Source organism: Eurytemora carolleeae, unplaced genomic scaffold (genome assembly GCF_000591075.1).
Source record: "Eurytemora carolleeae unplaced genomic scaffold, Eaff_2.0 scaffold390, whole genome shotgun sequence".
In the NCBI taxonomy this organism is placed as follows: domain Eukaryota; kingdom Metazoa; phylum Arthropoda; class Copepoda; order Calanoida; family Temoridae; genus Eurytemora; species Eurytemora carolleeae.
The window spans coordinates 221,766-272,395 of NW_019396376.1; the positions used below are offsets into that span (position 1 = coordinate 221,766).

At 31.3% G+C, this 50,630-nt stretch overlaps 4 protein-coding genes and 2 long non-coding RNA genes across 6 annotated transcripts in view; all 6 read right to left on the minus strand.

Moving 5' to 3' along the window:
* The window catches only part of LOC111702011 (dynein heavy chain 3, axonemal), a 127,605-nt gene extending 125,840 nt beyond the window's left edge, over positions 1-1,765 (minus strand). The window contains exon 1 of the mRNA XM_023473529.1: positions 1,727-1,765. The gene's annotated coding sequence lies outside the window, so the exon portion shown is untranslated. The remainder of the gene's footprint in view (positions 1-1,726) is intronic.
* A 2,081-nt stretch (positions 1,766-3,846) lies between these two features.
* LOC111702012 (dynein heavy chain 3, axonemal) lies at positions 3,847-15,909 on the minus strand. Its single transcript, XM_023473530.1, has 10 exons — positions 15,872-15,909; positions 13,793-13,850; positions 11,693-11,787; positions 9,589-9,645; positions 9,153-9,268; positions 7,361-7,487; positions 6,431-6,512; positions 5,935-6,035; positions 4,491-4,588; positions 3,847-3,946 (listed from the first exon to the last, which is right to left on the minus strand). The coding sequence occupies exons 4-10, from the start codon at positions 9,637-9,639 to the stop codon at positions 3,847-3,849; spliced, it is 675 nt and encodes a 224-aa protein (XP_023329298.1). The 5' UTR covers positions 9,640-9,645; positions 11,693-11,787; positions 13,793-13,850; positions 15,872-15,909.
* An 800-nt stretch (positions 15,910-16,709) lies between these two features.
* On the minus strand, positions 16,710-19,283 carry LOC111702008 (uncharacterized). The gene is made up of 3 exons (XR_002765327.1): positions 19,227-19,283; positions 17,151-17,225; positions 16,710-16,798 (listed from the first exon to the last, which is right to left on the minus strand). It is a non-coding gene; the product is annotated as an uncharacterized LOC111702008 (long non-coding RNA).
* Positions 19,284-20,187: 904 nt separating this feature from the next.
* On the minus strand, positions 20,188-41,510 carry LOC111702014 (dynein heavy chain 3, axonemal). Its single transcript, XM_023473532.1, has 22 exons — positions 41,445-41,510; positions 40,096-40,185; positions 38,536-38,622; positions 38,250-38,294; positions 37,297-37,351; positions 36,172-36,243; positions 35,779-35,831; positions 34,516-34,572; positions 33,903-33,930; positions 33,517-33,570; positions 33,340-33,442; positions 32,417-32,454; positions 31,556-31,627; positions 30,645-30,736; positions 29,738-29,897; positions 28,956-29,024; positions 26,939-27,030; positions 23,140-23,208; positions 22,376-22,420; positions 22,239-22,304; positions 21,244-21,326; positions 20,188-20,351 (listed from the first exon to the last, which is right to left on the minus strand). Exons 10-22 carry the CDS (start codon positions 33,523-33,525, stop codon positions 20,188-20,190), a joined length of 1,062 nt encoding a protein of 353 aa, XP_023329300.1. The 5' UTR covers positions 33,526-33,570; positions 33,903-33,930; positions 34,516-34,572; positions 35,779-35,831; positions 36,172-36,243; positions 37,297-37,351; positions 38,250-38,294; positions 38,536-38,622; positions 40,096-40,185; positions 41,445-41,510.
* A 294-nt stretch (positions 41,511-41,804) lies between these two features.
* Positions 41,805-43,000, minus strand: LOC111702009 (uncharacterized). The gene is made up of 3 exons (XR_002765328.1): positions 42,952-43,000; positions 42,679-42,735; positions 41,805-41,863 (listed from the first exon to the last, which is right to left on the minus strand). It is a non-coding gene; the product is annotated as an uncharacterized LOC111702009 (long non-coding RNA).
* A 4,311-nt stretch (positions 43,001-47,311) lies between these two features.
* Positions 47,312-47,800, minus strand: LOC111702015 (major royal jelly protein 5-like). The gene is made up of 2 exons (XM_023473533.1): positions 47,513-47,800; positions 47,312-47,446 (listed from the first exon to the last, which is right to left on the minus strand). The coding sequence occupies exons 1-2, from the start codon at positions 47,798-47,800 to the stop codon at positions 47,312-47,314; spliced, it is 423 nt and encodes a 140-aa protein (XP_023329301.1).
* Between the last annotated feature and the right edge of the window lie 2,830 nt (positions 47,801-50,630).

Here is a 50,630-nt window from a genome sequence, read left to right on the forward strand (position 1 = left end):
TTTTTTAAAACAAAAATAAACCTTTTTATCAGATATTTCCTTTTATAGTTTATTTCTGTTGTTCTCTTTTTTTTTCTTCATCTTTTATCTCTATTTATCTATCCATGTTTTTATTAGTCTATCCATCTATCTAATTTATCAATCATTTTACAATTTTAAGGCAAAAAATCAAAGACGACTTTTAAAGGGGTCGAGAAAATATCAATGCTCACTAAATTTAATTTTTTGCTGTCAGTTAGGAAGGCCAGCAGTCATCAAATCATAGTCAGAGCAGCTTAGATTGGATTCATAAAACAAATTGCTTGTACTTTGACTAGATCTGAAATCATACTAAATCCAACCTCAAAATGTTGACTTATGAATGAGCTTTGACTATGATCTGAAATCTAACCTTGTAGCTATGATCTCAAATCATAGTCAGAGTCAAAGCAAGTTACAGCTCGACAAACAAATCGGGCTATTGTGTGCAGGTCCTGACATCTATAAAAAGGTTAACTCACGGCGAAATTATGTGAGTAAACATGACGTGAGTAAGTCTGTCTGTCCGAAGATAACTAACGGGAGACATCTAGCGGAAAACGCTATAGAGTACGGAGACGTATTTAGGACGTCTTGAATAATACCGTAAATTTGAAAAAATTCCGGCTCGGATAAATTCTACTATTCTACCGTCTTTGGTTTTGAGGGTTCAGGTTTTTTATATAATTGGAGCAAAAATATTTTTTTTAACTGAATAGGTACTGAAAATCAGCAAGATTTTTAGATTATTTTTGTCTTAAAATCATTCTTAATAAAAAAGGTAGAATTATCAAAGTAAAATTATGTATTTTGCTTTCCTTCCCCGGTTTTAAATTTTCTCTATTTAAAGTTTGAAATTGTAAATTGTACAAGGATCTCTCCTCCACAGCATATTATGGTGCAGTTATTCCTAGAACAGGTTTCAAGTCCACTGGGAAATAAGGGCGACATTATTTATATGAAAACTTGTTGGTTAAGTTGTGAAACAAGATGAAAATCTGGTCCCCAGCTCCCAGTTCTCTCATACATTGTATAGAACATAGAAATTGTTGGAAAATTAAGCAAAACCAGGAAATTTCAGGAGGGGAAGGGTTCAAGAAGGAGGAGATGAGAAACTTCAGGGGAGAAAGGGTTCAAGAAGGAGGAGTTGGAAAACTCCAGGGGAGGAAGGGTTCAAGAAGGAGGAGTTGGAAAACTCCAGGGGAGGAAGGGTTCATGAAGGAGGAGTTGGAAAACTCCAGGGGAGGAAGGGTTCATGAAGGAGGAGTTGGAAAACTCCAGGGGAGGAAGGGTTCAAGAAGGAGTAGTTGGAAAACTCCAGGGGAGGAAGGGTTCAAGAAGGAGGAGATGAGAAACTTCAGGGGAGAAAGGGTTCAAGAAGGAGGAGTTGGAAAAATCCAGGGGAGGAAGGGTTCATGAAGGAGGAGTTGGAAAACTTCAGGGGAGGAAGGGTTCAAGAAGGAGGAGTTGGAAAACTCCAGGGGAGGAAGGATGTATACGCCCTTGTCACAAACTCAGATTTGTTAAACCCAAAATCTCTGCAACTGGATAGTGTAAAACTTTGATATTTCAAACTCAAATTATTTGATCTACCAGAATTCATAGTTTGAAATATCCAAGGTCTACGACATTGGGTTGCAAAGTTATAACGATAGGAAAATTTTAGTTTGTGGCAAAGACTCAATTCCTTTACTAGAACAAATGTTACCTAGCAGGTCCGCTATACCATTTATCATAGTTTTCATGGAAATCTGAATCATTCATTCATAAACTTGAGAATAAACTTCTTAGTTTCAGCAACTTCCCTCGAAAGGTATTTTATCACATTTCCTTTACAGCACCTATCGTCGAGGTAAAGGAAGTTATGTGCCCATGACGTGAGAATTACAAGACAGAGATAAGAGACCCTGCTCTAGCCGCGGCGCTCGGCCACCTAGCCCTGTTCGAGCCGCAGCACTTGGCCCGGAAAGTGTCTTAACCTAACCTAACCCTAAAATATATACTAATCTCTCTCTTCTTGAAATAAACCGCGGCAAATGCATGTAACTTCCTTGGGTAATTGGAGTAAAGTTTATTTTCAAAATATATATTTGGAGTAAACTGTAAAGCTTATTTGGGAAATAAGCAATTGAAGTAAAGTTCATTTGGGAAATAAGCAATTGGGGCAAAGTTTATTTGAACAATAAGTAATTGAAGTAAAGTTTGTTTGAACAATAGGTAATTGGTGTAAAATTTATTGGAAAATAGGGCTGGGCAAAACGGAGGTTTTCGAAAATTAACATAAGATTCTGTTAACGAACGGGAAAAAGCGTTCCTTTTTAAATGGTTAACGAAATGGAAATGAAAAAAAAAATTAACCGTTGTACACGAAAAACAAACAATTTTTTTTATAAAGGGTGAATTTCGTTGTTTTCTGCTTAAAATTGCATGTTTTGAAATTTTTTAAATGTTGTCTTCTGTGTTCGGAACAGTTTTTTTTCGGTACTTCGCACAGTTAATGCCGATAATTGTGTAAAAACGGTACCGTTAACGGCTGGAACCGTTATTGGGTGTTGAAATTCTTAACCCTGTTAATAAAATGGAGAACATTAACTAACCGTAAATTAAAAAAGCGAAAAATACTGTTATCGAAACGATCAATTTTGTTCTTATCCTCTAAAACTAACGTTGGAACTAACCGTTAACATAATGGCTTGAAAAAGTTGAAACGTGCACAGCCCTATTGGAAAATTAGTTATTTTATTAATAAAGTTCAGGTTTGTTTGAAAGAATAGTTTAATTAAAACTACTTAATTAAATCTGGTAATCATATAAATTTCTAATATTTGAATGAATGTCCCTAGTGCTGTATGCCACAATGTAGAATACATATCTATATTAGAGCGCATTGAACCTAGTATTGAGTAGGTAGATGGATCCCAATCTAACAAAACAAATTGTGAAAAAATCCTCAAAATAACGCTGAAATTCTAGCTTTTGGAAGGAATTATATTAGAAAGAAATTAGCTTTAAAACTGTATTCAACATATCAATAAAATCAATCCTATCTCAGCATGTTTTAGGAAAATATTATTCTTTCTGTTCAAATCTTATAATTTCTTTTCCAAATTCCATTAAATAAATTGCTCTTACTGGGTGTTCACTGTTGTGGTCTTTACAAAAAGAAAATACAAGTTATTCTAAACATTACACTGTAGTGGTTGCCTGGTTTAACATTAAACTTAATATTTATTTGGGATTTGGAATTCTGCCGGGGTTAATTAGTTCAATATTTTAGTTCTGATAATCTGTAAAAAACTTAGTCCAAAAAAAGCAAGTTTTAAGTTGTAGCTTTATTAAGTTATAGCTTTATTATGAGATGGGCTTGTTCGGCTTTTCTTCCTTTTGTTCGTTCATCGTTTGTGAACGACCAATTTCGTTCGTATTTTTCAATCGTTAAAAAAACAATAAAACTGTTTGTTCAGTAAAAAAAAAGATCGTTGATAAAAACAATTTCGAAAAAAATCGGTGTTTAAGGAAAAAACAAACGTTTTTTGGAAAATGAATTTGATCAGTAAAAAAAAATAAAATCGGGTTTATTTTAACGTTTGTTTTAAAAACGCTTGTTTTTTCATTTCTCTGAACCAAGTCGGTTTAATTTAAGTCAGAGCGACATTTAAGAAGAATCATAGCATTTAAGCAGTTACTTTTATTTTTTTAACTTTTGGACTCAGTTTACTTAATCTTGCGTACATGGTTTACATCCTTTATACAACTAGTTTAATAGAGCAAGGATGTTATAGAAATCTGAAATACTCATGCAATAACCGGTATGGAAGCAATTCCTAATTAAAAATATAAATCAATAATATTCACAATTCCTAAATAATTTTCTTCTTTGTTGATTTCTGCCAATTGGTCCACAGCACTAGAAACCAGCTTGTCCAGCCTAGTAAATACAGAGGTACAGAGGTACAGATGTAAGGTGCAATGGTATAGAGGTACAAATGTACAGAGGAACAGGGGTACAAAGTAAAAGAGGTACGGGGGTACACAGGTACACAGGTACACAGGTACACAGGTACACAGGTACAAAGGTACAAAGGTACAAAGGTATATGGGTACAGACTACAGAGGTACAGAGTTTCAAAGGTACAGATGTGCAGAGGTACAGATGTGCAGAGGTACAGAGGTACAGAGGTACAGATGTAAGGTGCAATGGTATAGAGGTACAAATGTATAGAGGAACAGAGGTACAAACGAAAAGAGGTACGGAGGTACAGAGGTACACAGGTACACAGGTACACAGGTACACAGGTACAAAGGTACAGAGGTACATAGGTACAGAGGTACAGAGTTTCAAAGGTACAGATGTGCAGAGGTACAGAGGTACAGGGTTATAGAGGTGTAGATGTACAGAGATATAGAGGTGTACAGGTACAGAGGTATCCTTTCTTGAACCAAGTGAAAATATAATTCAACCTGTAGTTTACCTATCTATGGTTCCAGAACTATTTCTCATCTCATCTGTAGTTAGAACTGGGGGATCCTTTCTCATAAACAGTTCCAGGTCCTTACTGGCCTTGTTCACCTGTAATACAGGTTCAAGGTTCAACGTTCAAACTTCAAGGTTCAAGGTTCAACGTTCAAGGTTCATGATTTTAGTTTCACGTTTCGAGGTTACGGTTCAAAATTCAAGGTTCAAAGTTTAAAGTTCATGGTTCAATTTTTTAATGTTTAAGGTTCAGATTTCAGGGTTCGAACTGTAAGCTTCAAGTTTAAAGGTTCAAGATTCAAGGTTCAAGGTTCTAGGTTCAAGGTTCAATTGGTTCAAGGTTCAAAGATCAAGGTTCCAGGGTTGGTTAAAGGTTCTTGATTCAGCGTTTAAGGTTCCGGGTTTTAAGGTTCAAGGTTCAAGGTTTAAGGTTCAGGATTTAAGGTTCATGGTTCGAGGTTCCAGGTTCCAGGTTCAAGGTTCAAGGTTCAATTGGTTCAAAGTTCAAGGTTCAAGGTTCAAGGTTCCAGGTTCAAGGTTCAAGGCTCAAGGTTCAAGGTTCAAGGTTCAAGGCTCAAGGTTCAAGGTTCAAGGAAGTTCAAGATGGAAGAAGAATTGTAAAGGGGTTGTGTTTATATATATATATATGTATATAAATATATATATAATATTATGGTTTATAAACTGAGACATGTCTGATATTTATTATGATACACTTTTAGTGTGAGGGATAAAATATAGCTGTCCAGTGTATAGTTACAAATACAGTCTTTAGCAGATTACAGCTCATAGAGCCAGGGAATTTAATAGAAAAGGGGCAATAGGGGCTGTAATAATCAGGACAAGGCGGTTGGATAATTTCAATTGACCAATATCAATTGACCAATATCAATTGATCAATATCAATTGACAAATACCAATTGATCAATATCAATTAATCAATGGAGCAAGGATTGAGAAAATGATAAAAGAAAATGATTGAGCAAGAGATTGAGTTTACCGGAAAAAATGTTTCTTGTTTGCCTCGAATCAAACAAGAAACTTATTCCTAGGTAAATATGCTGAATGTAGAATCTCATGGAACCTGATTGTTGAGTTATAATGGTTGGCATTTATATCAATACAATAGAGATGAATTTAAGTTTTGTTTACTAATAAGATTTTTTTAAATTTTAATCAAAATTTTACAAGTGTACAAAGATAAGCTTTTCATTGACAGCTTCTCTTTGTTTCCATGTTTATTTGTATCCATGTTGTTTGAAAGCTATAGTAGAAACAACAAATTAAAATCAAAATTCTTCATCGTTGTATTGAAATATACGACGACAATTGTTTTATTTTCATAGAGAATTCATTGAAAAAACTCACTAAGAAGCCAAGATTGAAAATAATCAATTTTAAAGCAGATAACCATTGATAACATTTTCCCATTTCATAATTACCATTGTTTCAAACTTGTCTATGCGTTCTCTTAATGCATCTTCAACTTGGTCTCTCTTATTTCCTATCCTAGTCTTGGACAGATCAAACACTGCAGCCATATCTAAACAATTTGTATAGTTATCTAGCAAAGACTGCTATTTTTGGCTAAAAAGTGTTTTTTGTTGTCGTTAAAACAGTAAAACTTGTTCAATAAAATCTATGAAAGATTATTTACCTTTAGTCCAATAGAATTTAAATAGTATTGTCTAACTTTTGTCGAATGAAATCTACATAAAGATTATCTACCTTTAGTGCAATGACTACACTTGTAGCCTTGTAGGCTAATAAAAACTGTATTATATTGTCTGCATTTGGTTCAAAGAAATCTACTAACGGTTATCTACCTTAACCATCCAATGAAAACTACGTAAGATTTTCTACATGCGGTCCAATGAAATCTACATAAAGGTTACCTACCTACTTCTAGTCCAATGAACTCTACAAAAATGTGTCTACCTTTAGGCCAATGAAAAACTCTTGTGTTTAGTTGAATATCTTCCTTAGGAAGTATAGTCGAGTCTAGAAGGAAGAGTACTCTCTGTATAGAACACCAATTAAACTTTAATGATTCAGAACGTATAAAATCACAGGAATAAATTCAGAAAATGTTCCAAATTACAATATTTCCAATTAAACTATTTCAAACTGATCTTTTATCTAGAAAATAGAATGATTCATTAGTAAGTTATCTGTTTGAACAAAAATACAGTTCCAAATAATTTGTCAATGTAAATAGTAGCCGTAGCCGCAGTAACAAGCAGTTTGTGCTAACAACTAGTAGCCACAGTAACAAACAGTTTGTGCTAACAACCAGTAGCTTTAGTAACAAACATTTCGTTCAAACAACCAGTAGCTTAAGTAACAAGTTTGTGCTAACAACTAGTAGCCACAGTAACAAACAGTTTGTTTAAACAACCAATAAATTTAGTAACACGTTTGTGCTAACAACTAGTTGCTTTAGTAACAAACAGTTTGTCCAAACAACCAGTAGCTTTAGTAAAAAACTACTGGATATATTGTATTGTATATCTAGGAATGAATCTACTAGATATATTGTATTGTATATCTAGGAATGAAACTACTAGATATATTGTATTGTATATCTAGGAATGAAACTACTGGATATATTGTATTGTACATCTAGGAATGAAACTACTGGATATATTGTATTGTATCTAGGAATGAATTTACTAGATATATTGTATTATATATCTAGAAATGAAACTATAACTGAAAATTTTGGTTAAATACTGTGAAAAAAATGTGGTAATGTTGTATTTCGCAATTTTTCGCATTTCTTTCGCTAGCAAAAAATTCGAAAATGTTCGCTTTTTTGCAAATTTTTCATCAAACATGTATTAAAGTAAAGGATAGTTTATAGGATACCTTTGTATGATCTGGTATTTCTCCTAGTTTCCCCGCCATCTCATCAAACTTCTTACAGATATCCCTGTTCCAGTTCCTGTTCAACTCCTCCTGGTACTTAATCAAACTCAACCTTAGACCAGCAGTTCTAAACACAAATACTGTCATGAGTTTGCGCGGATGAATAATAAAAGATATCATCTGAACTTTGAATAGCCACATTTTGATTAAACCAATTGATTACAACAGAAACAACTAGAGATTGGAGCATTCGCGTTTGTTTCGTTTATAAACAGACCTTTAGGGTTTTTGTTTAAAATTGTTCAAAAAATAATTGATTTCGTTCGTTCTCAAAATTATCGTTCATTTTCCATCTATTTCGTTTGTTTTCTCAATGAACGCTCGTTCAGTAAAATCGTTTGTTCAGAAAAATATTTATTTGAAGAAAATCATTCGTTCAAAAATAAACGATTGTTATAATAGTAAAAAAAACTCTATTCTTTAAATTTTCTTCGATAAAATCGTTTTTTCAGTAAAAAAACGATCGTTTTATCGAAGTTTCACAGAAAATTTGTTCGTGTTCATTAGCCCGAAGAAATTTTGATATTTCAAAGAAATATGACATTCGAATTACATTTTTCATTGGTATAAATAATTCAGTTAATCTTGGTTGAAATAAGATTGTAAGTTTGTATCAGTTAATTTTCCTTTATCATATGTTTCAGAAAAAGATGGGATAACAATGAAATGGAGAAAGAAATCTTAATTTATTACATATTTAGTACATTTTTACACAATACGATAAATCGTTGGTTTCTTATTATATCTGTATTTTCTAAATTTACCGAGGGGGGGGGGACTAAGTGATAATGAGGATGATGTACCACGATTTTGATTGTTTGACAACCATGAAAGTTATTCCTCAAAATAGGCTATGGATTTTCCTCACCAAGTCGATTATGCTTTCGTGTATCCCTAGACATATAAATTCTAAAGCTAGCTTAAGCTAAAACCGAGTATTTACCAAAATATTTTTAGCTTTTTTGCTTGAGAGCACATTTTGGTTCGCAGTTATAACGTCTGGCTGAATTGTGTGCTATAGTGCATCCTGTAGTTTTCTTTATAAAGTATATAAAGTATAAAATGTATGAAAGTATAAAAGGTATATAAAATATATGAAAGCATAAAATGTATAAAAGTATAAAATGTGTAAAGTATAAAATGTAAAGAAATATTAAAATGTATGAAAACATAAATTGTAAAAAAGTATAAAATGTATGAAAGTATAAAATGTATATAAAATGTATGAAAGCATAAAATGTATAAATGTATAAAATGTGTAAAGTATAAAATGTAAAAAAGTATTAAATGAATATAAAATGTATGAAAGCGTAAAATGTATAAAAGTATAAAATTGTATAAAAGTATAAAATGTGCATAAAAGTAAAAAAAAATTAAAAACAGGGTAGAGGTACAGGGTGATGTCTTAGTTTCCGATAGTTGACAGATGAAAAAGAATATATTTCGAAGTAAAAGTTTTCCGACGTACGTCTTTTGAGCTTTACAAAATGTGGTCTGCCTTCTGTTACCGGAGATGTTTAACATTTAAACGGTTTTGTTGTTATTTAATGAATTTGAATCTGGAAATATATTTTAATAATTCCGTCAATTTTGAAGAATTGTAAAACACATTTTTGAATTCCCTAGACTAGTATTTTTAATTATTAATTGTTTTAACTGAGATACTACAAATATTGCATTCACGTAACAGTTTCACGCAAAATTCCCATGTTTATTGGGTCACCCTGTATACCTGCTGAACATCTCAGTGTTTAGATCAGTGCAAACCAAACCAAACATGTTGAGAAGAACATAGTTTCTAATTCCACTAACTTCCTTGCCAAGCATAGAATATTCAACCATTTTTTCCTAATTCAAATAATAAAAAAATAAGTAATATTAGTTTTCAAATCCTGTTATCTGACGTAGTGGTAGACTTTTCATATTTAAAATATGAATTCTGCAAGATGAATAAACAGGGTTACCAACAAAGGATGAGACTGAAAGACGACCTGAAACCCTTAAAATATTTTGAACAGATAGAAAGAAGTTTCAGGGAATCATGAATTCCCTACAATAGCCTCTGAAGTCTCATCCTTTGTGAGTAATCCAGTATTTAAAGTTTAAATAATCTAAAGCTTATAGTCTGCAAAGATTTTTCAAATGTGTTTAATAATTAATTAAATCACCTGGAATTCATCAAGACCAGATCCCTTTCTCAGAAATTCATCTCTTTCCATCTCAGACTGAAACAAGAACTTTTTAGTTAAATATATTGTTTATCATTCTACGAAAAAAGAATAGAACTTAATATTTTTTTATATTGCCATTTTGAAAATAAAAAAATCTTTTAGGAATATTTATTAAAAACCTCTATAAAAATGTTGTTTTAAATATTATTTTTCAGAACATAAACAACCCTATTTTTATTTTTTTATATTTCACAAACGAATTATGATTATTGATGTGAAACTTATCTCGATATTATCTCGTTATTATCTCGATATTATCTCGATTTATATATCAAATATTTTAAACTCAAATAAGCGCTCATATCTTCATATTCAGAAAAAAGCTGGAAAAAGTTGTCATTTATTAAACTTTTAATCATACTGTAAACCCACCAAGGATGTATAACTGTATCCTAGTTCATTCAACCCAAGCCAAGTTTTATCATGAGTTGAGGACTGGACAAACAAATAATAATGATTTAACCCGTTACTTTGCATCTGTTACCAACGGGGGACAGAATTTTCCACGGAGCCGAGATTCGAACCCTCGTGACCCTTAGCTGGAGAGAGCATGGATAACGGTGCTTTCGTCGGCAGAGAAAGCAAACTGAAGGTCCGTTTTGTGCCCCGGAAGAGGGTCAGTCTTGATGAAGTATCAGAGGAGAGCAGTCGATAACATCTTCAGTAGCTCCAGGAGGAGAATTATCTCCATCTATGATTCCAGGATTAACTTCAGTTGATCCTCAATTTGTATTTTAATAATAATGTAAAATAAATGTCCGTGCAAAGTTAGTGCTTTAATCGATTCAATCTGGCTTGTTATATTGAGTTTCTCTTTGTAAAGTTTCCTTTATTGAGTTCTCATTTGTCTGATATCTAAATATATAAAATTGTAATCTCTGTTTGTCTGTCTCTTTGTTTGATTGTCCGATCATAACTCAGGAACCCCTGGACCGATTTGCCTCAAATTTTGATTGGGGAACTCGAGAAACCCACGGGAATGTTCCTAGCTTGGTATTAGTTGTTAAGTTGAGTTGGTTGACTTTAATAGCAAAAATTTAGTTTCCCGGTAAAAATCGTTTCAGTGTGAGTAAATGGCGGGAGTAACTTTTAGTGACCTGGGCAGCGCTGGGTTCCCAAGCTATAGTCTTTATACATCCTTAGCTTGTCTGTCTGTTTGTTTTATTTATATCCAATAAAAATAAGTTTATATCCAATAAAAATAAGTTTATATCCAATAAAAATAAGTTTATATCCAATAAAAATAAGTTGATATCCAATAAAAATAAGTTTATATCCAATAAAAATAAGGTAGGCTGAACCTATCAGACTAAACAAATTGTGGCAACGAACATGACCCCATGGGGAAGGTTTATGGATGGTGAAATTTTGTCCGGAAAATTTCGAATTTTTTAATTTTGTAAATCCATCAAATTCGACAGAAAAAAATCAGCGATTTTTCAATGTTCATCGCAGAGTACGATGAAAAATGGCGACTATCAGTCCGCAGAGTAACTGTCAAACGCGAAAATTGATAATAGGCAAGGGAGAGCGAAGCGCCCTAAAAATGTAGTATCAGACTGCACATTTTATTTGGAATGAAAATATAGTAACCTAACTAGTTAGAAACATACAGGAATATTGTATAACTGTAGTTTCTATACAGGGCGTGAGCTATCAACGCCACTTCCACTTGGCGCAGTCTGGAGCTATCAGTACCTTAACTAGGAAACGATCCCGCAACTATCAATGTCTCAACCAGGACACGATCCTCAACGATTACTCTCTCCCAGAAAACCGTATGGAGTTACTATATCAACTAAGCTTCTTCAGTTTAGATTAGAATTGTAGAGACATTGATAGTCAATCGAATCTGAGTTACACCTGGATAGATACGTTCCCAGAAACTGTTATGGAGTAGGCATTAACTATATGTATATATAATAAATAGTTTATATTTGTATACATTTATATATTTATGAATGAGTGAGGAGCTGTAATATATAGATTTACAAATTCCATGTCGACGTTTCTGAAAATACGATTTGTAGTTTTTATTTACCTGTGTAGAGAGAATGTGTTTGTAAGTGTTGTAAGTGCTAATATAGTTTACTGGACCCACCAGGTTACAGTCAAATATAGACAAGGCTTCAGCCACTAAAAGAAAAAGTGAAATCATACAAAACAAGAGAAATAATGATTATAAGAAAATGTAAATCAACGTGTTTATATAATTTTTGAATCAAATGCAACAATCACTGCATGGTTATCATTTATCTTTAAGCTATTCAATGTTTATTTATGAATAATAATTTCGTCCAAAATGTGAATGTTTTTGAATATACACGTCCTTTAATATTGTGATATTTAAAGGGACTGTGAGCTTAATTTCAAGTGACCCTCCATGCAAAGAATTGGCAATGCCCGATTCACAACAGTGTACACTTCAAACATTCGACGGATTACTGTTGTCGAACTTATTCTCGTAAATCTACAAAATAGCTTTTAATTGTTAATTTAATTGTTAATTTAATTGTTAATTTAATTTAATTATTGAACTTCTATTAATTTTCAATTTCTAGAATTGGCAAAAATCTATTCTCTTTCGAATTTTTGGAAATCGAATTTTAAAGGTATTCTAGTGGGTTTTAAGAGAAGTAAACAAATCGATGAACAGTCAAAAAACAGGGTTTCAAAGGATGAGACTTCAGAGATTATTCAGAATTTGTTCCGTCCATTTCCTTGCATGCAGGGTTCCTTGTAGACCAAAACTGGCTTATTTTTCTACTTTATCATTTAGTAAGCCCTAAAAATACTCAATTGAGTGCAGAAACATCAAAGCAAGCTTCAAATCGTCATATTTGTATAGTTTTGGGTCTTCTGTACAATCTCATCCTTTCTGGGTAACCCTGTATGTATATACAATGTACATATATCGAGTGCTGAAGTAATTTACTTTTACAGGATGGTTACAAATAACTGCAAATTTTGTAGCGGGGTAAATTTGCATAATTTGATATGATACTGTAGCCTTGTACAAAGAACTTTATTTATCAGATACATCAACATAATTGTAAACAGAGTATATTTACATATACGAAGATATTTTATAATTCATCTTTCTTTGCAAGGTAACCCATGCCGAGGACCTGACATATTTCAAACTGTGATTAATGTTAGATCAATAATTTAAGTTTGAAATATCAAAGTTTTACACCATCAGGATGCAAAGATATAGCGGTTAGAAAATCTGAGTTTGTGGCAAATGCTCAATTTTTTCATAATAAATCTTATAAAATACAAATATGTATCTATTTAATTTAAAGAAATTTCAAAAACACAAGTTCTGAGTCCGAATTTAATGAATTTGATCGGCGTCTCAAATCCGCTAAAACCCGGTTTCAATTGAGCGCCGGCTTAAATTTTGAAAAATTGAATACGATTTTATGAGGAACAAGCCATATTTGATCCGCGTCTCAAATGTAAGCCGCGGCTTAAATTCTTCAAATTCGGCCGCTGGAAAACATTGGGGAAGGTAATACTTTGAATAGTTTTTGATATTCCAAAAGTTCAGAATTATTTAAATATGATTTCAAAACTTACAAATTCCAATTTCTTACAGTTAATTTTTAAAGAAACATTAAAAAAGAGTTAGAATTAAAAGATTTTGTAATATCAACTGTTACTTCACAAAAAATTTTAATCAAACAATTTACTTCTTTCTTTCCCGTAATTTTTACACAGAACTACAACTAAACATATCCAATTTAAGAGCGAAAAATAGGAATTTAAATCCAGAATTTTTGCTAAGGCAATAACTTGTACAGTCTCTTTAAAATTGTTTGATTTGTAGATTTGTAGATTTGTAGATTTGTAGATTTGTAGATTTGTAGATTTGTAGATTTGTAGATTTGTAAATTTGTAAATTTGTAGATTTGTAGATTCGTAAATTTGTAAATTTGTAGATTTGTAGATTTGTAGATTTGTAGGTTTGTAGATTTGTAGATTTTTAGATTTGTAGATTTGTAGATTTGTAAATTTGTAGATTTGTAGATGATTTGTAGATTTGTAAATTTGTAGATTTGTAGATTTGTAGATTTGTAGATTTGTAGATTTGTAGATTTGTAAATTTGTAGATTTGTAGATTTGTAAACATAATTACCTAATGTTTGAACATAGTCTTCGTTCCAGTCTACTTTTAGTAAATACAACTCTTCCTCCTGAAAAATATATTTATATAAAAATAAGGATTTTTTTAAAATAATTTATTCTACGATCTTCGTTTAAAACGACTTTAAATTTTGAGAAATGAGCAAAAATGTCATTTTTGACCCACACAATCTTTTCGACCCTTTCTTTGATATTTAAAATTATGAATTCTGTTAGATTAAAAAAAAATACTTTGAAATATCAAAGGTTTACACCATCTGGTTGCAAAGATAAAGAGATTAGAAAATTTGGGGTTCGTGGCAAAGACTCAAGTCCTTTATGAATTTTTCTGGTTTCTCTCAAAATTGTTTTATATCATAGATTAAAAGTAAAATCTTGGAATCTTTGTAAATATTTATATCAAAAGTTTAAATTTAAAATTCAAAATTGAATGTTAACAGAATAATTGCGAAAAATTTTTATTTCAATAAAACATCGTGAAATGATTTGAAAAGAAAGGAGCCATGGGAGAAACGATATAACGATATATTTATATTTGTGAGAATGTTTACATTTACCCGACTACTAGAACCAGTATAAATCTTGATAAAACCTAGGATAAAACCCTATACAGTACAGTTTAGAATATACCAAATAGATTCTAGTACAGCAGATGGCAAGGAATGTATTTTAAAAAATACTTCGTCAAGAAATGCATATTAAAGAATAATCTGTCAAGAAATGTATTCTAAAGAATAATCTGTCAATGAATGTATATTGTATATTAAAGAATAATCTGTCAATGAATGTATATTAAAGAATATTCTGTTAAGAAATGTATTCTAAAGAATAATCTGTCAATGAATGTATATTAAAGAATAATCTGTCAATGAATGTATATTAAAGAATAATCTGTCAAGAAATGTATTCAAAAGAATAATCTGTCAAGGAATGTATTCAAAAGAATAACCTGTCAAGGAATGTATAATAAACAATAATCTGCCAAGAAATGTATTCAAAAGAATTACCTGTCAAGGAATGTATATTAAAGAATAATCTGTCAAGGAATTTATATTAGAGAATACCTGTCAAGGAATGTATTATATTAAATAATTTGTCAAGGAATGTATCTTAAAGAATAATCTGTCAAGAAATGTATTCAAAGAATAATCTGTCAAGGAATGTATTTCTAATAATAATTTGTCAATGAATGTATATTAAAGAATAATCTGTCAAGGAATGTATATTGTATATCAAAGAATAATCTGTCAAGGAATGTATATTTAAGAATAATCTGTCATTGAATGTATATTAAAGAATAATCTGTTAAAAATGTATTATAAAGAATAATCTTTCAAGGAATGTATTCAAAAGAATAATCTGTCAATGAATTTATATTAAAGAATAATCTGCCAAGGAATGTATATTTAAGAATAATCTGTCAAGGAATGTTTATTTAAGAATAATCTGTCAAGGAATGTATATTAAAGAATAATCTAACTAGGGATGTATATTTAAGAATAATCTGTCAAGGAATGTATATTTAAGAATAATCTGTCAAGGAATGTATATTTAAGAATAATCTGTCAAGGTATAAAGATCCCTGAATTTGTCCCAAGACCCAAGATTAAGAAAACTAAACAAAAACTATATCTGGAGGAAAGTAATGATAGTGAAAACATTCAGATTCTACACAGAGCTAATAGGGAGGAAAACATAAAGGAAATATATAAGAAGGAAAACAAACATTAATGATGATGGTTGGAAGAATGTAGAAAGAATAAAATAAGTTCAAGAATAAAACGATTACAAGGCCAATATTATAAAAATGGTTTCTTTAGCAGTCCAGGAAATTTGAAGATGGTTTACATAGCATTCTGAGAAATATGAAGATGGTTATCTAGCAGTCTAGGAAATATGGAGACGGCTTACCTGACAGTCTGGGAAATATGAAGATGGTTTACCTAGCAGTCTGGGAAATATAAAGATGGTTTACCTAGCAGTCTGGGAAATATGAAGATGGTTTACCTAGCAGTCTAAGAAATATAAAGATGGTTTACCTGACAGTCTAAGAAATATGAAGATGGTTTACCTGGCAGTCTGGGAAAATCTCCAGTTCAATTCTAGGGAACTCCTAGACGAGCAAAGTACATCGTTTAAGAACGTTTAATGCAGGAAATTAAAAATGAAGGGAGGAAAGAACGTATAATGTTCTGAATATGAAGGTATATAGGAATGAAGGAATGTATAATGTTCTGAATATGAAGGTATGAAGGTAGGAAGGAATGTATAATGTTATGAATATGAAGGTATGAAAATATGAAGGAATATATAATGTTCTTAATATGGAGGTATGAAGGTAGGAAGGAATGTATAAGGTTCTGAATATGAAAGTATGAAGGTAGGAAGGAATGTATAATGTTCTGAATATGAAGGTATAGAGGAATGAAGGAATGTATAATGTTCTGAATATGGAGGTATAAAAGAATGAAGGAATGAATAATGTTCTAAATATGAAGGTATGAAGGTAGGAAGGGATGTATAATGTTCTGAATATGAAAGTAAGAAGGTAGGAAGGGATGTATAATGTTCTGAATATGAAGGTATAAAGGTAGGAAGAAATGTATAATGTTCAGAATATGGAGGTATGAAGGAAGGGAGTAATGTATAATGTTCTAAATATGAACTATGAAGCTAAGAAGGGATGTATAATGTTCTGAATATGAACTATGAAGCTAAGAAGAAATGTATAATGTTCTGAATATGAGAGGATGAAGGAATGAAGGAATGTATAATATTCTGAATATGAAGGTATAAAGGAATGAAGGGATGTATAATATTCTGAATATGGAGGTATGGAGGTAGGAAGGGTTGTATAATATTCTGAATATGAAACTATAAAGGAATGAAGGGATGTATAATGTTCCTGTGTATTCTCCACTATCTCCCTGAGACAAGAGACTAGTATCTCCCTAGTATCTGCTAGGCTGGGTGAGAACATCACTCCCTCCTCTCCGATCTAAAAATATCAAGTTTTCTTTATTTCAAATTGTTTTTCAAACCATACGTTATTTATATTTAAAGTCAAATATATACAACATTACAAGCACAAATTTTAATTCTAGTTTGAATTTATTATCTTTATATCTTTGCAAACCAATAAAGTAGACTTTGATATATCAAACTATAAATTCTGTTTTATTGAATAATCTAAGTTTTTCAAATATTACAGGTTTACACTATCAGGTTGTAAAGATATTAGAAAATTTGAGTTTGTTGCCAAAACTCAGTTCCTTTATTTGGTTTTTTAATTCAATTTTTGCTGTTCTTTTCAATAGTTCTTCAATAAGAGATATGTTTGAAAACATTACCTCTAGATGAATATCCATCATTGGATTCCTCACAAACAGGAGATCACTGAACTCTCCTTGGAAATAATTTCCGTCCTAGATAATAAATGGTTCAGGGATATTTCTGTCCTGGGATAATTCATGGTTCAGGGATATTTCCGTCCTAGATAATACATGGTTCAGGGATATTTCCGTTCTAGATAATACATGGTTCAGGGAAAGTTAAGCAGAAATATTAAAAATGTAGAAATTCATGAATATTAGACTAGCTTACTAGAAATACTGTTTTATTAAAACATATATTTTATAGACTTTATCAATATCTATCAGTGAAATAATGCTATGGTGGGGACTGACATATAAATTGATGCATTAAATCACAATTTTCTATCTACTTTGAAAAAAAGGTTAGAATAAGTTTTGTTAAGGAATAGCCCCTGACAATACATGACAATAATGTAAAACAATAATTTTTAAAAAGTTCTTTTCCAAAGTTTAACCTTTTCTTATTTTCAGTTCTCCATAAAGTTGTCGATTTTCTTTTATATTTTCTCTTGTCATTCAATAAATCCTTTATCTTCACCTTGCTATACCATCTGAAATTCTCCTTCTTTCAAACATTCAACCATACAATTTCTAACTTTTAAGCTTACAATTTGAACTTATATGATTTGTTGATATAACAATGCGTGAAATGTGACACCCATTGACAAGTAACAATTGGCCTAAAACTTATAATCCCTCTATTTGTACGTTGGAAAAATTTATTTATCAAAGGCGTTTACTTAGTCCAAACTTGCTTTATTGGAAAAATCATAAAAACATGAACTATTTGATTTGGTAGAATTCTTTATTTGAAATAACAAAAGTCTACGATATCATACAATACAAAAATAAGATTACACAATTAGAATTAGATGTGAGTAATCAGTTTCTTTACTTATCTCTTATTAGTCGTCCAGCTTGCTCCGGAAAGATTAGTAAACTATTCAGTTTGACTGATTTAAGTCAATTTAAAATAACATAACATATGATGTAACTCGAAAATCTTGAACCCACAAAATTACCAACACGAATAAACATTTAAGTCTTTAATGCATTTACATTTAAACCCCTAATTATAATGTCTCAAAACCTGACTCTATTGTCACCAAGTTAATTCTAATGTCTCTAAACCTAACCGTAATATCTCTAAACCTAATTATAATGTCTCTAAACCTAATTATAATGTATCTATCCCTAACTCTATTGTCACCCAGTTAATTCTAATGCCTCTAAACCTAATTATAATGTCTCTAAACCTAATTCTAATATCTCTAAACCTAATTTTAATGTCTCTAAACCTCATTCTAATGTCTTTAAACCTAATTCTAATGTCTCTAAACCTAATATTATAATGTCTCTTAACCTAATTCTAATGTCTCTAAACCTAATTCTAATGTCTCTGAACCTAATTATAATGTCTTTAAATTTACTTATAACGTCTCTAAACCTAATTTTAGTGTAACTAAACCTATCTGTAATGTTTCTAAACCTAACTCATATAAGTCTCTAAACCCATGACTCTTTATTTTTAGCCTTTAAATGTAACTTCTTAATTTTTAAACCTAATTTTACTTTCAATTAAGAATTGTTTTCTTCAGTACTTAGAGGCAATAACAATTATCATAAAAGTGTAAGAAATATATATATCTATATTTCCCAAGCAAATATTTGCCACATCTTGCAATAAACACTTGGCTCTAATGAAACATGTAAATTATAAATACTTTAAATAATTAATGGCTGGAACACAGAACATTTTGTAACTAACATTGCACAATTGACATCCACGTTTAGACCATTACCAGCTGTGGGTGGAAGGTTGAAAGTGTGTTAGCAAGCTTTTTTAATCTAGTTTCTTAAAGTTTAAATTAAAGGACAAGAAGGTGTCTGCTCTCTTCTTTTGCTCCTAATTTTTCCAGGGGGGGGGACGTCCCCCCACGCCCCCCATTTGAAAGCTAAAATCATTACAAGACAAATAATTTATATAAAATGCAAATATATAAATAATGAATAAACTTGAATACAAATAATGAATAAAGAAATACATATTACCGAATATGTTCTCATATACTCCACTACATCTTCAAGAGTTCGTATTGTCATGCATCTACAAAATAAATAAACAATAAAGAAATAAAATTTTTTTTAGTTTGGTCGATTCTTTGAACATGAAAATGAAATCATCCTTGTCTTCTGCACAAAAGTTGTTCATTTTCAATTCAGGTTTTCTTTTTTTCATTAAATAAAATAACAAGGATAATTTTTCATTTTAGATTAGATAAAGGATTACGGGTATCGTTGCGAATCGAAAATGAAAATCATTGATTGGATGATAAAAAAAGTTGTTTGTTATTAGTCTTTACTTATAAAAAGTTCAAGTTTGAATGATAAATAAGGTGTGATTTGTACAGTGTGTGATAAATAAAGTACTAACCCTAATTTATGTGACTTGTATATATATATATATATAAACTTATGTTCGTTAATCTCGAACAGACCTAATGGTCAGTTTGATATTTACCTGTATCACAAAATATAGTCAGTTGAATATGAACTCTGTTTTATTATGGTCAGACGTATTAGCTCTTATTAGAGAGTATGCAGTTTGAGAGAGTTGTATCTGGATTGATACATAGTTAAGAAAACAGAGAGAGTTGCATCTGGATTGATACATACTTAAGAATACAAAGAGAGTTAGTTGTATCTGGATTGATACATACTTAAGAAAACAGAGAGAGTTGTATCTGGATTGATAAATAGTTAAGAATGCAGAGAGAATTGTATCTAGATTGATATATACTTGATAATACAAAGATAGTTGTATCTGGATTGATACATACTTAAGAATACAGAGAGAGTTGTATCTAGATTGATACATACTTCAGAAAACAGAGAGAGCTGCATCTGGATTGATACATACTTAAGAATACAAAGAGAGTTGTATCTGGATTGATACATACTTCAGAAAACAGAGAGAGTTGTATCTGAATTGATATCCAGTAGATAACTAGATCTACTGGAGATCAACAAAAACTAGATCTACTTGGACACAAACAAAAACTGGGTCTACTGTAACACCAACAAAAACTGGGTCTACTGGAACACCAACAAAAACTGGGTCTACTGGGAGACCAACAAAAACTGGATCTACTGGAACACCAACAAAAACTAGATCTACTGGAACACCAACAAAAATTGGGTCTACTGGAACACCAACAAAAACTNACCCCCCACCTTGGTATCCTATTTAATTGGTTAAAGCATTATCTTTTTGGAGATCTACTTTTATGAGCAATAAAAGTATAATTTGATATATTTTATATCCAAAACTAGGGATTCCAACAAAAACCGCAGCTCTTCCCAATTATTGAGGAATGGAATACAGGGGTTAAAGGATTAATGTAGTTCTCTTTTGATCATAAGATTACAGGGATTAATGGATTAATGTAGTAGTGTCCTTAGCAATGGATTATAGGGATTAATGGATAATGTTGTAGTGTATTGAGCTGTGGATTACAGGAATTAATGTAGTAGTGTACGTAGCAGTGAATTACAGGGATTGGGATTAATGGATTAATGTAGTAGTTTATTGAGCAGTGGATTACAGGGATTAATGGGTTAATGTAGTAGTGTAATGAATGTTGTGTAGCCCTATATCTGTAAACCTGAACTACGTCGTACATTATTAATTATCTAAGTTTGTAAAAAGTAACGTAAAACCTATTTTATGATTTATCTTAACTGCGCTGTAAATTAATACATAACATGATTATATTAACTACGCTGCATATAACTAGATAAGACCTGTAGCTTAATTACGCTTGAATATAACGACGTAAAATCTGTAATTACGTGGATTAACTGAACTTGTAACATAGAACCCAAAATACATTTAGTTGGAATAATAATCCACTTTGATTAAGGTGTGAGAATAATTCTTCTTGGTTAGCGAACGAGAAGTGTCTTGAATCACTTTCTTGAATTTTGAGTTGTATCCGGATTGATATTGACTATGGTATTAGTGTGAACCTTGAGTTCCTGATTGAGTTGCATCTTGTAAGACAGATACCTGAGAATACAGGCTGAGCCGTATCCGGACTGATACTGGTTATGGTATTTGGTGCGAACCTTGAGTTCCAGATTGAGTTGTATCTTGTAAAACAGATACCTGAGAATGCATACTTAGCCGTATTCGGATTGATATTGGCTTGGTATTTGTGTAAACCTTGAGGTCCTAGATTGAGTTGTACCTAGATTGATACGGTTGTGAAAGCATTTATAGGTGTAGGGCATTTACTACAGTAGTGTACTTAGCAGTGGATTACATACAGGGATTAATAGAATAATGTAGTAGTGTATTCAGCAGTTGATTACAGGGATTAAAGGATTAATATCATATTATGTTGAGCAGTGGATTACACGGATTAATAAAATTAATGTAGTACTGTATTGATCAGTGAATTACAGGGATCCAATATGATTATAAATGGAATGTATTGAGCAGTGGATCACAGGGATTAAATAGGATAAATCTATAACTTACTATTAAATAGAATTGAACCGTGCTTATTCTTTGTGCAGGCTAAAGCCTCTAAGGTGCAATCAATTCTCACTCATCCCCTGACCTCCTCCCCCCCTTCCCCACCACAACCAAAATTCCAAATTGCTCTTATTTCCATCTATATAATCAAACAAGATATTCGTATAGATGTTGTCTATAGTCGGTCAAACGGCTGGACCGCTTGGGCTGAATTTTTTTGTGGACACTCAAGGGTGGCCGGGGAGTGTTATAGGCTATAAAAGATCGATATTTTTTTCATCTTTTTCCGGGCAACGCTTGGCCCTTCGGCCAATTTAATGTTATCTACAGGGTATCCCACGAAACATTACAGTACAGAGACAACTCGAAGGTTGTCTTTGATATATGAAATGATTTGCAGCATTCATTCAAAAATCGAATATATGTATAAAAGTAAGTTGATTAATGCATGCCAAAAATTAGTTCAACTTCATATTTCGTGGGACATCCTGTAATTGGAGAATTATATAAAAAATATTTTATACTTTGGAACCAGATCTGCCCAGGCTTGGCGTTCCTTCACTAGAATCATTCCAACCTCTGGCAGCCATCTTAGAAAACAAGAATATTAAATATTAATAGTCTGTTTTTGGCAGAATTAATAGAAATTTGTTTTAATTACCGTTTAATGAGTAAATTTCTCGCTTCTTCACATTGCGAAAACACCCTAAATAAGATATTAGCATTATCAAAACACTTAAAGGGACTATAAGTGTAATTTCAAGTAACCAGTCATGATGGTAATGCCCAATTCACAACGGAATGCTTAAAAGTGACTATTTTCAACTGTGTTTCAATTGTATATAGGAAGCAATGGAAAAATAATCTGAAGTAAACACAAGCCACGTAAAGAGATAAAGATTTCAAAGGTACCGTTGTAAATTAGGCATTGACCTCTAGTTGCATGGAGGGTCACTTGAAATTACGCTTACATTCCCTTTAATGGGAAGGAAATCTGTAAAAAGGTTGGTTTACTTGTTTAAAAAGTATGATATGCAAACATTTGTGATAGACCAGAGTAGAAAATGGATTAAAACGCAAATTAAATTTAGCTGCCGTGCGAATTCATATGCCAAATATTTCTCTTCTAAATCAATTCTCCTCCTCCTTTTTTGTTTATAAAGAAATTTGTCTAACGCAAACTGAAAAAAACGATATCAGAATTCAAATCTGTGTTGTCTGATCAAATCTGAATTGATCTTTCATTTAGAAAAAATAAGATTAAATTGTGTAAACATTTCTATAAGTCATAAATAAAAATCTCATAAAAGATTTTGCACTTTACAGCTTTAATGTGGTTGATTAATTTTAAGTGAGTTAATTAAACTTTAAACATATGTTTTCTTTTTTCAAATTGTTAATATGTTGCAACCTGTAATATTTTACCTGTTCTCGAAATCTCTAGGACTAACTGGTCCTCCATCAACAGTTCTGAGTCGAGCTGGAGATACAAACCTTAACAAACAGATTCATTTCTTATACACTTACTGGGACATCAAGATTAAATACTTGCTTTGACATCAAGATTATATACTTGCTGGGACATCAAGATTATATACTTGCTGGGACATCAAGATTATATACTAACTGGGTCATCAAGATTATATACTTGCTGGAGCATTAAGATAATAAGAAAAAAATACAAAAACTGAGAAAGAATTTACATATTTTGGCTCTTTCCACTAAACGTCAAAACGATCTGCGAATTTTTTGAAAAATAGTCTTACTTAAACTCTAGAATCGATACTGGAAACACGGACAAAGGCGCCCAAATAAGTGGTTGAAATGTAATATAATATGAAATAATATTATTAAAAAGTTATTTAAAGCTTTTATGAAAGACGAGCAATTAAATGACTAAGGATAAAATGATCTATTTAAGTAAAAATAGCATCTAAAGATAAACTTGGCTTGTCTGTCTGTCTTTTTGCAAGTATTCATTAATAAACGTCTAAACGGCTGAACAGATCGGACCATAATTTTGTATAGGGCCTCACATGAACAAGGGAAGGTTTATGGATGCTCAAACTTACACAATTTAGTGTCTAAAAGTTTTTGATTTTTGTAAAAGTTTGAAAAAGCGCGAAAAAATATTAGTAAATCCGTGAAAACTTTGTTATTGTTTTATATTGTACAAAGAGAACATGTTTACAGATAAACCCACAATTAAAAGTTAAAATAGCGCCCTAAAAGTCTATCAAACTATGTGTTGAGAAATAATTAAGTTTTATATTTGGTTTGGTTAAAAAAGAATTGATAAATCCGCAACTATTCTGCAGTGTATTCTTCTCACGTATTCTTTTTATATTTTGAAAGAATGATTTTAAACTGTTTTCTCAGAAGGTATTCTAGCGGAGTATTCTGCATCCTCTTTCTAACAGTAGGGAAGAGTATATCAACCATACTATTTCCAATGATGTTTGCAACATTTTTCCCGCAGTTTTGCAATGCTTTTTTTAGACAGGTTTTGCAAAAGAGTTGTTTGGGGAGAAGGGGATGGGTAAGAGGTGTAGAGAGGAGGATGGGGAGAAGGTAGATAATTTGGGAGAAGGGCATTTGTAAGACAAGTAGAGAGGAGGATGGATAGAGGGATTTTAGCATTAATTGAAGACATTGAAGAAAATATTACATGTGGGAACTAGTGTAAGCTGACAATGTCCAGAATTGTATTCTCATAGTTTGCTGATTCAGCAATATTTTCTTATATCTTCAAAATCAATTCTAAACTTTTCAAATTTAAATCCACATAAATATATATCTTAGGTTGAATAAAACGTTTGCACTTTTTTACCTAAACTAAAATCAAAAGAGAATATTGAATGTTTTTGACGTCTTAGACATGATCAAAATTGCATTTATAACTCAACTCGTATTGCTTACTGCAAAGACGATCTAAACCTCGCCAAATAGATGTTTGAAAAATAAAAAAGCGTACAGCTGCACTGAAACATGTCTGTATTATACAAGGCTTCATAAATTCCATTCAGTAGTATCAATAGACTCATCGATTGCGGGTAGCATTGCCTGTACATTAATTAAGTTTTTCTTTTTTAAATTTTTAAGTTCTAAACTTCCAAGGACTTTTCGTCGTTTTCTAATAAAAAAATTCACTTTCAATGTTGCTGTAAACAAGGAAATATTCTACATTTTTAAAACCATTCTTTATAGTTGGACATTTCATTAAAAAAACAAAATGCTAGATTAGACGTTCAATCACAGAGAGAGAGAATATATAAAGATTTATTTTAAAGATAGAAAACCCATGTCATAGATATTATTTTTCCATAGACTATATAGAAAAAGTCCTAACACTAAAAACCTAGAAAATTTGAATTCCTTATTCCTTTCGTATCGTTTGAATTTTACGCACTGAAAAAAATGGATTCTAAAGAAAGATTGTTTAGAATTTTGAAATTTCAATGTTTTCTAACTTCTAACTGGTTTTTATCTGAAAGTAGAAAGTATAAAATATAGTATAAAATTATGCAAATATATTTTGGCAAAATAAGAAAAAGAACTGTTTTAGCATTAATCCTTGTGCAAACTGAAAATCTTCAACAAATTAAGGAAAGCTTCACAAATATATCTGCTTTAATCATTTTTAATTCAACTGAAATACAGTTTTAAGGTTTTAGTTTCTTATGGGGCTTATCATATCTTATATTTTATCCGTAAGATCAAAGATTTCTTATGGAAAATTTTGTCTTTAATTATAATGTAGGGAAATGAAGAAGTTTGAGCAAATAAGTGCCGGCCATTTTTAAGTCAATAGCAACTCGCGCCCATCCTCTAATTTAATTTTAAATATCTGTGAGCATCTTCTCTTTGTCCAGTATATTAAAACCATCAAGAAAAGTTGCGAATTTTCAAATATTTTTCATAATTCTTTTAAAATTTCACAAAAATCAATAACTTCCATAAACCTTTCCTTTGGTCATGCGAGGTCCCACACAAAATTTGAGCCCGATCGGTTCAGCCGTTTTGACGTTTATTGGATACAAATAGACAAACAGACAGACGAAAAAAACAAGCAAAGTATGTATATATAGATGGAAAAAATAACCATGGTTGGGGGGTTATTCCCAATGGATAAACATGTATTGAAATTATTTCATTTGAAAAATACTATTATTATAAATCGAGTCATCAAATTAAATAATATTTAAATAAAAACTTTGCAATGCCATTAAGTAAAAAACTACTTTTTAAAGTTTTAAACTGAAAATCTAAACAAAATCTTAAAATTTACACAAATCTTAATGGGTTAATAAAACAGCATGCCAATCCATAAAATCCATATTATTTTAAATTATTTTTAGCCTTGTATGTATATATATAAATAGGCTTACAGGACGCTTCATTCTATTTCAATTGTGAACATTTTTAAAATAATTTCGTGGATGATCAACATTTAATGACAAAATCGAATTTTGTTAGAGGCAGCAAGGAACCATCAATGTTCCGCGCTAGTATGTTTCTTAACGATATAGCTTCTCACCTTTACGTTGGCTAAATAGCTTCAAGATTACATAGTTTAATTAATATAAAGCCACACCAATGAAGAGCCATCAATGTACTTCGTTGGTACAATCTGTGTGTTTTGTGTATATATAGACTCTATATCAAGGTTTCATGAAAAGTGTAAAGTGTATACGCAAACTGATTTCAACATAAATTGCTCAAATTATATGTAAACGATTCTGTTATAAAAAATTTCTATTCAATCCGCATACACTTTTCTCGTCAATAACTTATTATATGCATTTAATGTTCTACCATTTCATTGGTACACTTCTCAATTTGTATGTTTTGCATAATCCAAGTAGCCTTGATTCCAAATTTTTATTTAAAAAATGTATCCGTAAATTAACTCTTATATAACTCTCTCAAAAATATGTAAACAAGTTTGTCGTAAAACTTTATTATTTAACTCATGTAAACTATTTTGTACAATTTAAATAATCTCGATACGGAGATAATAAATATCTAGATTTTAAAAAGAATTTTGTTAGAGGCAAATTTCTAAAATTTTGATCATCCATGAAACTTCCATGGGATTATGTGAGGTCCAGTACAAAATGTTGGCCCAATCAGTTCAACCGTTTTGACGTTTCTTGGATACAATCAAACAGAGAGACACACAGACAAGCAAAGTATATATATAGATATGTGAACTATAATTAACCTGAGATTATTATATCTTCTCCACCAGAGATTGTTTATCTTCTCTAAAACTGTGTTCAGAGTAAACAGATTATGCCGACAGAACTGGTTTGCCTAAAAAAAAAGGTTGTCAAGAGTTTTTAGACAAAAATCGTGAAAATACATATTTGTGTGCAGTGAGTTAGACAGGAGGTATAGGTTTAAAATGCATGTTTATAGCCCAAATTTTAAGATTAGACCGATAACTTTAATAGTTTGTTTATTTTTAACATAAAATTAGTGGAACCATAAATGTCGTCTTTTCAAGATTTAGGGGTTTTACGTTCACAATAACCACCCTGAGGCAGAGACCCAAAGGAGTTAGGCGCATGCTCACTCTCTATCTTATAATTCAACGCTCCCTGTAATTCCTTTGGGAATTTAGCTAAGATGTTCCCCATGAAATTAAAAGACTGATTAAAAATTACATCTGATAAAATGGTTTAACAAGAATTTATTTTTTTACAAGATTTACACAAGAACTAGGTCGAGTCGTGTTTGCATTAAATCAAACTGTTTTACACCAATATGATAGAATTTCCAGACAGTTAAAACTGACCACAGAGGACACAAAAACACCTTTTGGAAATCACTTACACTTCTTCCCTCTAAACCTGACAAGAGCTACTTCAGAACAGCAAATATATATCATTGTTTTTACAAGATAATTATACAGTGAGCTTCTAGGGGGACCGAGAAACAAGTTTTAACCCTATTCCTACTGGTGGGGGGGGGGGGTCAAATTGCCTCCATTTTTAAAGAAATATGCACAATTTTTACAACAAACTTTGCGCTACATCCAACAGTGCTTTTATTGATTCTATAAAAAGTAAGTTATATGTTTTCAGAAGAGTATATCAACCATACTATTTCCAATGATGTTTGCAACATTTTTCCCGCAGTTTTGCAATGCTTTTTTTAGACAGGTTTTGCAAAAGAGTTGTCATACATTTTACGATCTACATGGCCCATAGAGAAAGTTAGCAAATTGCTTATGCAAACTTTTTCAAACTTTTAGCAAACCATTTGGCACAATTTTTGCGACAAAATAATGCTAAATTTGTTTACATATTTGAAATAATATTGCGGAATGCTTTTAAAAATGTGCAACATGTGCTGTTATAGAAATATCTAAAACTTGTGCGAAAATACTGCAAAATGAAAATTGCAAAAAAGTTACAACTTTTTCTTCTTTATTCTATATGTCGAAAAGTGTCAGAGAACTGTAGAGCAGCAAATGATGATTAGATATGTAACTTTAGTAACAGATTCACAATGGTATTTACCATTTAAACCTTCTACAGATCAAAGAAGAAAGAGAAAGCCTAATTTATTTTGTAAAAATTCTTGTGACATAAGAATTATCCAACAATGAAACTTAGAATTCAAATAACACTTCTTTTATAAATTCTAAGACAAAAATGATCATTAAAATGTTTTACATTGATAAATCTTAACTAGGCATCTTTGCATGGAACAGGTCACTTGAATTTACGCAATACAGTCCCTTTAAGAAGCTAGAAGATAGATTTAAGATACCTGAAGATATGTTTAAGATACCTAAAGATATGTTTAAGATACATCAAGATATTTTTAAGATACCTGAATATATGTTTAAGATACCTGAAGATATGTTTAAGATTCATCAGGATATGATTAAGATACATCAAGATATGTTTAAGATACATCAAGATATGTTTAAGATACATCAAGATATATTTAAGATACCTGAAGATATGTTTAAGATACCTAAAGATATGGTTAAGATACCTGAAGATATTTTTAAGATACCTGAAGAATTTTTAAGATACCTGAAGATATTTTTAAGATACCTGTAGATATGTTTAAGATACCTGAAGATATGTTTAAGATACCTGAAGATATGTTTAAGATACTTGAAGATATGTTTAAGATACCTGCAGATATGTTTAAGATACTTGAAGATATGTTTAAGATACCTGAAGATTTGTTTAAGATACCTCAATATATGTTTAAGATACCTGAAGATATGTTTGATGCCAGGGTACTGGAGCTCTAACTACTAGAGGAGTCCAGCTTTGCGCAACATTCTAGAAAAAACAACAAGCATTAATATAATAATTTATTATTAGAAAACTGTTCTTCTAAAGAAAAGTATTTTCGAAGTAAATCTTAAAAAACCTGTATTAAAATATAAGAAATAAATATCGCTACAATTACAAATTTTGCCCAGTTTTATCGACAGTAAAGAGAACTTGCACATTGTCAGTTTGTTTTGATTCAATATAGATTCGAAATTATTTTGAATATTATTGTACATTTGAAATAGTTGGTACAAGTGCTTTTTTAAATGCATTACTTGTCATATTTTGCGCCATTCTTGTTTTTGCAGATTTTCTGCTAAGAAACCATGTATATCGCAATAAATATTTGAATTTTTACAAATTTGTTCTCGGGAAATATTAGATATTAGTGTCACGATAAGTAAATAAAGAGGGAGGGGGGTTGGGTCTCCTGATAATTCCCTCTCCCCCACCAGCCACCCCGTATTTTGGGTAGAGGGGACGACAGTAAGAATCAAGGTTTTATGTAAGCTTGCTTACTCTCAATGCGCTCTAGTGTGCGGAAAATGTCGTCTCCTTAGCATAGATAGATCGCCTCTTTAATCAGTGACGTCATATGAGAATTATATCTATCTATGCTGAGGAGAGGACGTTTCTCGTACAATGGAGCGCATCGAAAGTTAGCAAACTTATTATACAACATTGGTAGGAATAGGGTTAAAGGTTGGCCTTATTATTACCTGGATTTCTAGTCGTCTTTGTTCCTGTGGGTCTAGCAGAAGATAGTCTAGTATAGCTTTCCTGGAGGCTTCAGAGTGCTGTTCTTCAACTTCAAGATGGAGAACGGATATTTTACTTTTCATCATGAGATCATTAAACCAACCAGGTTTACACAAGGACCTAGAGTAATATGAGATCATTAAACCAACCAGGTTTACACAAGGACCTAGAGTAATATGAGATAATTAAACCAACTGCAGGTTTACAAGGACCTAGAGTAATATGAGATCATTAAACCAACCAGGTTTACACAAGTACCTAGAGTAATATGAGATCATTAAACCAACCAGGTTTACACAAGGACCTAGATTGGAAAAAGAAAGAACGAGGACGGAATGATCTAGCTGAAGGCCCTAGTTTTAGAACGGAACGATTAAAAAAAAAAGTTGGAACTTGCCCAGCCCTACCTAGAGTAACATAAGATTATTGAACCATGCAGGTTTACTCAAGGTCCTAGTGGGGCGGGGTGCATCAATATGCAGAACAGTAAAAATACAAGATACGGCAAACATAAAAAATTTTCATATTTGCTTTAATACATATTTTTTAACGTGTTGGTTAATTTGTATAAAAATGTAGTTTTCTTATTTTTTAAGAATTTTGAACATATAGTACACTGAAAACCAGAATACTCTGGAATAGGAAGGCGACTTTTGGACTCAAGTTATGAATAGTCCAATGAACAGAGGACACAGCAATAACTTAACAATTGACATAATAGGTTACTAGTAAAACTTTTTGCTTTGTGATAACATCGAATACAGATTACTATAATGTCGTCTAAATATTCTCGAGTTTTCTGTTTCTCATTGTAATAAAAAACATTAAAGCTATATAAAGTTATTAAAAACGAGATGGTGTTCCTACTTTATCCTATTGTATTGTTGTTTTGAGAGTGCTTCCACATTTTGATCCATAAGTTCAACATTTAAACAGTATTCATATCTATCCATTTCATCCTAAAGTAATAATCTGTTTATTATTAGTATTATTGTATATTTTGCTCACAAGGAATACTAGCAAAGATCGAGTTAAAAGAGGTGTACATTGCTTGTAAACTGTATATATATATCAATGATAAATTAACAAACATACAAATGGGGTCTGTCCTAGAGAACGAATTGGTACATGAAACAAATTATTTCATTTATAGTTCTTCAGAATCACTATAGTCAATATTAGACTTTTATCCTAGCGTTAACGGTCAGGACAGAGATAAATAGTTGAACCGTTAGATGGCATCATAATACATTCTGACTAAATATAGCATGTCGTGCCGGTACGAGTATGGGCATATGAAATTTTATTAGATCTTTATAGTCCTAAAAAACAGGCTAATTCTGTTTCTGTTCTTTTAAACTGATAACTTGTAATGTTATTTAAATTGTACATACCCTGGTGAATTGTACATACCTTGGTAAATTGTGCATACCTTGGTGAATTGTACATACCTCGGTGAATTGTACATACCTTGTTAAAGTGTACATACCTTGGTGAATTGTACATATCTTTGTAACTATATATAGCTTGGTGAATTGTACAAACCTTTGTAATTGTATAAACCTTGGTAAATTGTACATACCTTGGAGAATTGTACAATGTACATACCTAGGTAAATTTTCCATAGCTTGATAAATTGTACATACCTTTATAATTGTACATACCTTTGTAATTTGTACATACCTTGGTAAACTGTACATCCTTTGGCAAATTGTACATACCTTAGTGAATTGTACATACCTTAGTGAATTGTACATACCTTGGTAGACTGTACATACCTTGGTAAACTGTGCTGCAGGTTTAAGTATTCTTGAACTGAGTTGTGTATCTGGTGAGGAGGGTCGGCTAGCCTAGTACATATATCACAGTTAGGTTATTGAAAGTATGAACGATGAACAATGAACAAAGATTAATGAACTGTGAACAATGAACACTGAACACTGAACAATGAACAATGAACAATGAACAATGAACAATGAAAAATGAACAATAAACTATGAACAATGAACAATGAACAATTATAAGAACAACTGATCGCTGGTATCGATTTTTCTTTCTTGATTTTTGAGAGTTTAATATCATTTTCTTTCTCTTTTTACGTGGAACCAAAAAGCGTTTATTTCTTAAATTTTATTATGGCTGACACCCATACAAAACGAAACTGATTCTGAAAATTATGAAAATTTTTAAAATTTTATATTTTCTGTTGACTACTTCTGTTTGTGAAAAAGTGTGTTGTTGTATAAGTGTATGGAAATGTTTAATATTTATTGTATAATAAACTAGTAATAAATATTGCAGACCACTAACAGCAAACAAAGAACTTCACTATTACGCCGAAAGAACAATTTACTCAATATTAAGTAAATTATAATTATTTACAATTACTTAAGGGGACTGTAAAGGAAAAATAAAAGGGGGTAAAGGCTGAGACCCGAGAATCTCAGTAGTTGATTAAGACCTATAAGAGTTCTATCTGATGATCCTGTCATTTTTCCTTTACAGTCCTTGTAAGGAATATTTCCTTCACCAAGAGCAATTTTGCCTACAAAACATCCAGAGGGCAGCGACGATATATATAAATAATTAAATATACATATAGAGATAAATAGATAAATAGAAAATATTGAAAAAACTACCTGTGGAATATGACTGTAGTTTTCTTGTCCCCACCCAACTAAATTAGTTAATAATAAGATAATTAGTTGATAATACTGATAATATTATTAGTTTATAATATTAATAATCAATCTCTTTTACGAAAATTTCGTTCATGCAACGAAAAAGTGAACAACCCATTTTCGCAAAATTCTAACCTTATTTTAATATTATTATTTATGATAAAATATTCAAGAAACTATATTTTCGTTAAAATTATTTGTTTAAGTACTGTTTAATGGAAGTCAAAGTTGACAACTGCGAATTTTAACATCCCTTACACATAGCAGTTGTTGTAAAAATATTTATATAAAATTTAACTCTCAGAGCTTATTCAGCAAAGATTCGTATCAAACATGATACTCAGTCATTTTTGGATAGTCATTTTCAGTTGAACACCCTATAAGAGATGAACAGTATTTACACATACTAGCAATCTAGATAATTTGACTGCATATTAAATTAACTTTATGTTTTAAACAAGAATCATGAACCAGTCATTCTATATTACACAAAGGATGAGACTTCAGAAACAACAGTCAGAATTTTTGGGTCTTTGTTTTTAATTACATGTTTCCTGCGGTTTTAACTCAAGAGTTAGCCCGAAGCATCTGATCAGAAGAGTCAAATGGAAATATAATCACCTCAGGCGAATGTCATGTGTATTTAGATCAACTTTAGTTGGTCTAACACTAATCTTTTGTATTGTTATAATGCAAATATAGTTTGTGTGCAACCATGCTTTGTTATTCCACTCAATCTTAATACTTAATTCTTAATTCAAGCTTAATACTGAATTCTTTTCAAGTCTATAATATGGACACCAACAAATAGTTTTTGTGTAAAGCTATTATTTATGAATAGAATTTGTTTATGAAAAAAAATATTAAAAGACAAAAAATACCTGAAACCTTCCGACGCTTTGCTGAGGCAGGTCGCTGCTCTTTAAAGTTGCTGAAAGCACTCTTGGGCATGCCATGACAGCGCTGACAACTTTTGTAAGGAAACTGAAATCATTAAAAAATATACAAAAGTAGACTTCAGAATTTCCAATCATTTTAGCATTTGGAAATAGTTTTACCTTTGCCATAAACTCTTGAATTCCAATAGGAGAACTTGATTTTTCACAGGAAGACTAATAAATAAAAATTTGCTTGTATAAAGATTTGAGATTAAACATGTAGGAATGGAAAAAATCCCATTTACAAGCAGGGTTTCCAACGCAAGTGGATTTTACAGGCGAGCAATTGCGAGCCCTGTAAACTCCGCGTATTTCCGCTCAATTCCGCGCAATTCAAGAACAGTTTGGCCCAATTCCGCGTAACGGAATTCCGACTGGGGGTTATAATGAATATACCCCCCCCCCATTCACAGACCGTTTTTTAACATGAACTTTCACCCTTTCTAATTAAGAAGAGGGTATAATGGACGCTAAAAAACTTAGTTTAGCGTGAAAAAATATGTTACCTCAATAATTGTATTTTCTTCACGGCAACTGAAAATAAACTTATTAATAAAGAAAAAAAGATACTTTTCAATGCATGTGGTTCAACATCTGAGCAGAAAAATAGAAAATATAGTTTTTACATTATTCACTTACTTTTGTCAAAGCAGAAAATTTACTAATTCAATTTCAATTAGATACATCTAATATTTTATCTGACATGACTTTGAGAATTAGAATATACCTGTAGTCCTGTAAAGTATATACCTGTATTCCTGTAAAGTATATACCTGTAGTCCTGTAAACTATATACCTGAAGTCCTATAAACTATATACCTGTAGTCCTGTAAAGTATTCCCTGTAGTCCTGTAAAGTATATACTTGTAGTCCTGTAAAAAATATATCTGTAGTCCTGTAAAGTATATAACTGTAGTCCTGTAAAGTATATACCTGTAGTCCTGTAAAGTATATACCTGTAGTCCTGTAAAGTATATACCTGTAGTCCTGTAAAGTATATACCTGTAGTCCTGTAAAGTATATACCTGTAGTCCTGTGTAAAAAATATATCTGTAGTCCTGTAAAGTATATACCTGTAGTCCTGTAAAGTATATACCTGTAGTCTTGTAAAGTATATACCTGTAGTCCTGTAAAGAAATGGATCGAACCAATGTGTCTGTTCTCTTTACTGATGCCCTGGGATTAAATCAGCAGCTTAAAGGGACTGTCATCGTAATTTCAACGAGGATCATTTTCTAGTCATATCTTTAATCCTTTATTTGATCAATAATGTGGATGTTATGGGATGTTTTTTAAAAGTGTTTTATTCTGAAAAATTTCTCGTTTGTTTCTGAAGCATAATTCCGAAAATTTGTGAATAATGGATATCTTATTTTTCCAACAAAAGGTTAAAGGGCACCGGTGGGAATCGGAAGCTTTCCTTCATAAATGGATTGTTACTTGAAATTAAGTGTGCAGTCCCTTTGAGATGTTGATTGATTTGTAGTAAAAGGATGAATAAATTAATGGATTAGAAAGTAAAGGTTTAATTAATTAGAAATTTAAGAGCTAATGGATTAGAAATTAAGAGTTAGTGAATTAGAAATTAAGAGTTAGTGAATTAGAAATTAAGAGTTAGTGAATTCGAAATTTAAGAGTAAGTGGATAAAAAATTTTAGAATTAATGGATTAAAATGAAAGGGTTAATGGATTAGAAAATAAAGAGTTAATGGATTAGAAATTAAAGGGTTAATTGATTAGAAATTAAAGAGTTAATGGATTAGAATTTGATAGTTAGCGGATTAGAAATTTAAGAGTTAGTGAATTAGAAATTTAAGGATTAGAATTGAAAGGGTGAATGGATTAAAAATTAAATAGTTAATGGATTAGAAATTAAAGAGTTAATGGATTAGAAATTAAAGATTTAATGGATTAGAAATTAAAGAGTTAATGAATTAGAAATTAAAGAGTTAATGGATTAGAAATTAAAGAGTTAATGAATTAGAAATTAAAGAGTTAATGGATAGAAATTAAAGAATTAATGGATTAGAAACTAAAGAGTTAATGGATAAAAAGTAAAGAGTTAATGGATTAGAAATTAAAGGGCTGATTGATTAGAAACTGAAAAGTTAATTGATAAGAAATTGATGGCTTTGATTAGAAATGTACGGGCTTATTGATTAGAAATTAAAGGGTTAATAGATTAAAAGTTGAAGGGTTAATAGATTTGAAATAAAAGGGTTAAAAGATAAAAAATTTAAAGCGTATTATGAATTAAAAGGTTTATTGAGTTGAAATTAAAGTTATAATTGTATGAACTTAAAAGGTTAATAGATAAGAAATGAATAGGTTAATTGATTTATTTATATGATAGATGTTATGTTTCATAAACAATATACATACTTGATCGATTTTGCTATCTTCTGCGTTGCAAACTTGTTTTTTATCAGATTTATCTAAAACATCAAATGTAGTTTTTATTTTTCCCATAATACCTGATGTTTATTAATATTTGATCACAAGCAAAACTGATATTTGTTAAAAACAAATCAAAAACTTTAAAGAACAGTGAAATCTCGAAAATTAATGAATGTTCATATACGTAAGGCTGCCGTTAACTAGTGTTTTCTGTTAGATAAAATAACATTATAGACTGGCTCATCAAGTATGCAAATAGTTTTTTAGTGTCTAGTGTCTAGTGTCTAGTGTCTAGTGTCTAGTGTCTTGGGTCTAGTGTCTTGTGTCAAGTATATATTGTCTAGTGTCTATTATAAACTATCTAGTGTCTAATTCTACCTGTAATATTCTCTCCTCCTCCTCCTTTCTCTTCTCCTCCTGTATACCATGAAGCCTGCAGCACTCTACGCTCTAGTACAGGGGGACACATTAAACTGTGGAAAAGAAAGACGACTTTTGACTTAAGTTATTATTTTAAATTACACAAACCCATTTTACTAAGTTAATTCAGAAGAAACTGGTAAAGCTATTTGCTTTATAACAACATCAAAACATTTGAAATGCAAACACTTGTTTTTAAAATTTGATTGTTTTAATTTGTGGTCTTTCTACAAAAATGACTTGTACACTTATTTCTTTAGAAACATTGGAAATATCAACAGAATTGAACACTTTCCATGCAAGAAAAACAAAGTTACTTCAAAATGTTTGATTTGTTTACGGTTCAAGGGTGCCGTTGTGAATCAGACGTTTCACTCTTTAGATAGAGGATCAAAGTATCAAATTACAAGAATGGTCCCTTTAAACCAGATTTTCCACATTAGAGTGTGTTTTAGTTTGATCTGTTTAGTTTTAATTTACAAATAGATTTTTAGTCTTTTTATGACAAGCTTATGTAAATATTACTGTATCACAGATTATCTCAATATGAAATATAAGATAAATAGTAGTTGGTATATATTCCATTATATCAATTTAAATCACTGCAAGGACTGTTCATGAATTAAAACAAGAATCAGACTTTGCACATTTAAACAACAGATCAAAGAGCTGTTTAAGCTTGTACTTGCTTTGCATTTCTTTATGAGATTTGAAGAAAAACACATTCTCTCATTGTATATCTTGTCTTGGTGTTTGTTTTTCTGTTTGTCTAAACTTTAAAACTGAATCGACTGTATTACTGGGCCTCACAGCCTTACATCAATCTATTTAAGTTTATGGACCCTCGAAATTTATAAATGGGGCCTCATAGTTCAAAATATCTAAATATCCACCAATGAAACAGACAAATCTGTGAAACCTGGTATTGTTATTACTTTTAAATGAGCGAAAAAGGAAAGCGCGCATATGGATCGGGAATGAAAGGCCTAGCCTAGTAATCTAAAGGTTGAAATATTTTGTAGTTTAATCCTTATTATTGGGAGAAAAATTTGAAAAATAAATAAAAAAATCTTGAAATCCAACCTTTTCTTCATATCTTCGTTTTGAAGTAGAAGGTCTTTTCTTCGCTCCAACTTTCCTATATAAACAACCTTGTAAAATAATTAATCAAATATTGATACCTTTATAGGGTCTAGGTGGGAGGGGGTAGTTGGTGGGGGACTAGATTTTTGCCATGTGTAATTGCATCATTTAAACTTAATATTTTTTCCAGTAAATTATAGGTGCTTAAGAATTTTTGACACTTTTAAAACTTTTAGCATAAATGCTTTTATCTAAAAACTAATCAGACATTTAAGAAGTTGAAACACAAAGTTCACTTTATAAGTTGATATTCAAAACTGAAGTGTCTTCCTTATTAAGTAATTTATTTATAGAATATAACCAAAAGTACAATATGAATGTATGTTTTAGTATAATAAGGTTTACGGATGGGGTGTATACTGTATACTGTATATCTATAAGTTCTCACTTGGCTTCAGGTTTACTAAAGTAAATCTTGAGTAATTAACTATTTTGCGGTTTATTTATAGATTTATACAACCACTGTCATATAAAGACTCTAAATTAAACCAAACTTCAGATTCAACTTGGGATTAGATGATTACATTTAAGGAAATACAGAGTGTCCCAAACAAAGAGGATGATTACAGTTAATGTTGCTGTAGCCTTTTTTCAATATGCAATCAATAATTATCATGTTAATACATATTTGTCACAAGTGAAAATAAGTATTTTTCAACATATTTCTGGCGTATTTTACTTAATTACACATCAGATTTTTTAAAATTTTGCAATTTTTTCGTTAAACAGATTAATGCGAAATTTCAAGAAAATTTTTGCAATTTTTCGCGATTTGCGAAATACGAAATAAAACTTTCAAATTTTTTCACGAAAGTTTTCGTTCTCTGAAAACCCTAGTCTAGACTCGAACTTTGTCCTTCAGGTTCAAATAAAATCCCTAACTGTGCTTTCACCTGAGTAGAATGTGTTTAGCTTGCAGAGAGAAGTTTGATCCAATCCTAAACAAAACAAAATAAATTTAAAGAGACTATTCAGTAGCTTGAAATCCATTTCATTAAATTTGTGGCAAAGACTCAATTTCTTTGATTTTTTTGTACTTTTTCAACAGGAAAGAGTCCTGAGAACTATTGGATGTATACTGGCTATCACAGAAAGATAGGTATTGTAATCTATTAAGTGAACAGTCCTATTAAAAAACTATTTTTTCAAATAATATAAAAAATTCAAAAAAAAGGTGACCTGTCACTAGGTGTTGAACCATGAGGTTGAAGTTTGAAGGTAGAATTCTTAGTTCTTCCCTTTCCTTCCAGCAGTTTAGGAGCACCCCTGTATAGAATATCAAACTTTACATTTGTTACATTAGAGTTCAGTTTAGGAGCACCCCTGTATAGAATATCAAACTTTACATTTGTTACATTAGAGTTCAGTTTAGGAGCACCCCTGTAAAGAATATCAAACTTTACATTTGTCTCATTCGAGTTCTTTCAAAGGAATTGATTCTTTGTCACAAACTCAAATTTTCTAATCCTTACATCTTTGCAATCTGATGATGTAAATCTTTGATATTTCAAACTTAGATTATTTGATCTAACAGAATTCATAGTTTGAAATATCTACATTGGGTTGCAAAGATATTGGGATAAAGAAATCAGAGTTTGTGGCAATAACTCAATTCCACTATGTAAAAATCACAAAAACACAATTCTTTGTAGAAAAGATTTTGCCACAAACTCTGATTTTCTTATTTCTATATTTCTGCAACCCAAGATTCAACCGGTTTCAAAGATATAGAGGTTTTAAAATTTGAATTCGTGGCAGAGGCGTATTTTCTAGTGACATTAAATCCTTGATATCAAGTTCCGATAAAATCGATTTAACCTTTTTTCATTAATGGATTTAATGATGAAATTACTTGAATCATTATTATGCTGTCTCTACACGGATTAAAACTGTTTACTTTTGCGCAAAGTCATGTAAACATAGCATTTAAAAACATTTTAAAAGTACACAGTAACATTCTGTGTGCAAAGTTTAATAAGAACAATAAACAAAATTTTATTCCAATTTTCAAAAATTTTTGTTAGGGCCTTAAAATCCAAATAATATCCGATTTGATTCAAATTAAAAAGCTAGAGTTGTGTACAATTTTACTGACAGCTGGAACCAAGGTTATAATGCAAGAAAAATTATTTCAGAGGTGTACGCATCTCTTGTACTGCAGTGTACTGTCTCTGGGCGGTAATGTAAACACAAGACGGATGTTACAGCCTGACATGGGATCCATCTTTCACATGAAACATCAATGAAATATTCTGGTCATAGGAAACAATGCTTTTTACCTCCTCGTATACTAAATTTGTTTACAAATTCCGCGAAGAGATAACTGGTATCAATATGTACGCAAAGTATACGCAACTTAAATTAACTTTCCTTGCATTATAACCTTGGCTTGAACTAGGTTTATCAAAACATTAAGATTGAACCAATCCACCTCTCCTTAGTTCTTCTAGATCCTACCCACCACTCCTTAGTTCTACTAGATCCTATTCACCTCTCCTTAGTTCTACTAGATCCTATCCACCTCTCCTTAGTTCTACTAGATACTATCCACCTCTCCTTAGTTCTACTAGATACTATCCACCTCTCCTTAGTTCTACTAGATACTATCCACTTCTCCTTAGTTCTACTAGATCCTATCCACCTCTCCTTAGTTCTACTAGATCCTATCCACCTCTCCTTAGTTCTACTAGATCCTATCAACCTCTCCTTAGTTCTACTCACATTACATGTTATACTTACTGATGGGTTTCTGTTAGCCGGTATAATTCTTCAGGATTAAAATTAGTTTCCAGATCTTTCTTTTTTCTTGCTCTACTCGGACTGGTAAACCTTGAGACAAAAGGAATTCAGAGTTCATGGAGTGACAAATAAAAGCCTTCTAGTCTATAGCGTTGAGGATAAAACTCATTAGTAAAGAAATGGTTGGAATGTATGTGCAAAGATGGTAAAAGGAACCCCCCTTCCCCCCGCCCCATAAGCTTATTCACACATAATGCCGAATAGGAAAATACATAAATGTATAAATGTATAAATATATGGATGAATGAATTAGAATGATTTACAAGAAAATGGCGGCTGCCAGAGATACAAGAAATATTAAGTTTGGACATATAGTCAGATATATAACTAGACATCTAGACAGATAGATAACTAGACATTTAGATAAATATATAACTAGACATTTAGACAGATATATAACTAAACATTTAGACAGATATATAAATAGATATTTAGACAGGTAGATAACTAGACATTTAGACAGATATATAACTAGACATATATATAGTCAGATATATAACTAGACATTTAGACAGATATATAACTAGACATTTAAACAGATATATAACTAGACATAAAGTCAGATATATAACTAGACATTTAGACAAATATATAACTAGACATTTAGACAGACATATAACTAGACATATAGTCAGATTTATAACTAAACATTTAGACAGATATAAACTACACATTTAGATAGATATATAACTAAACATTTAGACAGATATATAATTAGACATTTATACAGATATATAACTAAACATTTAGACAGATATATAATTAGACATTTATACAGATATATAACTAAACATTTAGAGAGATATATAACTACACATTTAGATAGATATATAACTAAACATTGAGACAGATATATAACTAGACATTTAGACAGATATATAACTAAACATGTAGACAGATATATAACTAAACATTTAGACAGATATATAACTAAATATTTAGACAGATATATAACCAGACATTTAGACAGACATATAACTAAACATTTAGACAGATATAAAACTACACATTTAGATAGATATATAACTAAACATTTAGACAGATATATAATTAGACATTTATACAGATATATAACTAAACATTTAGAGAGATATATAACTACACATTTAGATAGATATATAACTAAACATTGAGACANTAGATAGATAGATAGATAGATAGATAGATAGATAGATAGATAGATAGATAGATAGATAGATAGATAGATAGATAGATAGATAGATAGATAGAAAGATAGCTGTACAGCTGGACAGTTTGTTAAACCCTTTGTGGTCATGATGAAAAGTCACCTGAGTTTCTGTGGTATTTGTCTTGTGGCTGAGTAGGTCAACCTTTCCAGCTCTTGGGGCTGTATATACACTTTATACAGGATATATATATATATATATATATATATATATATAAATATATATATATTATATATATATACTTGACACCAAATATGAAGTGTTTAAACAGGAACAGACCCATTTTACTTAAAAAGTGATTTGATGAGTTACTAGTAAAACTATTCTCTGTGTAGCTACATCTAATACACTATTGCTAAAATGTCGTATTCCTTTGTCAGAGTTGTCTGGTCCTATTGTATATATATTTTTATTTCAGTATATTTTGTAAATTTTAAGGGTCTATTCTATATTTATCCTTCCCTTTCTCTTTTTTAGGTGTAGGTGGGCCGGTAGTCGGCACAAACAGCGGAACTTGACCCCTAGACAATAAAACATTAAACATGTTAACCTAGATATTGTAGTAATATTGACCCCTAGACAATAAAACATTAAACATATTAACCTAGATATTGTAGTAATATTGACCCCTAGACAATAAAACATTAAACATATTAACCTAGATATTGTAGTAATATTGACCCCTAGACAATTAAACATATTAACCTAGATATTGTAGTAATATTGACCCCTAGACAATAAAACGTTAAACATACAAACCTAGATATTTTAAAAATATTGACCCCATAGACAATAAACATATAAACCTAGATATTTTAATAATATTGACCCCTAGACAATAAACATATTTCAGACATATTGACCCCTAGTCAATAAACATACAGACCTAGATATTTTAAAAATATTGACCCCATAGACAATAAACATATAAACCTAGATATTTTAATAATATTGACCCCTAAACAATAAAACATTAAACATACAAACCTAGATATTTAAATAATATTGACCCCATAAACAATAAACATATAAACCAAGATATTTTAATAATATTGACCCCTAAACAATAAAACATTAAACATAAAAACCTAGATATTTTAATAATATTGACCCCAGAGACAATAAACATATAAACCTAGATATTTTAATAATATTGACCCCTAGACAATAAAACATTATACATACAAACCTAGATATTTTAATAATATTGACCCCTAGACAATAAAACATTAAACATACAAACCTAGATATTTTAATAATATTGACACCTAGACAATAAGCATATAAACCTAGATTTTAAACCTCCTTGATGAAAAATCCTGTATATATATTTTACCGTTTAAACAGTGGAGGAATTGCTGAGATATAGGGCAACTTTTCCCCACGGGCCAAACTTAAACAAAAATAGAAAATAAATATTTTTAATTGGAAAATAATTTAAAAACATTAAATCATTTTTCAAGAACGACGCTTGAGTTTTGACCATAATTTAAGGAAATATTTTGTAAAGTTATCAAATTATCTATGAAATAAAATGAGTTAACATTTTGGTACGTTGTCATAAGTTTGTGATATCGATTAAATAATATTGATGGCTAATATACTTTACCTGAACTCATATGGACGACTTCTTCCATTCGACATTATTTTGAATTTCTGAATTAAAGATTGAACAGAAAATATCAAGATGATTCAGAAATCAAACAAAATGAACTGAGCATATAGTTTAGCAAAGGCGTAAGACGCTTAACAATATTGTTTATAAAAAATAAATGGTATTTTTGTACAATGTATTGTGGTGTACTTGTGTAGTATACCTGGTGTATTGAGTTGTATAATAATGTATTGTGGTGTACTAGTGTAGTATACCTGGTTTACTGTGTTTTATAATAATTTATTGTGGTGTACTAGTGTAGTATACCTGGTGTACTTTGTTGTATAATAATGTATTGTGGTGTACTTTTGTAGTTTACCTGGTGTACTGTTTTGTATAATAATGTATTGTGGTGTACTAGTGTAGTATATCCAGTGTACTGAGCTGTATAATAATGTTTTGTGGTGTACTAGTGTAGTATACCTAGTGTACTGAGCTGTATAATAATGTATTGTGGTGTACTAGTGTAGTATACCTAGTGTATTGAGCTGTATAATAATGTGTTGTGGTGTACTAGTGTAGTATATCTAGTGTATTGAGCTGTATAATAATGTGTTGTGGTGTACTAGTGTATAGTATACCTAGTGTACTGAGCAGTATAATAATGTATTGTGGTGTACTAGTGTAGTATACCTAGTGTATTGAGCTGTATAATAATGTGTTGTGGTGTACTAGTGTAGTATACCTATTGTACTGAGCTGTATAATAATGTAATGAGGTGTACTAGTGTAGTATACCTTTTGTACTGAGCTTATAATAATGTATTAAGGTGTACTAGTGTAGTATAGTATAACTAGTGTACTGAGCTGTATAATAATGTATTGTGGTGTACTAGTGTAGTATAACTAATGTACTGAGCTGTATAATAATGTATTGCTGTGTACTAGTGGAGTATACCTAGTGTACTGAGCTGTTTAATAATGTATTGTGGTGTACTAGTGTAGTATACCTAGTGTACTGAGCTATATAATGTATTGTTGTGTACTAGTGTAGTATACCTAGTGTACTGAGCTGTATAATAACGTATTGTGGTGTACTAGTGTAGTTTACCTAGTGTACTGAGCTGCATAATAATGTATTGTGGTGTACTAATGTAGTAAACCTAGTGTACTAAGCTGTATAATAATGTATTGTGGTGTACTAGTGTAGTATGACTAGTGTACTGAGCTGTATAATAATGTATTGTGGTGTACTAGTGTAGTATATCTAGTGTACTGAGCTGTATAATGTATTGTGGTGTACTAGTGTATAGTATACCTAGTGTACTGAGCAGTATAATAATGTATAGTGGTGTACTAGTGTAGTATACCTAGTGTACTGAGCTGTATAATAATGTATTGTGGTGTACTAGTGTACTATATCTAGTGTACTGAGCAGTATAATAATGTATTGTGGTGTACTAGTGTAGTATATCTAGTGTACTGAGCTGTATAATGTATAGTGGTGTACTAGTGTAGTATACCTAGTGTACTGAGCTGTATAATGTATTGTGGTGTACTAGTCTAGTGTACCTAGTGTACTGAGCTGCACAATAATGTGGTGCAGTATACCTAGTGTACCGAGCTGTTTAATGTATTGTGGTGTACTAGTGTAGTATACCTATTGTACTGAGCTGTATAATAATGTATTGAGGTGTACTAGTGTAACATAGTATAACTAGTGTACCGAGCTGTTTAATGTATTGTGGTGAACTNCCCTCCGTCCTTCCTCAAATTGAGCTGTTGAATTCAAAATTTGTACTGCTACTCTTTAAAAGTTATCATTTTTCTAGCAGAAATGCACATTTATACGAAGGTACTAAGTATGCAATTCTTTTAATGGGACAACGAATATTTTTACTTATAAAAGTTTACAAAAAAAATATTCGTCAATAGAAATTATCCATGGTATTCATTTAGGAAAAGTATCTAGGAGAGAATCAAGGAAAAGCAAGTATGAGGATAATATGGAAAAGTATACAAGTGGAGATTCGAGGAAAAGAATCTAGGAGGAGATTCAAGGAAAAGTATCTAAGTGGAGATTCGAGGAAAAGTATTTAGGAGGAGAATCAAGGAAAAGTATCTAGGAGGAGAATCAAGGAAAAGTATCTAGGAGGAGAATCAAGGAAAAGTATCTCGGAGGATATTCAAGGAAAAGTATCTAGGAGGAGAATCAAGGAAAAGTATCTAGGAGGAGAATCAAGGAAAAGTATCTTGGAGGAGAATCAAGGAAAAGCACAATCTGTCCTCTATCAAATTAAACAAGGACTGAATCCTAGGCTCTAAATGCCACACAGGGACACAAGCGTAGCTATCAAAATCCAGCTACTAATACAGTGCTCTAAATGCCGCACAGGGACAGAAGTCTAGCTAACAATAAGCTATCTATATCGATCCCAAATGATGGGGAAGATCCAATGCTCTAAATGCCGCACAGGGAAACAAGCTTAGCTAACAATAAGCTATCTATATGGATCCCAAATGAAGGGGAAGATCCAATGCTCTAAATGCCACACAGGGACACAAGCCTAGCTATCAATAAGCTATATATCGATCCCAAATTAACAGGGACGATCATACCTGTTTTAAGAAACAGAGTTTCCGGATAACTCTCCCGCAGTAAACAGTACGGAGTTATTCTATCAACTTAGGTGTGTTTCTTAGTTCAGATTAGAATTGAGCCATTAACAGTGTAACTACAGTTATGCGCTGTTATATATATAACGTAGTTTAACAATCACAATATATGGGTATGACGGAGTTATATATATCTACGTTCATGGAATGGATTAATCGCAATGCAGGATTTTCGTAATTACTAATAACACATTTACTATGTTAACAAGGTACGACGTAAATTACAATAGGCCTCAATATTTGCCACAGGAGAATCAAGGAAAAGTATCTAGGAGGAGAATCAGGAGAATCAAGGGAAGTATCTAGGAGGAGAATCAGGAGAATCAAGGAAAAATATCTAGGAGGAGAATCAGGAAAATCAAGGAAAAATATCTAGGAGGAGAATCAGGAGAATAAAGGAAAATTATCTAGGAGGAGAATCAGGAGAATCAAGGAAAATTATCTAGGAGGAGAATCAGGAGAATCAAGGAAAATTATCTAAGAGGAGAATCAGGAGAATCAAGGAAAAGTATCTTGGAAGAGAATCAAGGAAAATTATCTAGGAGCAGAATCAATGAAAAGTATCTAGGAGCAGAATCAAGGAAAAGTATCTAAGAGGAGAATCAGGAAAAATTATCTAGGAGGAGAATCAGGAGAATCAAGGAAAAGTATCTTGGAGGAGAATCAGGAGAATCAAGGAAAAGTATCTAAGAGGAGAATCAGGGAAAAGTATCTAGGAGGAGAATCAAGGAAAAGTATCTAGGAGGAAAATCAGGGAAAAGTTTCTAGGAGGAGAATCAGGAGAATCAAGGAAAAGTATCTAGGAGGAGAATAAGGGAAAAGTATCTAGGACGAGAATCAAGGAAAAGTATCTAGGAGGAGAATCAGGGAAAAGTATCTAGGAGGAGAATCAGGAGAATCAAGGAAAAGTATATATTTATGAAGATTACATAGTATTCTATATGAAGAGTATGAAGAATAATAGAGTTTCCTGTTTATTGTTCATAGAAATCCTGTATATGGATAGATAGATAAATAGATAGATAGATAGATAGAAAGATAGATAGATAGATAGATAGATAGATAGATAGATAGATAGATAGATAGATAGATAGATAGTACAAATTTAGATAGATAGGCAGCTAAACAGAAAGGCAGATGTAAAGCCATTAAAACAAACTGTAGATAGATAGATAGATAGATAGATAGATAGATAGATAGATAGATAGATAGATAGATAGATAGATAGATAGATAGATAGATAGATAGATATAGATAATAGATAATTTTAAAACCAACTCATCTATGTAGGATTGGGTGCTATGGAGATTTTAAAACAAATTTAAAAAGAACGTCGAAAAATTAAATAATTTTTTCCTTTGACAAAAATTTGATTTGAATGAAACTATTAGAATTAGCATTTGAAATTAAATTAAGTTTTTGTTTCCAGATCCTTGCTGCCATTGTTAAAGTAAAAATTTCAGACATTTTAATTTTTCAAAGAAATCTACATTGTGAAAATATAAACTCTAAATTATTTAAATATCTAAAAACAAAAAGGGCGCAAGTATCCCTGATTCCATTTCAGTACAACTGTTTCTATTTCTAAATCAAGTTTGATATCTGAGAATTTGACTGGAATGTTTTGAATATTTTCTAGTTTTATGTCTCGACATTTATGAATGTACTTGTAAAATCCCTTTCAATTTTCTACCCGGAGTTTACAGGCTCATAAACCAGGGGCCAGTACATTTATTCTTGGTCTCCAGCTCATCCAGCTCATCCAGTTCATCCAACTCATACAGTTCATCCAGCTCATCCAGCTCATCCAGCTCATACAGGTCATTCAGCTCATCCTGCTCAATCAGCTCATCCAGCTCATCCAGCTCATCCAGCTTTTCCAGCTAAATCAGCTTATTCACCTCATCCAATTCATCCAGCTCATCCAGCTCATCCAGCTCATCCAGCTCATCCAGCTCATCCACCTCATCCATCTCATCCAGCTCATCCAGCTCATCCAGCTCATCCAGCTCATCCAGCTTATCCACCTCATCCAGCTCATCCAACTCATCCAGGTCATCCAGCTCATTCAGCTCATCCACCTCATATTTCTCATCCAGCTCATCCAGCTCATCCACCTCATTCACCTCATCCACCTCATCCAGCTCATCCAGCTTTTTCAGCTCATCCAGTTCATCCAGCTCATCCATCTACCTTTGTTGCCAAAAAATATAAATTATTGCGCTCATGATTGCAAAATATTTCTCTAACCCCTATGATATTGATGAGCTAAAACATTTAAAGTTACTCAGAAATTAAATAGGCAAATTATATTACAAAATAGTTGCTATCTAGAGTGTGTCCAAAAATATTAAAAAAAATTGCTTTGCAAAACTAGTGCAAATCTCTGTCTTTTAGGAGATGCTTTCTTAAAACCTAAAATTGCAAAAAATCACGAACTGAAAAAAAGGCTAATTTTTGAAATTTAGATCATCTACAAACCTTCCCTGGGGTCATGTAAGGTCCCGCACAAAATTTGGGCCCGATCAGCTCAGCAGTTTTGACGTTTATTGGATAAAAAACACTCAAACAGACATGCAAAGTATATATATATAAAAGTAAAAATAAAGAATTTGTCTGAATGTATGTGAAGCATAAAGTGTAATCGCTTTGATTGAATCCTTGACATATTTTGGGTTGTTCGGCCATCTTCTTATTATACCCAACTATCCGACCATAGTATTATCTATCTATCTTAGTTCTTTGGTACGAAGCCGGGCCATGAACGCAGCCCAATAGTTGGCCTTAGATTTAGCGGGCATGTTTGCTCCAACGGGAGGTTGGTGGAAGGACGACTCAGGCAACCTCGGACCGTGCAACAGTCCGCCCCAGACCAGTTTCAAGCAAACCCAGGTAGCTCCGCACTTATCCAAACCAAATATATATTGAGAAATATCTTCGCGGATTATTAAGTCGTAGAAATTTAGCAAAAATTCGGCTGGATTATATCATTTTAAAAATGCGAAAAAGTATTTGGATTTAGATGTGTACTGTATTCATATATTGCCTGATGCGAATATTGATATTTCGGTTCATGAGTTTCAAACTTTGAATTCATACTTGGCTTGAATACATTTAATCTTACAGAGTTAGTTTAGTTACCAGGCCAAACCAAACCAAACCAAACTAATAAGTATATTAGAAAATATTGTTCTGAATAATTTAAAGAAAGAAGGAAAGTCTCTAAAATAAGAAATTCGATAATTCCATGAAACAATATTTGTCACAGCATTTTAACCGTGTTCTCAGTACAAAATTTACAAATTATATTACAAGAACTTAAAATTAAATTTTTCTTTTTATCGAAATAAGAAGAAAAGAAAAACGGAATAACTCTTGTCAAATTTTTCTAAATATTGTTTTAAGTATTTATTCCCAAAATGTCAGCGAAAACAAATACCAGATATAAGAAAGCTTATTGCAAATAAAAATCTAATCTTAATCTATTTCTATAACTGTCCTCTGTCTAAATAAATACCCTTTCCTTATATTTCCTTATAGTGATAAATATATATATATATATATAATTATAACATTTTATATAATTTTGTAAAGCCCTTCGGCTTTTTATCAAAAATCTGCACCAAATAAATGTAAATTTTTTGAAAAAGTCAAATATTATTGCAAAACATAGTTATTTGGACAAAAATGTGCAAAGCTGAAATTTATCAAAATATCATGACCATTATAAATTTTTGAAAACCCTCTGAAAAACTAAAAATGTGCAAGTTCACTCAAAAGTCGTCTAGCTGTAATATCTTTTTCCTTTGTCAAAAGCTTTCCAAACTCAGTCTGGCGCTAGTCATTGAAAAAGTAAATCTTTTAAACTCTGGATGCGAAAAGTTGTTTGATGTTATAAAATCACCAGAGGTCAGATCCTTTCGTGTGGATGATCGTTAATCTTAAAGGCAGGATCTCGATATCTAATGTGGGTACCTAAAATTTTTGGACAAATGCTTAATCTTTTAATTTCCCCCCCCCCCTCATATTTATTGGGCATTTGTTTATATTAATTTTGTAAATATCTAATCAGACAAAAAATGTGAATTAAACCTGTTATTTTAAAATTTAAAAGTTGCAATTGAATGGCTTAAAAGTTCAGAATGCTAAGAATAAAAGTTTGTATTGGTCGGATGACTACAACATTCCTAAAGATTCCTAAAAATGTATTCTTAAGAAATTGCTAAAAAGTAGAATTAAGCAATTGTTTATACAATTGATCTCTGAAAACAGTGTGTCAGATTTTTCAAAATCTTGAAAAAATTAAAAAATTTCTTAATACTTGCAGAAAAGGATAGCAAAGTATTTAATCCTTAAAATCCTTGACATTGCCATTTGAAATGTTCAAAAATTTCACTTTGAAAGAATTTGTGAAAACTAAGGTGTAAAAAAGCTTTTTGTTAAAATCCAAAAACCACATTGCGTCTTGAAAAAGTTTTAGGTTGCAAAAATAATTGAGGCCTGCAGTATGAATTAGAACTCTGGCAGATGGTTTCTGGTTAAGTCTGTAAAAGGGAGCTTTAATATTAAACTATGTAANAAATATATGTTTAATTCTACTTATTTCTTTAGAATACAATATGCGAAGAGAGTTATTCCTTGAACTTTATAGAACACTTTCTCCCCTAGAGGGTTGGGAGCTAGTTATGTATTCATATCTTAGACTAGATATATAGTCTTCAATTTACCCAACCAAACCTACACCAAACTATTCATCAATTTACCACACCAAACTATTCATCAATTCACCACACCAAACTATTCATCAAGTCACCACACCAAACTATTCATCAATTCACCACACCAAACAATTTATCAATTTACTACGCCAAACTATTCATCAATTCACCTCACCAAACTATTCATCAATTCACCACACCAAACAATTCATCAATTCACCACACCAAACAATTTATCAATTTACTACGCCAAACTATTCATCAATTCACCTCACCAAACTATTCATCAATTCACCACACC

What these genes read in the sequence shown, in the direction of transcription:
- LOC111702014 (XM_023473532.1), bottom strand. An exon ending in GGCATCAAACATATCTTCAG is followed by an intron (nt 27,031 to 28,955) that starts GTATCTTAAACA and finishes CTTTTTTTTTAG; the next exon opens with GCAAACCAGTTCTGTCGGCA. An exon ending in AGAAGATATAATAATCTCAG is followed by an intron (nt 23,209 to 26,938) that starts GTTAATTATAGT and finishes CTGTTTGTTAAG; the next exon opens with GTTTGTATCTCCAGCTCGAC.
- LOC111702012 (XM_023473530.1), bottom strand. Translation starts at nt 9,639, where the DNA reads ATGGAAAGAGATGAATTTCTGAGAAAGGGATCTGGTCTTGATGAATTC. An exon ending in AAATACCAGATCATACAAAG is followed by an intron (nt 6,513 to 7,360) that starts GTATCCTATAAA and finishes TGTTCTATACAG; the next exon opens with AGAGTACTCTTCCTTCTAGA. An exon ending in AGTTCTGGAACCATAGATAG is followed by an intron (nt 3,947 to 4,490) that starts GTAAACTACAGG and finishes TGTATTTACTAG; the next exon opens with GCTGGACAAGCTGGTTTCTA.
- LOC111702015 (XM_023473533.1), bottom strand. Translation starts at nt 47,800, where the DNA reads ATGGATGAGCTGGATGAACTGGATGAGCTGAAAAAGCTGGATGAGCTG. An exon ending in AGCTGGATGAATTGGATGAG is followed by an intron (nt 47,447 to 47,512) that starts GTGAATAAGCTG and finishes CTGATTGAGCAG; the next exon opens with GATGAGCTGAATGACCTGTA.